General features: G+C 36.5%; 2 protein-coding genes across 3 annotated transcripts; one reads left to right on the top strand and one right to left on the bottom strand.

Annotated features, from left to right (window-relative positions):
- The first annotated feature begins 17,627 nt into the window (after positions 1 to 17,627).
- LOC148844142 (uncharacterized) lies at positions 17,628 to 28,352 on the top strand. Of its 2 annotated transcripts, none has more exons than XM_088957607.1 (4): positions 17,628 to 17,923; positions 24,491 to 24,563; positions 25,249 to 25,304; positions 28,059 to 28,352. In XM_088957607.1, exons 1-4 carry the CDS (start codon positions 17,859 to 17,861, stop codon positions 28,171 to 28,173), a joined length of 309 nt encoding a protein of 102 aa, XP_088813733.1. In that variant the 5' UTR covers positions 17,628 to 17,858; the 3' UTR covers positions 28,174 to 28,352. The 2 variants fall into 2 exon arrangements, with proteins under 2 accessions (XP_088813733.1, XP_088813734.1); XM_088957608.1 differs by having other exon boundaries at positions 17,633 to 17,923; positions 28,042 to 28,352.
- Positions 28,353 to 29,965: 1,613 nt separating this feature from the next.
- LOC148844141 (uncharacterized) lies at positions 29,966 to 67,760 on the bottom strand. The gene is made up of 11 exons (XM_088959507.1): positions 66,803 to 67,760; positions 58,121 to 59,222; positions 41,397 to 41,675; positions 40,323 to 41,306; positions 40,108 to 40,221; positions 39,742 to 39,950; positions 36,688 to 37,194; positions 34,601 to 35,708; positions 32,903 to 33,184; positions 31,708 to 32,763; positions 29,966 to 30,682 (listed from the first exon to the last, which is right to left on the bottom strand). The coding sequence occupies exons 1-11, from the start codon at positions 67,312 to 67,314 to the stop codon at positions 30,185 to 30,187; spliced, it is 6,651 nt and encodes a 2,216-aa protein (XP_088815633.1). The 5' UTR covers positions 67,315 to 67,760; the 3' UTR covers positions 29,966 to 30,184.
- Positions 67,761 to 68,393: the final 633 nt, after the last annotated feature.

Raw genomic sequence — 68,393 nt, 5'->3', positions numbered from 1 at the left:
TCATTAGTGTTGTCTTGTTGTTCTATTCCCGAGCCCAATTCATTTCTTGAGTGAGTTGTGGCATGTCTTTTGTTTGATGTTTAGTAGTGACTTTCCCGTATTTTATTTTTTAGGCCTAGTCTGGCTTTTGGGTGGAGTTGGTTTTAGGCCTTGCATTTTGGTGTTGTTAGCATTGGTAGGGGACCTTAGTTGTTTGTTACTTGCTATGTACACTTTATATACTCTCTTGTTCTCCATTTAAAAAAGTATTACTTTTTCAGTTTTAAGGCAATGATTGCTAGTAAAATGTAAATATAACATTCGTAAGGCATAGTGATGAGTTTTTGTGCATATAATCATATTGAAGTTAATCAAACACCAAAAGTATTACTTATAAATAAGAACATTTTAGCAAAAAAATGAATAAGGTTAGATAGATAGGTAGATAGAAGCTTTTACATTCTTGTCCCCCTCTCTTGTCTTCTTCACAACTTTTTTCTCAAAAGCAAAGAATCAACACAAAAGACAAAATTACATTTATAAGATTTTCCAAAAATACACTTGATGGAATGCCATAAACCTAATACTCTCCACCTTGGCTTATAATTGAAGTAAGGTAAAGAGTCATTCATGTCAAGTAACCCACTTATGCATTCACAAATCACTAGTGAACTCACACCTCACAATCCAAGAGGTGTAACTCTTGCTCTATAGCCTATAAGAGCATCTCGTTTCATCTCATATCTGAGACAAACCACCCAATTTTGTAGTGACATCCTTGATAAGAATACCTAATAAATTTTCATATGTGCTTATATTATCCAAGCGTATTTTACCATTAGAAATTATTTATTGAGTCCAATGAAGTTTCACATCCATATGCTTTGTTCTTCCATGGTGCACTTGATTCTTTGCTAAGTAAATTGCACTTTGACTATCACACAATAAGATTGATTTATTTTCTTACAAACCCAATTCATTAACAAAACTTGTCAACCAAATATCCTCTTTAGCATTCTCCATTATCACCATATACTCAGCCTTTATGGTGGACAAGGCAAAAATAGATTGCAACATTGTTTTCTAATTGATGGGACCTTCTATTAGAAGAAATATGTACCTTGTCATTGAATGATGACTATCTAAATCCCCAACGTAATCAGTACCAACAAACTAACCAAATGATGCCAACAAGATCCTTTATCAAACAACAAACTCACATCAGTAGTACCTCTCAGATATCGAAAAATCCATTTTATTGCAAGTCAGTGTTGTTTCCATGGATTTTCCATATACCTGCTCCAAGCACTAACTGTGTGAGCAATATCAGGCCTAGTGCATGCCAGTGCATACATAAGGCTCCTAATAGCACTACTATATGGTATGCATGACATATGCTTTCTATCTTCATCAATTCTTCAAGACAATTTTATAGCAACTTGAAAAGATGTGCAAGTGGTGTCTGAACTGATTTAGCATTTGACATTCCAAACCTTTCCAAAATTTTTTGAATATACTTTGAGAAAAATGTATATTTCTTGTGCTTTTGTCTCTGATGATTTCCATCCCAAGAATCTTCTCATTTTTTCCAAGATCCTTAATATCAAACTCGACACCAAGCTTGGTCTTCAATTCCAAGTCAATCTCCATGTCTTTACCAACTACAAGAACCATCTTCTAGAATCTGCAGTAAACACAACAATCATAAGAACTTCTCATGTAACCTAAATCAACCATAAAAGCATCAAAACAATTTTACCATTGTTTAGGTGATTGCTTTAAACCATAAAGCGAATTTTTAATTTGCACACTAATCCCTCCTTTTCAAGCTCTTTAAAACCTTCTAGTTGCTCCTATAATGTCTTCCTCCAACTCACCATGAAGGTTGTTGTAACATCAATTTGTTCAAGCTCTAAGTCAAATTTATCCACTATGGATAACACATAGTGCAAATAGATGAGTGTTTCACTATTGGAAAGAAAATCTCATTATAGGCCACACCCTCCTTTTGGTTGTACCCTTTATCTACTAATCTAGTTTTGTCCTTCACCTCTTCATTATATGTTATTCCTTCCTTCTTGAGGAATACCCATTTGCAACCTATCACTTTGGGGTTTCATCAAGTGTATTTTTAGGAATCTTATAAATGTAATTTTGTCTTTATGTCTTATTATCTCAATCATTGAATACCAATAAGATCCAATGTTTAGTATCTATTAGGTTTCCCCTTTTGTTGTTTCTTTGCTTTTGAAAAAAGGGTGTGAAGAAGATAAGGGAGGAGGACAAGAACATAAGATTGACAGGAGGGTTGTAGAAGGAAAGCCAATGTAACTCTATTAAAAGCTTCTATAGTGGATTTCTTACTTTTGAGCATCCATGGATGTGGGCCAAAGAGTTGAACCACATAAATCTGCTTTGTTCTCTCCATCTTTCTTTCATTTTCTTTAAAATTTTTGTTTGTTTAATTCTAACTCTTGTATGTTTTTTTTTTATGTTTGAATACAATGTTCCATTAGTAATGTTTTAAACTTTCAAAAGTGGTATTGGAGTTATCGATTCCCTTTATTGCTACTTGTTGCTATAGAACGCCTTTGTGCATGCATTGTTGAATCATGAAGGGGAATAGGTGGTTCTGTTAATTCATGAGTTACATAGTTGTTAGTTTTGGATTTATTGTTGATGAGGTAGAACGATTTTTTTTTTCATGTTTTAAGCACTTATAGTGACTCTAAATCCATAAACTTGACATCCCATGCTTTACATTACTCTTTTAACACTCAAAAAAAATTGTTAAATTGCTGGGTTGTTTTACTAAATCTGAGCATGCATATAGAGTGAACAAACCATGAGCTCAAAGGGAAGCTCATTTACTATTCGGTATGAAGTTAGAGACATTTGATGGAAATGGAAATTTCATCTTGTGGCAAACAAGAATGGAGGATTTCCTTGTAGGTCAAGATATTTTGAAATCATTGGATGGAATGGAGAATAAGCCAAAAGACATGTAACTTGGAAAATAGTGAACAGAAAAGTAGTTGGAGCAATCCAAAACTGTTTAGCAGATGAAGTTATCTATCATGTATCAAGCTTGAAGACAACAATAGAAATCTAGGAAAAGTTGGAATCCTTATACTTGTTGAAGTCGGTAACAAATGTGCTATTTTTAAAGAAACAATTTTATGGACTTTGCATGGACAAAGCAAACTTACTTGACAATATAAATGAGCTTAACAAAATTCTTTCCCAACTCTTGAGTGAAGTTAAGGTTGATGGTACCAAAAAAGCTATTATATTTTTTGTTTCACTTCCAAAGTCGTATTATAACCTTGTCAGCACTCTAATATATGGGAAGGATAAATTTAAATATGATGATATTACTATAACACCATTTGAAAATGAGTTAATAAAAAGGCATACTAAGGATTATCATGGGGAAGTGATGCAGTACAAGTTTAGTGTAACTGAGTAAACAATTATGAAGTTGGCTTGCACAACCCATCTTAGTTTGTTTTAACCAAGTTAGTGCCACCGTAGAATTTCTATCTTAGTTCATATTTATCAAGTTAGTGTTATAGTGGGATTTCCAAATTTTTGTTCAATTAGGACTTTCTTTTTTAAAGAGATTTAGTAGGATTATAATGAGTGTTTTATTAGATTAGGAAATTTCCTTGTAGGAGGCATAAGAGTGTAAAGAAGTGTCGGAGAGTTTTTTTGTTTATTTTCACTTAATTATTTAATGATAGATTATTCTTCCTGTTCTATTCGACTTTGGTTCTTTTCTTTGGAGCTTCTCTAAATGTGATTTATTTCTTAACTATGCCAAGGTCTAAAAAAAAGAGTGAAAGAAAAAGAAGAAAGGTCAAGATCAAAATTCAAAACCAAAGAACTCAAGTGCTTTTTACTATCATAGGGAGAGACATATGAAGAAAGATTGTAAACAAAGAAAAAGAGACAAGGAAGAAAAAGAAAGTGAACATAAAACAAAGTGAACAAGTGTTGCAACAAAACAAGACAATGAGGTACTTTTAGTCTCCGATAAGGGAAGGGACTTTGCAGAAATTTGGTTGCTTGCTGATTTTAGATGTTCCTACCACATGTGTCTACATAAGGAATGGTTTGACAATTATGAACCACATGTTGGTGGTATTGTTCTCATGGGAAATTATGCATCTTGCAAAACTTTGGGGATTGGTTCCATTAGAAAAAAAAAATGTTTGATGAATATGTAAGGACAATTAATAGTGATAGAAACATTTCAACATTGAAGAAAAATCTTATCTCCTCAAATACACTTGAAGCAAATGGTTGCTCATTTATAGGGATAGATGGTGATGTCAAAGTTAAGAGAAGATCAATGACTATAATGAAGGGAAGAAGAGAAGGCAATCTCTACATTCTAGGAGGGAAAAAGTGGGGTAAAGACTATAAACTAAAATTCTACAAGTATTATGTATATGGAAAGCAACATAGAGTGTCTTTTAGGACAAGATAGGATACATACATAATTAGAGTATATTCACTCTGATGTATGGGGTCCAACCCCTATTCCATCTAAGGGTGATGCTCATTACTTTGTAACCTTCATTGATGATTACTTTAGGAGGGTTTGGGTGTATTTCTTAAAGCATAAGTCAGGTATTTATGAAATTTAAAGAATAGAAGGTTGAGGTGGAATTACAAACAAGAAAAATGGTGAGTTGCTTAAGGAATGATAATGGAATGGATTACATTGACAAAGATAAGTTCCTAAAATTATACAAAAGCCATGAAATCAAAAGACATTTTTCAAATCCAAAAACACCTCAACAAATGTAAAGAGAATAAATGGAACTTTAACAGAGAGAGTCAGATGCATGAGGTTGCATGTTGGATCGTCTAAAGCATTTTGGGCAAAAGCAATAAATACAAACTGCTATCTAGTGAATAAATCACCAAATTCAGTAATTGGATGCAAAATTCATAAAGAAATTTGGACTGAAATGACAGTTGACTATAACACGTTGAGAGTTTTAGGATGTTCTACATATGTTCATGTGCATGAAGGGGAAAGATCCAAGTTGGATGCTAAATTTAAACCTTGTAACTCTATTGGGTATGAGAAGGGAATCAATGGGGTACAAGTTATGGAATTCAACAACCCAACATGTGACATATAGTAGAGGTGTAGTCTTTGATGAAAAACTATTTGTAGAACAAATACATACGCTTACTTCTAATGATGTTTCCTCTAGTGATGAAAGCAATATTTCACCACATCCGTCACTAGAAGGATAATTGGGCCTCAACGAAAGACAAGATGAGCAAGTGGAGCAAGAAAAGATTCACTACAAAATCATTCAGTAATAAGCAAAGAAACTACATCTCAAAAAGAATCAAAGAGATCTCAAAAAAATCTTGAATTTAAGACTAGATAAGGGAGCAATTGTGCCTAATGGAATATTGGTCTAGTCGTTGGACAAAAATATGTGCAACTCAATCACAAGGTCTAGGAATAGTTGAATTTGCATTGTACATATTTATATTTGCAATCATCCCAAACTGAAATAAAAAAGTTAATTAGGTCTAGTCCAATTAGACCTGATGATATTTTAAATATAATATATAAAATTGCCTATAATATAACAACTTGAAGGCCTTCAAACTTGAAACTCCATTTTTGATAATATAACCTTAATAAATATTAAATTTGTTTATATATTGATAAAACAAGTGTTTTTTAAGCAAAATTATCTTAAATATTGCATATAAAATTTACCCTTTTAGTCATAGAGTATAATAAAAATTATGAAAAAGCTGGGAGGCCCATTATGTATTATTAATCACGTAATATGTTTGACCATAAAAAATGTCCCATAGTACAAATGGAAGAGGAAAAGAAAGGAGAGGTAGAGGTAGGTTGTCCCATGGCTAGCCTCCTCTCTTTTTTCTATGAACCTGGTTTTGTATCTCTTTGCTTTAGGTAGTCTTTTGTAGCTTGTCTGGGACTATCCCTTTCTAGGACTGATTTAGGACTATGAACATGGTTTAATTCAGTCCTACCAAGTAGACCCAATCATTAATCGATCCAGACATGGGACTATAGGTGTAAAAGAGTCAGGCCACCCATGAGCCAACACAGCCCACCACGATGTGTGTCATGCTTAGCATAACCCATATGTATATTTACGTATATATCAAATATCAATATATATTATTTATATTAATAATATATAAATATATATTTTAAAATTTTTCCTTTATAACAAAAATTTGTGCTAGCCCATGGGCCAACGAGGGCCCATGCTAGAACCCCTCAAGGATTTATCAAGTCATGCCAGCACAGCCCGCTACAATGCAAGTGGCAGGACAAAACCATGCCATGTACACCAATACATGGAACACATACTAATTGAAAGGACACTTGTTACACTTATTTGGAGTCACTCTCATTATGTGTAGCATATCTTTATTTTTAGTACATTACCATCTTCCTAATAGATGAACTGGCTTAATTGTAAACAACTTATTGTTTTGTTTCTTTAGTGAACTAGTAAATGTACAAGTGCATTGTATGGAAATTTGCAATAATGGTGAGCATGTAATATTTTATATTATATGTTATATAGTATGTGTAAAAATTATTTCATACAACATGGTATAAAATGTTATATGTATATTATGTATTAAAAGAGATATCATTTTATAATATTTAAATATAAATATATAAAATAACATATAAGCATATGTGTGTATGCGGGTTGAGCCAGGCCTAGTTAAGAAACTTGCAGGGCTTATGCAAAACCAAGCCCAAGTGGGCCTTAAACACAAAAACCTAGGCCCAAACTGAAACGTTTAGGTCAATTGGCCTAGCTAGTTGAAAACGATTTCCCTTAAATAGAAGCATGGAGTTGGTTTGTCAAGATTCAACCTAAACCACTTTCTTTCAACAACTTGATAACTTGACTAATTGAACTATCAATCCATGGGTTATGCATTAATTCTCTTTTTTCTATTTTTAATGAATTCCTTCATTAATAACAATAATCTTCCATTAACATATGTGTTTTGTTTAATATGATGAATATAATGATATTATATACATGTTTGATTATTTCTATAGGATTTATGATTTTTTATATTTTTATGTTTTATTATTTAATATATTTAACATTATAGGTTGGTTATCTTGAACCAAATGATTTAACCGTTGACCTACCATCCAGAGGGAAATACGAATTTTAATAATTTTTTAAAACATTGATTTCTATTAGTGATTTTTTAGCTTTAATTGAATCAACAACTTGAATTGGTCAATAATCTATCCAAGATTTTATGTCCTTTCATCAACAATCTTCTTGGTTGTGCAAAACCATTGACTTGGTTAATAACCTAAATCTCTAATTATTAAATCATTGAACTATTTTGCTCAAGCAGTAAGATTAGGGATTAGATATTAAATATTTTTTCTAATTTTATGTATCCCATTTCCATCATAAGTAAAAAAATGGTTTCTATTTATAACAATTTTTTGTTTTTATTGTGATGAATATATAATATTATAGACACCCCCACTTCTCTAATATATGTGTGTGCATGTGCATGTATAACATGTATTAGTATGTATAATTTGTGACTTGGTTCAGGTCTTGACTTGTTCATGGGTTAAGCTCAGTTGCCCAAAATAGTGTAAACCTGAGCTTGAAGCCCAACCTGTGAACTAGTCTAACTGGGTGGAATGGATAAATTGTTTAACCACCCAAGTGGGATGGTTATTTATAAAGTCCATGACTTTTAGTCAATTTCCAAGCTCTACAAAAACCAAACTCGACAATTTGGTTGGGTGATGGTTCAAAGAGTTCAGTTATCCAGATCAAAAGTGGATTGAAAACATTCTTCTTAATTGCAGACTCTAGCTTGTATATGGGCTACCACTTGTATATCCTCAATTTATGGTTAGCAATTTTGACCCAAACCCATTTAACCTTGTTTCATATTTCTTTAGATTAGAATAACCTTGAGACGACAATTTCTGAAAAAAAAAATTATCCATTTCAATTTGAGAAAATTGTGCTAAATCTGCATTTGTGAAAAAAACTTCACTTCTAATACAATTCATCTAGAGAAAAACACTCACTTAAGGAGGCATTTGGTTCTATTCTTGTTTTCTAAGAAAACAATGCCACATTAGATATTCTCAAAAATAGTAAAAAATGTGTTGTGATATGCTATTTGATTAGGCAAAAAAAAACACATTACTTGATTCTTAAAAAATGGCCCACTTCAGGAAATGTCATTTCTAAGAAAACAATGTATGGTTGCTAATGTTTTTTGCTTTCTGAAAATGTTTCAAGGTATAGTTGCTGATGTGGCTACAATGTGATGTAATATTTTCAATAAACGACAATGGAATCAAACTCCTCCTTTCGTTGCCATTTCAAAGAAAACACCATACTATTGTATTGCGTGTTTCAGAAAATAACAATGAAACCAAACACCACGTAAGGTGTAAAGTTAAAATATGAACACCTATGTTGATTGTACACATGAAAGAAGGGTTAGAAAAGTCATTTAAATAGGAAACTAGATATTGTCTTTGTCATTTTTGTTCTCTGCGCTTGGAAACCCAAACTCCATCCTCTCCTCATTACCCAACTCCAATGACATCTCACTATATTAGTATGAATCAAGTTTAATTTCATCATTTTTTCTTGTTTTTTCATTAATAATTCAAAGGACTTTGCCCAACTGAGTCCCAAAAATCATGGCAAATTTTGGGTTTTTTACTTGTATCTTCCATAAACAATTTTGCATTTCATTCACATGTCGCTCCCAAAGGGGCTGAAAACCCCATCAACTGCATTTCATTCACAATTTTGCATTTCATTTAATTAACAAATGAAATACAGTTAACACACCTTTGTTTTTTTATTATCCTCTAACTCTAAGACAACCATGTAACCACTCTCTATCACGGCTCAAAGGTCCTTTTTATTGTAGTGCAACCATCACACCTCTAGCACAACCATTATTTGTTAATGTTTTTTTTCACTTATTATGAAATAAATCCAAGACACCTCTATACCATATGAACTCTACTTGAATTTGAAATTAGTACACTACAAATTCTCAACTCTATTGTCATCTTCCGAGTGACAAACCATAACCCTCACCGAGCAATTCATTAATGCTAATAATTTAAGGAGTCATTACTCATCAGAGGCCATTACTCGCTAGTGCTACAACCAAACAACTTGTGAACATAACAGACACAAAACCATCAAGAAAAGAAAGACAATGCAATAAACAATGGATAAAAACAATAAATACAATATCATTATCAAAACTACATATAATGAAGACTAATACAATGGAAAAGTACGAAGAGAAACACATGGATCAGTGCTCCTTGCAACACACAAACACAAGAACTTCCAACCAAAACCCTAAGAGCAATCCAAACATGCAAGGACTCTAACCACAAATAAACACACCAACAAGAGAACACTAAGAGGAACCAGAACACCCCAAGAAAGGTAGTTTATGATATGCATAGCACATGCCCTTTGCACTAGTCAAAAAAATAAAATTGATGATACATTTTCTCATGAAAAAACAATTGAAGCCAATAGCATTCATGCTACTTAAACATTGGTTTTTTATGACATATATATTATGGTTAAACATGTGAGTAGATAGTGCAATATTGTACCTTGCAGCTGAGGGAAATGTCCTCTCTTGTTGGGTAGTGTTTGATCATTAAGGGCTGTGAGGTTTAAATGTAAGACTATTTAGGGATAATAAACCTGATGGCCTAATCTCACATAAGTCCATAGTCCCTAAGCCTTCATAAAGTGGTTGGACTCAAGGACCATCTAGTGTATATGTTGGGCCCACTAAGAGCTCATATTGATGGGTTCAGGGGTTCATTCGGCTAGGCCTTGTAATAAAGGCTAGGATGAACCCATATGTCTTCGGTAGAAATCAATGCTAAGGTCCCACACCATACAAAAAGAACCAAGTTAGCCAACAGTTAAAAGAAGTGAGCCTAAAAGCTTAATAGGCCTTAAAAGCCCACATCGAATTAGGTATTTAATTAGATTAAATAGAAAGTGGTGAATTGGGTTTATAATCAGAATAAGATTAGTTGATGGATAAGATAAGTCTTAACTATTTAAGAGTCCAGATTCAAATACAGATTTGAATCAAAAGAATTCTTTTAAGAGTCCAGATTCAAATACAGGTTTGAATCAAAAGAATTCTTTCCTAATTAGATTAGGAAGTTGATCCAAAAGAAGATTATAAATAGGAGGGCAAATTCTCTTCAGAAGAGAGCATTCTCTTTCTGCTTTTTCCCCCTCTGTTCTTGCCGCCATGTACCCTATTCAATCTCCATCTTGGACTGATCAAGATTCGATCTTGATATTGTTTTTTGCTAGAAGAAACAATCTTGAAGCTATGCTCACATCCTAAGTGTGATTCTTGCTGAAGAATTGGGGTTCTTGTTAAAAAACCTCCCTGTCGATCCTGCATCATCCTAAGCTGCGTCACCTTCAGTAGGTGACAGATTTGGCACTCTCTTTGGACGTAAACACCTACATTGGAAGGAGGATTTGCATGGATTCCGTATCAGGTTCTTCTCTTCCTATTCTTTGGTTCAGATCTGGTCCAATTTGTTTCAAGAATGATCCTTGAAAAATACAATTTTTCTAAAACTGGGAATATGATTCCCAAAAGGAAGAAAGAAATTTTTGAAATTTCGCCCAGCCTTCTTGCATGGTTGGCCACCCATATGATGGATCTCCCTTCCCTTCAAAAATAAGGTCAAACCACATCGGTTCAAAGTGGTCCCTAATTTTAGCATCATCCCAAAACCCATCCTTCTTTATAAGTTTACAATGGAGAGGTTCTTATACTCATAAGGGGAGGGTCCATCAAGTTACAAAAGAAGAATCCTTGTTAATCCAAGGGACATTCCAAGCATTAACCTGAGAATCTTGAGAGACCTTAAAACCTATGTTAGTATATAACTCCTTTAAAGAGTATAAGATATTCCTCCAAATCATTGAAGCCCTAGACTTTAATTTGATAGGAAAAAGAGTGAGGTCGTTCACATATTTAGCTCTCAAGAGCTAAACCCACCAAGCATGATGATTATCAAGGAAACACCAGGCCAACTTCCACTAGAAATCTTTATTCATTTCTATAGACTTCTTCAAATCCTAAAGGCATCCCAGTTTGTCTAGTGAAAAGTATTGGAGATAGTCCCTATTGCCCACAAAAAATTCCTCTAAATTTTATCTATTTTGTAATTAATTATAGTTGACAGCTAGTACATGGACATAGCATGGTTCAACACAACTTGAAGGCCTGATTTCAAAAAGATTAATATCCAAGCCTAGGACAAATGGGAAGCAAGTCATCTACTCAATTTACTCCTTAATTTTTCCAAAAGATATTGAAATGATTGAGCTCTTGTCTTTTCCAAAATAGGGGAACTTCTAAATATTTTGTCTTACAATCTAGACTATCCATTCTTGGCTGCCTCTTGAGGAGTTTCTCTTCTTTATGACTAACATTCCTTTCTACTGAAAGGAATCAACTAGATGCAGTAAGTTAGCCACTTATTCCCTAGAGGCTTTTGGGAAAATGAAAACATCACTTGCAAAAAATAGATGGGATATTAAAGGGGCTTCCTTATGAATTTTTATTCTATGAATAAGATCATTAATTTCAATAACTTGGAGGATTTTGGAAAATCATTTCTTAGCAAGAATAAATGGATAGGAGAGAGTCCCTTTGTTGAAGTCCTTGAGAGGGAAAAAATAAATCTTGGGGAATCGCATTAACTAAGACAAACAAAAAAATAGAAGAAATATAGAAGTAAATCAAATTACACCATTATTGAGAAAATCGAAAGCATTCAAGAATCTCAATATATAGTCCCACTCTACTTGGTCATGGGCTTTCATCGTATTAGTCTTAATAGCTATAAACCCTATATCTTTTTTTTTTTTGTTTCTTTATTAAATGCAATAACTCCTAGGTAATGACCATATTATCCATCAATAATCAACCAAGAACAAAAATATTATGATAAGGGGATTTGCACTTGTCTAACAAAGGTTTTAACCTATTAGCTAAGATTTAGCAACTACTTTATATATGACATTACACAAGCTAATAAGTCTAAACTCTTTAACTTGAAATGCATCATTTCTTTTTGGGATCAAAGTAAGAAACATATGATTATTCCTTTTCAAAAACTTCCCAATTTGAAAAAAAAAAAATCCTAGACATACTTGACAAAGACAATGTCTTCTTTAACTGTTTCCCAACAAATTGTATAAATGAATGCTAGAAAACCATCAAGACCTAGAGCTTTCAAATTACCAATGGAGAAAGCACATTTTTCTGTTCCTCTTTCATGGGAATAAAAACCCACTTCTTGTTTTCCTTAGGCGAGATTATAAGGGTAATCCAATCCAAAAGCCTTTCCAAACCATCACATCCCTAGGATGTGTAGAGGTCATTGAAGAAATTAACAATCTTTGATCAAATCTCCTCTTGAAATCTTGATTATTAGTCCAATTTCCATACTCGTTCCTAATCCAATCAATCCTATTTTTCTTATACCTGCTAGAAGCAAACTAATGAAAGAATGAGGTATTTTTATCTCCTTCCTTCAACTAGAGTTGCCTAGGACTCTGCCTCCAATGGGACTCCTGGTACTTCAGCCAATAATTTTGAGTACTTTCTAAGGATTTTAATTGACACAAAATTTCAAGGGAGGGTTCCCTAGCCTCAAGGAACACAATTCGTCTTTCTATGTCATTTAATTTCTTGTTAAATTCTCCAAAGACATTCTTGTTCCAAATTATAAAGTCATGAGCCAACTATTGTAGTTTAGTATTAATTCTAACTACAGCATAACCTAAGGAAGCAAAAGCCTATCCTTGTTTGAAAACATCTAAGCATCCTTCATGGTTCAACCACATCTAATAAAAATGAAAAGGTCTGGTTTTGTTAAGAGGTTGAGAGGATATGTCCAAGAAGAAGAACATGGTGGTCTAAACCCCATGTTGAGCCAATACCCAACATTGCATAGGAAAATAGGGATAGCCAATCAGAGCTAACAACTGCTCTATCAAGGGTTAAAGACAAAAATCCCTACCCTTGAACATACTTTGACCAAGTGTAAATGTTCTAGTGGGGCCTAATATCATATAGATCAAAATCTTTCAAGACAAAAACAAAAGAGTTTGTAGCTCTTTTTCTACAAGAGCTTGAAGAAGTTGGGGAAAAAGGTGGAACCATCATCTTCTGATCCAAAGGAAACACTCATTAAGGTCACTAATTAAAAGAAAAGAACTATTGATAGTGGCACAAAGATCATATATAGATCACCCAAAAACTTTCCTTTGGGCCCAATTAGGTTAACTATAAACAAATAGAACTACCCAAGGATTGAAAGGAGGGTCCGAAAGAATTAAAATGCCTATGTAGTAGTGAGATTCAACAAAAATGATTGAATCATCAAAACTATCCTTCTAAGTAAACCAAAGACCTCCAGACAAACGAGGTGGGGGAAATGTCACTAGATGGGGATAATAAATGAGATCACTCAGCTCCTCACCTGGATCTCGGATACTTACACTTGAGTCCACTTGTTGGCGCTTGCGAAGTAGTAATGTACGACCCTCTAGTTCTTGAAGGGATTGGGCACATGGTATTTAAGGCCCACTCTAGTTCACCTCTAATTTGTCCAATTAGATATCCAATCTAATAGCATTATGCCTTAACTACTCCAAATCATCTCTCCTAGATTCGCAGCCAAAACCTACAACCCTCATCATGATGTCTACCCTCACCACCTCTTCTTGCACCCTCCCCCTCACTGGAAGTTCCAAAGAAGCCTCTTGAAGAAGCAAGACTCATGTCCACTTGCTTCAAGCTCTGCCTTGACTCTCTTCTCTCCGAGCACCATTTGAAGTCATTGACCCTGCATGCAACTCCTCTAAGGCTATAAACTAGGTGATAACTGTTTTCTTTTTCCACCACTGAAGCTCCGCATGAAGCCAAGGGCCAAGAAATCTCATAGATCACTTATTAAATAAACCATCCATATCCAATTCCTCAAACATAAATGGTTAGTTATAGTTCTTAAACATATGACCTAACTTACCATAGATGTAACACACTGAAATAGTAACCTTGGCCCTGAAAACAACTCAAACACCACATTTAGATGTTCATCTATAGAAATATGAACCTGGCCCAGAAATAGTAACCTTTATCCTACAAAAGATAGGCTGCACCAATTTTTTGAGACACCATCATACCAACTTCATTATCATACTATAGGTCATATGAGAGGTCATGAATTTGGACCCAAACTTCTACTTACCTCAACGTAATGGATGAGGGAACTCTACTTGTTGACCATTTATGCAAAAGTAGTCATTTCTCAAATAGATACCAGGTTCCATCCATGATAACATGCTTGAAAAAGCCACCATCCCTGAACGAAGAACACATTTCCTGAAACCTTCAATTTAGGACAAACCAGGACCCCCTAGTGAGTTTTGAGCACACCAACACTTTAATTTGACACTGGCTTGACATGATATTTTGTCTTTTTCATTGAAAATTGGTATGTTCAAAAATCACTAGGGGGTCTCAGGTTTATCCTACGGCTGGGTTGTAGAAAATGTGTTCTCCCATAAACAAGACCCTAAATTGACCTTTATGTAGAGGAAGAATTTGGATGTCCTCCTTTGACAAATAACATGGAGCCCTTGCTTCAACTCTTCAAACGGGATAGAGTTTAGGGAAGAAATTTCCTATGACACAAAACTATTAGTATTTGTATCTAGCTAGGGCCGAAGCCACTACAATGGTGTTTGGAATCGTAGTCATCTCATGGATGGCCCATTTCGGTCCACGCCACGGGATATCACATTCGATTGGTTATGGACAGGACTAGTCCATAATATATTGTAGAAATTTCCCCCTTTGTTTAGCTTTCTACCGCTACTTTCCTCTCTGAGTGTTATTGCACCTAGATGCTCAGAAGTTGGAGCTAATCCCTTTCTCTTTCCTTCTTTCTTACTCATTTCTTTATCTTTGTTCTATTTTACCTCCTGGGAATTTAAGCAAACACACTACAGGCAACTGATGTCCTATTTCTTGGTTTCCAAGCTATAGCACGTTTTAGTTCAACACGTAAAGCAAAGGGAGTTTGACCTTTAAGGGATTCCTTTCTCACCTCGGGTCAGAACCTGAGAAGAAATATTGTGCTAGTCACGTAGCACCTGCTATCGACACTAGGGAAGACAAACAAGGTTTGTTTGGTTCAATAAGGGCATTCTTGGCATTTTAAATATATTTAATCCACACAATGTCATGTGATGGTGCTAGTTGACGGTCTGGTAACAACAAAGACTAGATTGTTGTGTTTCAAAAGTTTGGATACTGTATTGTCTCATTTTAAAGTTTAGGGACCAAATTGTCACTCGAGCCAAAGTACAAGGTACTGATCAAGAATTTTCCCTAAATTTAATATAAATTATATTTGTGTTACCAATCATTTTATTGATGAAAACTGACTTTTACCAAAAAAAAAAATTAAGTTTTACTAGGCTTGAATAGCCACATATTGGCCCAGCCATTGCTGCAAGTATTTTAAATACTTTATGTTTATGGAATTGACAATAAACTATTTTCTATTAGTTTTGATAATGATAGTAATGATAGTTTAACAATAAATATTTTAAAATCTCAATTAAAATCATTTTTAAATGATAAATTATTTATCTTTAAATACTACTTCTAATCATATTTCTAAAATTATAATATTATATTATATATATATATATATATATATATATATATATATATATTAAAAGTTCTAGAGCAATAAAACAAGAATTTAAATATTTATATCAAAATTATGGTTTAAAATATAAACATTTTGTATTAGATGCTAAACATAAATGGAATTCTATCTATGCTATTTAGAAAATTATATTTCTTACAACAAATTCTTACTAATTTTTATAATGCTTAAATGCCACATGATATTATAATGGAGGAAGACTATAAAATGAGAATTTGTACAAAAGATTTTTTAAAGCATTTTCATGGTGCAACTAATGAATTATTAGGTGTTGATTACCCAACTAGTTGTAATTTAGCTTATCAGTTAATGATGATTATTGATTATTTTGCAAAATATAAAAACAATTCACAATTTAAAAGTATTATTGAAATAATGGAAAATAAATTTAAAAAATATTAGGAGAACATTTCTCCTCTTTATTGTATAGCTACGATATTAGATCCTAGGATTAGGAAAGATGATTTAGTTATTTTATTTGAAACATATTGTAAAAATATGAATATAGAAATTGGAAATAAAAAAGAAGATATTAATACTAATTTATTTGAAATGTATAGTTTATATAAAACTGAAATAAAAAAGCACAAGAAATCTACAACTTGTGCAAGTGCATCTTCCACTTCTGATACTAGTTCTAGTAGTACAAAAGAAAAATTTTGGCATATAATAATTAAGAGGCAGAAATCCATTACCTCTTCATCAGCAAGTTCATTTATTGAACTTAATTTTTATTTACAAACTTTTTTTTTAGTTAAGGTGATTCATTCGCCTTTGAGGAAATGAATAATTTTAATATTTTAGATTGGTGGAGTGAATATGAAAAAATGATTTAGTTCTCACTACCATGGCATGTAATCTACTAACCCCTCTGATGTTTACAATTCTATTAGAGTCTTGCTTAAATGTAAGTATAAGGATGTTAGACAACAAGAGAAGTTGCATGAATGATGAAAATCTGAAGATGTGCATATGTTTTAAAGATTGGTTGGATGCTAAGGATATTTTACAAGACAAAGGAAGGCATGACACTACACCTAATGATGTTTCACCTAAAGTAGATGATCAAATTCAATGAGATGGAGGCCCAGGTGGAACTTAAAGAAAATGGTGAAGTATTTTTTTTTTATACTTAATAGTTGTATAGCATTTTTTTTCAAATTATTGTAAACTTTGTTTTAATTTTATTTAACTTACTTGCTATATTTTCAATTTGTAAATTGTGAGTTTGTAACTATGTTGTATTTTTTATATTTTATTAATTTATTCCATTTTTCATATTTCATTCATCCAACCATTGTATGATTTGTATCATTGAAATTTAAATAAAATAAAATTCTTATTTTTCTTGCAATTTATTGTCCACTTTAAGTCTGACTTTGTATTTGGTTAAGTACTTTTCTATTTCTTTATTAGATTTCTTATTTTTTCAAATAGTTCCCAAAGGAATAAAGTATTTTAGTTTTACATTTTTACTTCGTAGAATCATAAAAAAAAAAACAAAAATATCAAAAGAAAAAACAGTTTGGCTTAGTTCGGTCCAGGCCCATTGCACGGTCTACTACCTGCCCTACCCAGGCCCGTGATGGGCTCACACGGGTTTGGGCTGTGGATCATGTCAGGCTGACCTCCCAAATTTTTCTAGAGGGAGGCATGGCCCATGACAGCCCGAGGGCCAGCATGGCACAGGCCGCAATTTGAGTGGGCCACACCGGGCCAACGGCCCGTTTGACAGCTCTAGTCTCTAGATTTGATCAAGCATAGGCGTTCTTGCAAGAAGAAGCCTGTTTGGTGGCACTCCGAGCATTATGCAATGAAATTTTGCCCTTCAAACAAGAAGTTACTTGGGACTTGGGGGTAGGGGGTTATTTCTAGCCTCTTCAAGGGTATTTTCATCATTTAGAAACAACCGAATTTAGTTTCTTGACAGAGCCCCCGTCTCCAGCCTCCTGGTAATTGCTTAACCCTTGTTTTCAATTTGTTGCTAGACTTTTGTACCAAGAAAATGGATTCGGCCATTAGAGAAACGGTGGACGATAAAACTCTTGCATCCCAATGGGAGTTCAGCTGGTTGGTCTCTCTCTCTCTCTCTCTCGTTTGTTCATTCTTGAATAATCAGTACTATTTTTTGTCTTCCCTTTGGTGAAGAATCTAACTCTTCATGAGTGCTGGATTTACTGGGTTTTTGTTCTGTCTTTTGGTTTTCTGCTTGAGGTTATATGCATTTATCGACTCTGTCTTCTTTATGTTAATCTTGCCACTGATTTTTCCAATACAGTAGTAGATTAGATAAAGGATTTGTTAAATAGGTATACATCGTTACAAGTAGAAAATTAGAGAAAAAGGTGGCTGTTGAATGCAGTACTAGATTATGTGTGTCGTTAAAACATTCTATCTCTGAAAGAAGTTACACAATTGAATTATAGCGCTTATGATTCAGAAATAATGTTACATAAATGTATAAACTATTTTCTGATGTTTAACTGGGGGTGGGGTGGAAGGCGGGTGGAGGATTGGATTGTTACCAATAACTTGTTGAAGAGCATAGATATAGATGTAGAAATATCTAGTCTGCCAGAGGACAACGTGAGGCCTAACAAAAACCTCATAGATGAAATCACTGTACTAAATGGTAAATTGAAAGGCTTTCTTTTGAATTCCAGACATCTGTCAGGTAAGGATGAAACTCTTTTTGTTTATGAAGGCATAGATGTAAAAGGCCGTGGTTGGGGTAGGAGGAGAAGGTTTCATCAGGGTAACCTTCTTTACCTTTCTTTTTCAAAACTTGTCAATGGTTCAAAGTTTAACTTTAGCAAGTGATCTTCCTAATATTGCTAACCATTTTGGGGGCTTAGCATTGTGAGCAAAGTACAAATCATCTCATATCTGGATTTCTGAGTGAAACATGTGGAAAGAAACTATAGGATGGAAAAGCAGATATCTTGAAAAGGGTGGAGCAGTGTTGATTCTTGGTGCTTTAGCTAAGGTGGTATTTGGATGCGTTTCCTGTTTACCAGTTAATAATATCAGTATCTTATTATTTTTAGGGTAAAATGCAAAAACCTACCCTGAAGTTTCTGACAATCATAAAAATCTCCCCTATAGTTTCATTTTAACAAACACCTCCCCTGAAGTTTTAAGAAATTCAACAAAAACCTCCCTTTCATCACCTTCTCAGACATAAAACGTTAAGACTGATGTACCATTTTTTTTCAAATACCCATTCTACCCTTTTATAAATTATTTTACATACAAAATTACTGAAATAATCCTATTTTAACTCGACAAAAATGTTAGAAGATGACTGTAAAAGGAGGTTTTTGTCAAGTTAAAACATGGCTATTTCAGTAATTTTGTTTGTAAAATAATTTATAAAAGGGTATAATAGGTATTTGAAAAAACTGGTGCATTAGTCTAACGTTTTCTGTCTAGAAAGATGATGGAAGGGAGGTTTTCGTCGAGTTTCTCAAAAGTTCAGGGGATAGGGGAGGTTTTTATGATTGTCAGAAACTTGATGTGAGGTTTTTGTATTTTACCCTATTTTTTAAAAGGTAAATGAGATTTTATTAATGGAGGTTGAGCTTCCCCTCAACTAGAAAGATAATTAAAGGAATAAAGAATGCATACTGCAGTATGATTTGATTAAATATTATATAAGAGATGCTATACTATTTCATTTTCTTATGTGTTATACTTCACAGACTAAGGGTTTTGATTCTTTTTCTCTTTTGTCCTTCTCTTTTCTTTTGGGGGTGGGAATGATTTGTTTACTTGGTTCATAGGAACTCTTTTTGGCCTACTAAAATTGGAGAATAGGATTTATTTATTTTTTTATCAATAAGATTTATTTGTTTCATAGTAGCAAAACATTTTTCTTATGCAGCCACCTAATTTGCTGCTCTATTATCTATCCTTGTTCTCCATGTCTACCTCCGTTGTAGATAGACCAGAGTTTCTAAGCTAAAAAGAAATTTGGTTTGATTAGAAGAAGGTGTATTATTGCAAAATCAAGGTTTGGACGTTAGACCTTGGACCATGAACAAAACATTGTTGGGAAAGTGGTTTGGAGATATGGGAAGGAGCAGGTTAGACTGTGGCAGTAAATTACTGAAAGAAAGTGCAGGTCAAATGACAAGCCTTATGGATGTTGGAGCCATGAGAGTGTTGGACACTATGGCATGAGTTAGGGTTCATAAAAAGCTTATTTTGAGGAGGTAAGCAGCCATGTTCATGGGCCAGGCTTTGCCTCTTTAAAAACAGAAAATGACCAAGGCCCGGCCTGACCATCGGGCCTAGATATTGAGCCCGAGCCTGGGTTCAAGCCCAAAGCTCAATCTGGATAGATATTTTGTAATATATTAGTTATATATTATTAATAATATATCATATTTTTTATTGTGTATATACTATTATCAGATCGAGCTCGGGCTCAGGCTGGGCTTGGGCTTTCCCAATTAAGCCTGGCCCAAAAAATAGTTGGGCCTGGTGTTTAGAGCCCAAGCCTAGCCTGCAGGCTTAAAAGTTTGTCCATTCCCAACATAGAACAGGCAAGGCTGGGCCAGCCCATCGGGCTACCTAGCCCATGAACAGGTCTAGAGGTAAGATATCAATGCCCAAAATAAGGATATATACAGTATAGGCCATATAAAACAATCTGTTAGATAATGGGACCACCATGCAACTCCCAAAAGGGGATGCTTTTTCTATATATACACAATGAATCACAAGAAAGGAAGCAATGAAATATATTTTTTTTATCAGTAAAAATCTTTCATTAATTACAGAGATTAAGATACAATAGCTAAAGATTGCATAGGAATTTGCAATCTCCAACAATTAGTTACAATTCTGCCCAATACAATGAAGATATATTTGCCCCCTGTTTTGCTAGGGTATTTGCCATCCCATTTGCATCCCTTTTAACCCAACCAAACTGAGAGTTGAACTTCCTTGCAAGTGTGTCAATTTCTCTGAAAATAAACTTGAGCTTCCAAGGTGCTGATGTGATGTTTTTGGCCCAAGAGATGATTAATAGAGAGTCTCCTTCAATTTCTAAGTCTGCTGTTCCCATCTGCTTAGCCATCTTTAAACCTTAGTAGGGCTAGAGATTCAGCCTGTATTGAGTCACCATAACCTATTGGTCCAGAGTAGAGTGCCACCACCATACCCAGATAATTTCTAAACACACCCCCTATGCTTGCCCTTCCAGGGTTGCCAAGAGAACTCCCATCAAAATTCAGTTTTAGTTTGTCCCGTGCTGGTGGCTTCCATTCCATGCTTACAAGAACTTTGGGTACATCTGTTTGTGCTATTTCAGCCTAATTCCTTAGTATCTCATTCGTGGAGTAGTTTCTAAATATGTCCATGGTCTTCACCCAATGTGCAGTTCTGATTTTTATGGCTTCAATAACTTCCTCCATTGTTTTGCTTTTTCCTGAAAAGATTCTTAGGTTTTTTTCCTCCCAAATAGTCCATACTATAGCTGCTCTCACTGCCTTCCATATACATTTTCCCCTTTTCTTCCGTTGACACAGGAAAGAGGGGTTGAATAGGCTTACCACATCCTGTGGGGGAGTCCATCTGCATCCAAAGAGAGAACAAACAACATTCCAAATACCAGAAACAAAAGAGCAGGATAATAGTAAGTGAGTTAGAGTTTCACCACATCCCAAACAAAGGACACACACATGAGGAGAGAGGCAATTGTTTGGCCTCCTTTTCTGTAGTACATCACAAGTGTTTACCTTCCCTAGGAACACTTCCCAACAGAAAGCTTGTACTCAGTTTAGTCTAAACTTCTCTCACTGGAAAGTTCACCCCCATAGGGTTAATATGAGTGAGCAAACCAAAGAAAGATGCACAGGAAAATAAACCATTAGAAGTTGGGGACCACAATCTACAATCAGCTATAGGTTGGTCCCTCTCAAGTGTTGAAATCAACAGCACTAGTGACTCACACTCATTTTCCCTCAACCCTCTTCTAAAGCCAAAATCCCAAGAGATCCCTGATTCTGAAAGCACACCAAACCTAGCAACAGGCTTGTTTTCATAGTTTGATAGAGAGTAGAGGTCTAGGAAATTGAACATAAGAGGCACATCCCTGATTCTGATTTTATAGGTATTTTATAGTATGATTTATTAAAATAATATCATTTATATGTTTTAAATTTTTTGTATGGTTTTAGATATCATGACAATGACCAGGTGTACCAGTTCTGAGTCAATTAATAATTGGGTTATATGAGATAGACCCAGAACCAAACCAGTTATTAATCCGGGTAATCGGGTCTGACCTGATGATAATTGACATCCATGATTACCTATAGTAATAACAACTTAGAACTTCATTTTTTATAATGTAACCTCAATAAAAATGACAGTAAAATAGTAAATTAGTTATATGCTGGTAAAACAAGTGTTTTTAACCAAAATTATCTTACATACTGTCTATGAAATTTAGCATTTTAGATGTAAAATGTAACAAAAATTACAAGGAAACCAGGAAACCTTTATATATTATTAATAATATAATCGGTTTGGGTCTTAATCAGTTCAAACAGAAAGAGATGGTCCTGACCCAATTATTAATTGGGAAACACACACAACCAGAACCAACACAGTTGGTTTGGTCGGTTTGGTTTTGTTGGGTAGACCCAACCTTGATAGCTCTATGTTCATATTCTATGAATGCATATATACATAAATAAATAACTTTCTATGTAGAATCAAATATATACACAAATAATAAGCAATATATTCAACTAAGAATTTGAATCTGGATATAATTAGTTTTAGTTCATAACTGTTTGGGAATGGATCCTGTGAGTTCCAATTTCCCTGATCCACCCTGCATTTAGAGGCAATTAAGTTCCTCCACCAGGAATTTCTTTCAGAAGCAAACATCCTGCACCACTTAGAAGAAAAAAATTTACTACCTTCAACTTTCTTAGGCCTAGGACCCCCCCCCCTCCTCCCTAGGCAAACAAACTTGATCCCATTTCACAAGATGGATTTTTCTCTCTTCTTCCCATCCCCTCCAGAGAAAATTCCTCTACAGATCTTCAAGCTTCTTAGCTACTTTGGCTGGAATGGGAAAGAGGGATTGGAAGTAGGTGGGAAGATTGGCCAGAGTACTTTTGATAAGAGTCACTCTACCTTCAACAAATAGGTGCTTAGCCTTCCAAGAGGCTAGTTTTTTCTCCACTCTCTCGATAACTGGATCCCAGATGGCAGAAGAAAAGCACTTAACCCCAAGGGGAAGGCCTAGGTACATCACAGGAGAAAAGTCCACCTGGCAGGCCACTAAGCTAGCACAATCTTCCAAGTTTGGAGAAGGACCCACTGGAACGATTTTGCTTTTGTGAAGTTTAACTTTAAGACCTAAAACCACTTCAAACCAGCATAGTACTCCAAGTAAGAGCTCCAACTGGTGAAATTGGATCTTTGGATGTGTTAAGAGTTGTCATTACTCGATTCTGGTTAATGGGATTATGAGAGACTTCTTTCCACCTTGTAGAGGTTTGAGGCAGGGAAAAGCCCTTTCACCTTTCCTGTTCACCCTAGTTGTGGATGTCTTGAGTAGAATGATTTCTAAGGCTGAAAGGGAGAATAGAATTAATGCTTGGAAGGGATAGGTTACCGATTACTCACTTACAGTTTGTAGATGATATTATAATCTTTTGTGAAGGGGGAGATCAACTTTTTGTGAGGAATTTTGAACTTGTCTCCAATCTTAAAATTAATCTTGAAAACAGCTGTATAGCGGGACTTAATATGGAAGAAGGAGAGCTTATAGTTGTTGCAAATGTCCTAGATTGTTCCATCTCAAGTTGACCTCTAACCTACTTAGTGCTTCCCCAAGGTGCACACCCTAGAGAGTAGATTTTGGAGTCCAATCTTTGAGGTGTGCTAAGAGACTAGCAACCTGGAGAAGAAGTTACATCTCACCTGGGGGTAGGATTACTTTGATTAAGTCCATACTTGCTAATCTTCCAATCTACTATTTGTCAATCTTTAGGATCCCTAAAAGGGAAATAAATAAGATAGAGAAACTGATGAGGAACTTTTTGTGGGAATCATGAGAAGATAAAAAAGACCACTTGGTTAATTGGGAGGTTGTGAGTAGAAGCCTAGAAGTAGGAGGCTTGGGAATAGGGAATGTGGATAAAAAGAATTTGAAGTTGTTAGGAAAATGGTTATGGAGATGGCCACGGGAACGGGACAGACTCTGGCATAAAGTAATAGCCAGTATTCATGGTAGATTGGGGAATGGCTGGGATGCAGGTGTCTCTAACCGGGCTACATTAGCATCTCTGTGGAAGGAAATTCATGGTATTCTGCCCACTTTCCTCCAGTTTGTCAGGTATGATGCTTGTTCAGGGGATACTGTTAAATTTTGGGAGGATGTCTGGATTGGGTCTTACCCTCTAAAGGATCTCTTCCCTTGGGATGCAAAAACTCTAGACCATTTTTAGATGGCTTAATTTGTAAGAGTATGTTAACTGTAGGTACATGGAATGGTGTTCCATATAAATATTTATACTTTCATCTATATGTTAAATCTTTTGCTGCACTCCACATAACAAGAACTACAGTATTCGTTTGTATCTCAAGTCTTTTTTTTTTTTCTTCCTGCAGTGACTTGGAAGTGGATTATGAGTCTGAGGAGAATGCATCCATGGTATATGCAGCATTGGTTGTTGATAAGGAGGTGAGCTTACATTACTTAATTTTTCTCCTGGTTATCTAATAGTTGTTGTAATGATCTAGTGGCTGATAATTAATTTTGAAATCTAGTGGCTGTTGATAAGGAGGGGAGGGCGGGCATAGGGAGAGTTTTCAGGAACCATCTAGGTGCAGTTGTGGCTTTATTCTCTGGGCCAATTGGATATGGCAACTCGATTAAGGCTGAGACAATGGCTCTCTTACAAGGACTAAAACTGGTAACACAGATGGGTGTCAGAGAGCTAGAAGTGGAAGGAGATTCCTTATTGGTTATTTCTTGGGCTAAACAAACTAGTTCAGCTCCTTGGAAATATAAATTTGCTTTCAGGGAAATTGACAACCTTGCAAAAAGTTGTAACACTATGTTTTGGATGGGTAAAAAGAACAGCAAATGGACTGGCAGATGTTTTCGCAAAACAGGGAGTGGACAGATCCACTCTATTTTGGGCAATGTTGTAATATGTATCAATAAAAGGGGGGCATGGTAATCAGGGTGGCCATTCTGGTTTCCGATGTATTCGGGCTACTGTGTAGCCAGGATCTGTAATTTTTTTCAAGCATTAATAAATTACTCTTTGTGCTGATAAGAAAAGGACAGCATTATTCCTTGAACTATTGATTTCCTTTTTCCCCTATTTTGGTTATAATTAGACTTTGATTTCCAATTCCAGTTGCAGCCAGACAAAGTGAGGAGGAAGATGTCCGTGGCTGATGGAAAGCTCTCTGTGTGAGTTTCTTTTCTAGTGACAACCATTACCTTGTTTCTTATCCCCTTCTGTAAAGATTGGGAACTATGTTTTCAGGATACTAGTCTCTGTTTCTCTCCCTCTTAAATTGTGATGGTATCAGGTCTTTTAACTCTACTATAAATTGACGTTATTTTCTTTCTTTTTTTTTATCAATAACAGTGAATTCTATTGAAGGATTGAGAAAACTATAGAGCAAGGGAGCTAAACAATCTTAACTCCCGAATACAAGCCAAGGTACACCCAAAATATAAAGCAATTACAACACAGCCCATAAGATAAAGTTTCTGTTCACCCCTTGCCTAGCTAGATCATCTGCCAATGAATTTGCACTTCTCTTTACCCATGTACATTGAATTTCAAGGTCCTTAGTCAGCCACTTAAATTTCCTCTTTTCATATCGTAATTCCAAAGCTTAGAGTTGTCCTCTTTTAGCTAGTTCACCACAATTTGAGAATCTCTTTCTATGATCAATTTATTAATATTCATGTCTTTAGCCCTTTGTACCCCTTCAAGAGCTGTTAGTATCTCACCCCCCAAGGAATCTCCCACCCCAATTGGACCAGAATATATGGCTAAGAGATACCCTACCAGATCACTCCTTCCTACTAGGCCAGCATTGGCCTTCTCACATGACTCGGCCATCTTATTATTGACTATTGACTAGATGTGGTACAGAAATGTCTTTAGGCTCTATTTTACAAACTAAATACACACACGAAAGGAGATTATATTTTCTTAATAGATGTATTCAGACAATATACATATCATCAGTTTGATTGTAAAGTCAAAAGTTTCTACTATTTTACTTAGTATTATTATACTGGAAATCCATGATAGTGGAGAAGACATCAACCACCTTTTTGGTTCCTGCCCCTTATGTATACATGTCTGTGTGTGTATGTATATTATGTGCATCAATAATCTAGTGCTCTTAATGTACTATCAACTTTGCTCCCATATATAATATATATACTATACAAAAGGCAGTTAACCTTTGTTTTTTTAAAGATGCCCCCAAATCTAAGAAGCAAGAGCATTTTTAAAGCAAAAAAAAAAAGTGAAGAAATTGGGCAAACCCAAACCCAATCTGATCCAATGTCATCGGGTTTGATTAGGGTTAGGGATGGGAGTTCCAACAACTTTGGTGGTATTAGGTACTGTGGCAAAACCTCATTTTACTTGGTTCCAGAATGCACCATAAAGAAAGCACACATTCTTTTAAGCCGTGGCATGTTCTAGAATTGGCTTTGCTTGGTTTTGGAACTGAAAATATCATGGATTTTGGAATACACTTATTTCTTGTGTTCCAGAACACACCAAACTGTCTTGATCCAATACACGCAACACAGCACAGATAGTCCTTTTTATGTGATGAGTTCTGGAACCACACCACAGCATGCAGAACATCACCAAGGATGTGGTGAGTTCCAAAAGCATGGTTTTCACACTACAATGGGGCCCAATGTTCTGGAATGCACCGCACTTTCTTGTGACAACAATACAGAACACCCCCTTGGATTAGGGTTGACCTTAAACCAGCCCAAGTTGCACCAGTTCTAGGAACCATAAAATTTAACTGATGGTCGCACTTTAGGCAACTAGGTTCTTACAGGCACTAGGGTAGTATTTATAGATCATGAAAGCACCATTCTTTTGAGTTTTTCAGGCCTGACGTGTGAAGGCAACTCAGTTAGGGCAGAGCTATTAATCCTTTTGCAAGGTCTAAAATTTGCAAAGCAGCAATGTTGGACAGGTTTGGTGATAGGCAATTGCAGAGTGATAATAGGTTGGGTTAAGTCATCAGTATCTGGTCCCTGGCTTCAACCGTTTTACTAGGGAACCTAGAGCGTTATGACCAACCTCATTCAGGTTGGTTCCTACGTCTCCTAGGCTCCTAGCTATTTCCCTTCCTAGAGATGAGGTTGTAAGATCTGCTCACATTGGGGAACAATTCCTAGGCCTAGGGTTATAGCATTTTATCTAAATCTGTTCGAATTTCTGTGCATCTGTCAGCTTTTAGCTGTATCATATTTAGTGTAATAGTGATAGAGTTAAGATATTTGTACTCCTTTTTGTTTCTTTGGTGAATAAATTGTATTATTCCTTGCTATTAGCTTCTGGCAGCATGGGTGCTCTTTATACCTTTATAAAATTCCTAATTTGTGTTGCTGATCAAGAAAAAGAAAAGAAATCTAATGGAAATATTTTCAACACTGATGGAGTGTTTGGATACCATCTGGAATTTATGGGTTTCTATTAGCATTTAGGATGGATCTTTTATTTTTCTGGCTAATTAAAAGGGTAGGTTGAATATCTAAAATGAAACCAACTTCTATTTGTATTTAAGAGGACAAATCTTTTTTCTTTTATTGGTTGGTTAAGAGGACAAGATGAACATCTAAAATGAAACCAGTTTTGTTTGTTTTGTTCCTAAAAGATAAAAATCACAAAATAAAATGAATCCATTTTAGGATTTCAAGGACTTTTTTTTCATATTCAGAATTAGAAATAACTTCATAGAAGATAACCAAAAAATGCTATGAAAAACTTAAATGAAACTACTTTATTTCATGTAGCTGAGCATCCTGAGCATTTTCGCTTGTTACCCAAGGTTTTGACATTTATGGAATGTATTCTGGGAACATGAAGTAGATGATCATTATGGAAGTTTAGAAATGTAATACAAATTTTCATTTTCTTCTGGTTACTTTTAAGTTCTCCTTTGGGTTCAGGCATTTTGAGGCAGTAGAGGCTAGATTTCTTCGTGCTTCATTCAGCGCATTTGTGGACGTTCTGACACTTGCCACCAAAACTATTGAAGAATTTGGACCAGGAATGGAATTATAGAACCTATTGATTAGCTTCTGGTTAGAACTGATTTCTTGAAATTGTAAGTGTAATTTCAATCGAAACTCAACGTTCATGATATCAGAGCTTGAATTGTAATTGTTTGTATATCTTGGTTTTTGACCACTTATAGAAATGGTAGAATCACCATGGGGTAGTAGTACCATTTCACCTTCAAATTTATACTTCACTCTGTAATGTTATTCTTATTGTTTTCGCATCTCATTAATGTGGTCATGTAGGAAAGTATCTCCTGATGTGCAGTGTCACCTATTTAACAATTAACAGCCAGATTTATGAAAGGGGGATTCATACCAAAGACAAATTCATATCGTTTTAGGCAGATTCTATGGTTAAAAGGGAGCACCATGTGGTAAATGCAACTTTAGTTCCAATTCAAGGTGGGGTATGGTGTTAAGAATATTCCCATCTGAGGTTGAATTGCATTTGTATCGTTTTAGGAAGATACATACCAAACACAATTTCATATCGTTTTTGCATTTGTATTTTTCAAAGATGATAAGATAATTGAGTAGAAGTTGCCATGATAATTAAATGAGGTTGAATTTACTTGTATTGAACCCACATAACAGTGGTTAGATTTTAGAAACTACTCTCTTTTTCTTCCTTAAGCAGTGCAGTTGGATTGAAAATTGAAATTGTATGGTTCTGATCTTTTCATCGAAATAGATTGTATAGAATAGAACCGTCCCTCTCACTGTGATTTGTCAACAAAACCTACTTCATTTTAAGTTTAGAAATTTGTTCAGAATACAAAAAGTCAATCTGTTGGAGGATTAAATAATGTCTCGTCAATGTAGATTCATCTTGATTCTTGATGCTTTCTTAGTACCCCTGTTCGAACTGAACTACCAATCCCCCAATTCTTATTTATCATTCCTTTAATCTTACTCCTTATCGGCCATAACCTAATCAATCCACATTTTGACATAATATAACCTTAAAAAGCTGGAAGTTTTTAAAGTTTAGCTTTGAATAGATGGAACAAATGGTCACGTTATAGCCTTTTCTAATGAATATATTATTCTTAATTGACAGTCTTATTTGCTTCAAATATGAGTTTCAGTTATTTTCAAAAATACATTTTTCTTTGTTGATAACTTTTAAAGTTTGTGAATTGCATGGTTTTCAAAACCGAACCAGACCGGATGGTTGGACTGGAAAAAACTGGGAACCGGTCAGGTATCGGTTCTGTTTTTCCCCAAAACTGGATATTTGCAAAAAAAAACGTTGGTTTGGTCAGCAAACTGACCTAGGTGGTTGAACTGTTCAACAGTTTTGACTTTTTTTTTGTCAGAATGGTAACGGTTGGACCATTCAACCCGGGAACTGGACCTTGACCGGTTCAAATAAGTTACAAAAGTTGAAGTCCAAAGTGTAGTTATACTAGGACAAGGGGTAAGAATAAAATATAAAAAAGACAAAAGAAATAAATACAACTCCTCACAAAATATAGGGAGAGATATATTTATGTATTTTGAATCTTTCCTCCAAAATACAGAGTACTGATCTCATTCTTCTAATATATTTCTTTCTAAAACAAAATATACCCACTCCTTATCCACTTCCATGTTTGTTTTCATTCTTTCATTAATTTTTCTACATCTAGCTAACGAAATCCAAATGTTATTCTTTCCCTATAATAAGAATCTGTAGATTTTATAAATTATGGTTTGAATTCTATTGGTTAAAACTAATGGATATCCAATTCATAACTTCTGCACATTCAAGAGAAATTTGCTAAAGACAATATGTTTGGTCAAATTAAGATGCTACACAAATCTGCCTTGGCTCAAATTCTAGATTAATCATGAATAGCCTCTGGGCCACAAAGTGCCAATCCAAAATGAATATATAAGCATCTTGCATCTTTATATTCTAACACTCATTTATGTAAGTAAATATATTACAACTGCTAATAAAGTTTCATCAAACCAACATTTTTAAACCAGATCCTATTAATTCTGCGCTACATTAACCATTACTATCATTAATTGGTCTCATCTAGCTTGCATAAAAAATGGATCCCACACTTCTTCACCTGTACTGCCTTCTCGTCAGGCGTGAATACTGGCTGATTCCCTTGCTTTTTCACTTTGGAAACTGACCCCAATTCAAATGAGACCTCCATTTGATTCCCACCACTTAATAAATTCTCAAATTGGGTACGTGGCATGTGGGCTACCCACATATTGTGTGTGTCATGGCGAAAGAGAACAGAGCCTCCATAATTAGCACTATATTTCCGCTCAACACTGTTGGTCTTATTAACAAAATAGGCACCAAGATAACCAAAAAAAGCAAATATTTTTTCGTCTCTGCCATCCACTTCATATACAGCAGATAAAATCAACCCTTGATTTACCTTGTGGTCTGAAAGTAGTGGAACCTCAAAAGATATTGAAGACCCAAAGCTCTGGTAATGAAACCACTTCGGAATATCACTCTCATAAAGGAACATTTCAAACTCACCATCTTCCGAAATTATCTGCCACATTGGAATCATAAAGCAGAAATGAATTTGCTCAATCAAAAGAGCAGGCAGTTTATACATGCATTTCTAGATAACAATTCGATCTAAATTCTAATGTAATGCAGAAAGAAAGAAAAAAAAAGAAAAAAACATTTTCTGGTACTGGTACCACAAAATGAACCTTTAACTGTAAGGGGGGGTTCCTTTTTTAGATTTTGAGAGGGTGAAAAGTTGGTTAATGGGAATATTTCCATTGACCAAGAATCACATGTTTTTTCAGATTTATGTGGGGATTATGAAAAGTTTATTTTCCTGGATACCACTTATCCGGGTAAGTGATACCCATCTCATAAGTGGATAAATAACTTTCCCACCTTGGGGGAAAGTTACCAACACTTGAATGGGACAAAAATGCCCCTTGTAATAATGGATTTTTATGACTAAAATAATCTTTCTCTTATTTACATAGGAAATAAAAGAACATGGGTAAATGCACTTACCTGGGTAAGTCTTTTCTGGAAAACACTTACCTGGATAAGTGCATTTACCCGGGTAAATAGCTTACCGAAAAACGAATGGGACCTAAAAGTTGCACCATAAGCAGTTTAGTGTTGCAAGATGAAACGGAAGTATAATATTTTAACAATCATGGTGCTGCTACCAAAATGTGTTTATGGGTATCTCCTTATAAATTATTGGGCTCAATTTGGGAAGAGTGCAAATACAAATATGTTACAGTGCAAAACCTTGTATATGGCATTTTGAAACCTTGTAATTGCATTGTACATATTTGTATTTGTTTAGGAAGACTACAAATACAAATATGTATAGTAGTGCAAATACACACAAAATAATACAAAATACATACAAGGTTCTGCAATCTACATATTTCTATTTATACGTACTCCTGCCAAACTTAGCCTTACGCGCAATTTATGAGACTTTATAGGCTATTATGTCATTTATTTTTTAAACTATAAAGTGGAAAGCTAGAATATCAATGGTATATATGAGAGAGAGAGAGAGAGAGAGATGATCACCTCGAGTGACTGCAATTTGCTAAGGTCCTGAAGCTCAAACATCACGTCACAGCCATGAAGATCAAATGGAAGTAAGTTTTGATTGTTTCGTATATTTGATAATCTCAATGATTTGCATTGACATACGCCTAATTCCTTCAAACTTGGAGGAAGTTTCGGGAGTGACTGAAGCCGTGTACAACGGCTTAAATCAATGCGAGTGAGTCGGGAGAGGGAACTGATACTGGATGCTTGGCCATAAGAGTTGTTTGAACTTGGATCCAAACCTTGCAAGGAGTAGGACAAGCTGGTAGAATGTGAGAAACCTTCCAACAATGTGCAACCAGGTGCATATAGCTCCTCTAAACTTGATGGAAGCTCTGGAAGTGATCGAAGCATTTTACAATTTTTCAACTCAAGAACCTCGAGTTTGGAAAGGTGACTGATGCTGGATGGTAGACTAGTAAAATTGTTATAACTTAGATCCAACACTTCTAACGACCTTAAGCTCCCAATGTCACTAGGAATAGAGCCTTCTGACAGATTGCATTTGCTGAGAATTAGGCCACTTAAGGAGTATAAACCCGAGAAAGAATTGGGTAGGAGATTGGAATCAGGTCTACTCTTTCCTGGATATAGCATAGATGAGAAGAACGAATGGAATAAATTATCTGATGATACTTTACATCCTTCTAAAGATAATATCTTGAGCTTCTTCAAGCGTAAGATGGAGTAAGGTAATTTTCTTATTCCACTTCCATCTACTGTAAGCTCCGTTAGAGATTCCATATTCCCTAATTTCTCTGGCAACTTTTCAAGCTTTGAGCACCCAGAGAGAATTAGAATTTCAAGAGATTTCAACTTACAAATGCTGCTTGGTAGATCCTTGAGCTTTTTGCAGTCTTTCAGATTCAAAAAGATGATTCTGTCAAGGTGTTGAATAGAATCATGAACCTCAGCCAAGCTTGTACAACCTTCAAGGATCAATCTCTCAAGGTTGGGAAGTCCCAGGAAGTCCGGAGTCCTGGTAAGGTAACATGAATGACTAAGATCAAGCACTTTCAATTTTTCGAGCAACTGCCACCCACATATTTGATAAAAGAAAGAAAGAAAAAGGGGAAGAAATCAGTTTCCATGCGTAAAGAAGATTTAGATAAACAAAACTAGTATTGAAAGATGAAGAAGATTTAGATAATTAAAAGCCGTATATATATACCATGATTTCCTTCCATACTTGTTTCATTCTGCTGTGTTGCATATCAAGAAAAACAAGGTTCTCTAGATTAAAATTGGATGGTATAAATGTCAAAGGGAACCCATGCCAACGCAGCCATTTTAGCTCTCCAGAGACATTCTCGTAGGACCCCATTAGCTTTACATAATCCATTCTGAGCAGTCTTAGTCTTTGCATCCTTGTGAATGCTTCAGTTGTCAACTGTACACTTAACGAACTGGATTGGTGGTTTTCCAGTACGATGCCTTCGATTGCTTCTGTTCCCTGCTGATAAGAAACATCAATGGGCAAGTGATTACATGCATATATATACTTTGCTTCAGTAGTCAACCATACATGTAATTAAGCTAATTAATTAAGATCAGAATAGCTAGTCTTTATCTAAATTAATGGCAAGTCTACGAAGTGTCTGAACCGGCCCAATCTAGTCCTATGTAACTATCAAAGCTTTTGGTCTTACAACTAGCTGGTTAATTCTTCTAATTTTGGATTCATAGACTCCACTACCAGACCTTACCAAGCTCGCTAGCACCCTCGATCAATAGACAACCCATTTTCCCTTGCTGGGTCTGGACTATGGCCGCTGTTTCAACCCAACAAACTCAGCAGAGGAAGATGGAAAGATGTAAACCCACCCACCAGCACATTTCACTAAAGCCTATCATTGGGTCCTTGAAGATGGAACAATTGCAAGAGGTTGTGCTGTGCCACTTGGCTTCTGCTGTTTGCACCAAAAATGAAAAAGAGGCATTCATTCTTGTGGTAGTTAGGCTTTGTCAAGGGAAATTCCCTACCCAATTAAGACAGCTTCTTTACATTTATGGCATATATTAATATAGGTGTCGCTCCTAATTCAGTTTGGTAAGTCCACTGCAGTGGTATATTTGAAGGACAGACTTCAATATAAATGGTTTTGATTTACCACAAGACCATTAATTGGTATATCAATATAAATGGTTTCAAACCAGAGATCATGCAAGTAGGGCAGGTTTGAGATATTAGATTCAAACATGGAAAAACCTTAAGGCTATGTTTGGTCTGAAGGAAAAAGTAGGAAAATTTTTACAAATCTTGTATGAGTTTCCTTACCTTTCCCTACCTTTAAAACAAACATAGCCTAAGGACATCCTTGATATTTCTTCTATTCTTTCAAAACTAATACATGCTTTTGAAGATTATGATAAAACTGAGAGATGATTTTAGTATCTATTAAAAACCTCAGGGGGCGTTTGGAGAGTAAATACGAATATGTACACTACAAATACATATAAAATACAAGGATTTACACTCTACTTTTTTGTATTTGTACTCCTTACGCTGAGTTTGGAAGGAGTACAAATGCAAATATGTAGAGTGCAAAATCTTATAATTTATATTATTTTGTATGTATTTACGCTGTACATATTTTCACTTGTAAATATAAATATGTACAGTACAAATACCTAAAAAATAATACAAAATGTAAGGTATTGCCCTCTACATATTTGTATCCTAAGGTTCAGTTTGGAAGGAGTGCAAATACAAATATGTAGAGTGCAAAATCTTATATTTTGTATGTATTTGTACTGTACATATTTGCATTTGCACCCTTTCCATACTGAACCTAAGGAAATTTTTCCTTCAAAAAAAAAAAAAAAAAAACTCATTCACAAAATAAGAAATTCTTGCATTAACTATTACCTTGCATTTTTCCAACACGTAATAAACATCTTCATCAAACCAAAGCCTACTACGTTTTCCAGGCTCCTTTGGGGATTCTTCACGAATGATATCTCTTCCCATCTCACGTAATAGATCATGCATCTTCACCTTGTCATTTTTATACACTGTGAGAAGAGACTTACGAACAAGAACACTGATTCCAATTTCTGGATGAAAACCACAACCATTTAGTATCGTCATTACATCGTCTTTGTACATCCCATTAAAGAAGCATGCAATATCAAGAAATATATCCCTCTCGCTATGATCCAGTCCATCAAAGCTTATCCTGAGTGCTTTTTGAATTTTATTGTAAGGAATTCTTTTTAGCTTTTCCAAAGCACTTCTCCATTCAGCCATGCTTCTTTTATCGTACAGAAAGGAACCCAGAACCTCAAGAGCTAAAGGAAGCCCCTCAGCATATTGTGCTATTTGTTTTGAGATCTCCACATAATCTTCTATAGGATGGTCTTTCCCAAAGGCATGCCAACTGAAGAGTTCAGTGGATTCATCATCACTTAATTTTTGAACACTATACCTTTCATCCACTTTAACTACATCCAGAACATACTCATCCCTAGTTGTTATGATGATTCTACTTCCTGCACCAAACCAACTGCGCTCTCTAGCCAACGCATTTAGTTGGTTTTGATGGCGCACATCATCTAGAACAACAAGAACCCTTCTATTACAAAGTCTTCCTTTGATCAAATTAGCTCCTTCATCAATGTGACTTATCTTTAATTTTTCTACCCTTAGAATGTCTGAAAGAAGCTTTTCTTGTAACTGGACAAGACCATTAAGCTTCTCAGAGGCTTCTTTGACATCTGCAAGAAAGCTACTACCTTCAAATTGATGACAAATTAGATTGTATAGAGACTTGGCAATGGTTGTCTTGCCTATTCCGCCCATACCGCAAATCCCTACAATGCGAATATCATTTGACTGAAACTGAATGTTCAATAATGAATTCATTGCATCCACACGGGCGTCTATTCCAACTAGGTAGGTGGTAACATCCAACATCTTTTTGCTCAATTTAGTGAAAACCACTCCAACAATTTTTTTGATGAACATTGATTGATCCCTGTCCAATTTCAATCCAAATATTAAAACAACCACACTATAAATGTGTAGCAAGTTTATATATGAAACATAAAATCAGAGACATGTGTATGTCTGTGTCTGTTTGTGATGGCTTGTGTGTTGGTCATTGTTTATTAAATGAGTCCACATCTGGATAAGATATTGCCTTTGAGCTTTGATCTATGGGATATTAAGGCTGTGTTTGGATATGGTTTTGGTTTTTCTTTTTTTCAGAGTATAAAAGCATAAAACTTGTTTTGTGCTTTTACTTTATGCTTTTTCACTTTGGTAATTGTTTATTAGATAAACCCACGTCCGGATAAGTTTTTTGCTTTTAAGCATTATGGGAAAATGAACCAAAAAGTGTTAGAGTATTTGTCCGGGTTGCTTTTAGAAACATTACAATTTGAATCCAAAATACTTTTAAGCCCCAAAAGCACAAATCTAAATCTGAAGCTTAGCTGAACACAACCTAGTTTGGAAATATTCAAAAAAAAGTCCAAGGTTTATTATTGGGTTTGGAACTTAAACATGAAAAGGTTTCAATAAGGGAAAGTATTTTTATAATGCTCTATTGTATCTGGCCAAGCTTCTTTTGCGTAACGAATAAATAGTTTCATCTGCTACAAGCTGTCCAAATTGCCATGTTTGATTATCTAAATATATGGAGGTAGGGTATGCAGAAACCTAAGACTAATAAAAGGGTGGCCTGCTGGAACTCAGAAGTCAAAACCAATATTCTAAATCTCAGATAATCCAACCATTTGAACCCAATATTTGAAATGATTTTTTACTTTATATTTATATTCAGATGTTGACTTGAAATATTAAAAAAGAATATTAAAAGTTCAAAACACTGCTGTGTTAGGACGGCAGAGCGAAATGGATTTCAATTCCGTTTCCACCTCAATTCTGCTGAAATGAAATGACTAGCCCCCATGGGAGAAATTCGATTTCTTCCCAGGGAGGATTGGTGTTACCTGTATGCAGCATTCCGCAGATCCCACCCTGAGAGATTTGCTGCTTCAGTAAGAGCAATCCTCCATCCCTGCACCACCTTCATCATCTCCTCAGCCTTAAAACACTCTTCTCCGTGTCTGGCAAATGCTTCTGCAAAACTCCCACTCTGTTTCCGAACATCAGACGGATCGACATCATAGAAAACAGGCAGAACCAATTGCTTCATCCTTCTTCTACATTCTAGTATTCTCACAAGTGTGTCCAGGCACCATCTGGAACAAGCGTAGTTCCTTGAGAAAACTATGATCGAAACTTTTGATTCTTCAATCGTGGTTTCTCTTCCTTTCCTTGTTTCTTCTATATTGCTGTCTCGGAAGGTGTGGATTCCCCGTTTGACCAAAGCGGTGTAGAGGCAGTCAGTGAAGTTCTTGTTGCTGGGTTCATCTCTGAAACTCAGGAAGACATCATAGTCCCGTGGAGAACTGGAAGAGAAGGCTTCATGGGTCACCATTGCAGCCATGGACGAGCTGAAATGATAGGATGGTTTGATGGGCTTCGGCAATGGGTGGGACTTGAGAGCTCAGCAGACCTGCTCAATGAGAAAACGCCATTGTTATCTTGTTAATTTGACGACCATGAATCACGACAAAAGCAGTTGCTTCCGTGAATTCTCCCAATCAAAGAGAATACGAATCAAGTGCCAATCACTGTATCAACCTTTAACTTTAACTTTATGCTTTTCTTCTATGTATTTATCTTTTTGCTTCTGGCTTTTTTTTTTCTTCTTTCTTTCACAACTTACGTCTAAATTTGTAACAAGTGATCAAGCTGCCAAAGCAATGCAAATGGGCAGATGAGAATGAGATGCTTGTGCAACGCAGTATAGACATTTTGGAGGTAGCCTACAAAGCCTAGCTAAGACACACTAGTTTTCGTGGCCCCACCAATCTACATCGAGTCGCAGGTACAACAGACTGATCTGCCACCATCCATATCTTCTTTCCTTGCATGGAGAACAAACAAACAAAGTGATTAATTCTTTGCCTAATTGCACTAGTGCTTTTAGGAGTCTTTTAATGGAGTCCCCCAAGAGGAATATGCTTTAGGTCCAAAAGGAAACCTGATTTAGCTAACAAAGCTACGATTTCCTCGATTCCTTCCTCACCATCCATGTATAAATGCTCCTCGGAAATCTAGTTGAGCAATCCAAGATTCCAAGTCAACATGTTCACATGGGCTTTGGTTGAGAGAAATCTTCCAAAGGATTTTGATTCAACTGAGGAACCCTCTGGCGTGAGATTGGACCATCAAACAAGTGAATTGGTTATATATGATTTTAATATCACCTATCGTATATACTCTATGACAAAACTGATAAAGCTTTTTGTTTTTTATTTTTCTGGGTAACCAATAGAGAAATTATTTATTAAGTAAACATATTTACAAATCGGAACTCACCCACCCTGTTCAATGTTTGTAACAAGCCAACTTAGTCCTTGGTGGCGGTGGGTTGATTCGAACCAAGCACCCTCTAGGGCACACAAGCTGATTTGGCCAGAGAGCTACTCCATTTGCCTCCTGTGCATACATGTCTAACGACTATGATATCATAATTCTTACTAAAATTTACAGTCCTTTGAAAGATCCTCCAACTCCAAATACCATGGAGGCTGTGATTTCCTATGCAAAAAATCATGACACAGTTACTTAAAAATAGAAAATGAGATTCCCAATGCACATAACTTTTGCCAGATAAAGCCTTCTCGAGCATCTATGGTTTCTACTTCTGCAAGCCTGCAAGAGTCGATATGCCGAAGGACTAGCAAAGTAAGGCACACATTTCCCTATTTCATCTCAAATAACACTACAAATGCCAGCATAGCCTGTTTTAGGATTAATTTAAACTAACCAACAGATGGTGAATCCATTTAATCATGGCTGTATAATGTCAACTTGATCTGTCATTCCACACAACAGGGTTGGCTAGCACAAATGATCCATGTTTTCTGCACAATTTGGTATGACCCACAAACATCGATTGTGAAAACAGGAACTGGTCCTTGCAACCATAGTTACAGTGAAATATGCAGGCTAATGCATCCATATCACCCAACTACCCCGAACCTGCCCCTATTAAACGTTTTCACTTGAGCATCTGCAATCTAACAATTGGAAAATCAGCCAAAAGTTACAATTGATATATGCCATTACATTCTTCATAAATTAATATAAATCTGAACAGAAATTGTTCCCCATGTTGAGATGGAATCTATATTTCCTTTACAAAACCATAACCCATCACCATGGAAGATTCATAAACAAACAACAAAAGAATTAAGAGTCCTAGCTAGGCCAATAGGAAAAAGCACGATAATGCTAGCAAAAATGAGAGTGAGCTTATAAGCTCACAAAACTTGCAAAATTACTAGGATACTCCCGGGTAATCATAGAAGACAATTCGAAAATTACCATTAAAGCTCTATAGGGATTGTGTAAGGCTGCATGGAGATGTCATATCATCAAGGAGGAATGCAAAAGGAGGAGACCAACATCACCATTCGGTACCAGCATACACAGGGAGGGAAACCAAGCTGCAGATTGGCTCGCAAACCAAGGACACAAATGGACCATAGATGCTTCCAGCTCAAGCTCGTGGGACTTAGATTATATTATCCTCATAGATGCATTAGGAGGTCGCTTTGCTCAATTAGTTTAATTTCCCTTTTGTATCAAAACAAAAAAGAAGGCTTAGTTAAAACCTAGGCTGGACTATTGGTCCATATGGTTTAAGGAACTCTCACCATGCCTAGGTTACAGAGACTGAAATAATAAGACCAACTGTCCAAATGCATTATGCATATACAAAATGAAGAGTAAGTAATTTAACCAACCATTAGTGGTAAAATGGTACTATTTTTCCATTTGTTCCTTTGGATTCACTGCTAGAATAGGCTCAATCCTCAACCCTTCAACATCTCCGAGGCCCTCATTAGACCAACCAGTACTGGTTCCTGCCCTGTGGTCACTAATACTTCTCTTGGCTCCCCCTTTAATTGCTACAGGTCCATCTTCATCAAATATCAACATCATATGCAGATGTGCATGGAATTGTTGCTTGGTTAGGTTCAGGATTCGTCTCTTCAGCATCAAATACTAGATGGATTCCACACTCCGTAACGTGGACTCCTAATCCCATATCAAATGAAACCTCTATTTCTTCCCCACCTCTCAACTGATTCCCAAACTTGGTATGTGGTATATGGCTAAACCACATTTGAACCTGCTGAGTTAAAAAAAACAGAGTTGAATGTTGGAGTGTAGCTCCAATCAATGCCATTGGTTTTATCATAGAAATAGACATAAGGAGTGGCAGTGGTCACAATTATTTCGTTGTTTGCTTCATAAATAGCACATATAATCAACCCAAGGATCTTATTTACCAGAAGCGGAGGCACCTCGAAAGATATCGAGGACCCAATACCCTGATGACTAAACCAATCTGGAATCTGGCTCCCAAAAAAAAAGATGTCAAACCCTCCACCTCCTGTGAACCTCTACTCCATAAAAAAAAAAGTATGATTAGCAATAGATGTATAGGTAGATATATAGATGTATATGGACACAAATACACATGCACAGAAGGAGAAAAGAGAACCTGAAAAGAAAGCAGTCTTCCGAGGCCCTGAAACTCAAGTAGCTTATTACAATTATAAAGCTCCAAAGTTAGTAAGTTATCGGTGCTTGATATATCTGATAATTGTTCCAATGAACCAGAGCCGAATGCGTCCAAGGACATTAAGCTAGATGGAATCTTTGGGAGTGACTGAAGGCCTGTACAACGACTTATGTCAAGGTAAATAAGGTCAGGTAGGCACCTAGAATGTGACAGTGTTTCCATTGATGTGCAATCAGCTATATACAACTCTGTTAAACTGGATGGAAGTTCTGGAAGTGACTGAAGCCTTGTGCAGCCTTCCAACATAAGGAACTCAAGCTGAGAAAGGTGACTAATATTTTTGGGTAGGCTACAAAAATTGTTGTAGCTCAGATCCAACTCTACCAATGATGGTAGACTTCCAATATCACTAGGAATTGCACCCTCAGAAAGATTGCAGTCCCTAAGAAATAATGCTGTTAAGGACCACAAACTTGATAATGAAGCTGGTAGCATACTGATAGAATCAGCTCTCTTTCTTGGTGATACCAAAGGCAAGAATGAATGCCATGATTTATATAGTGATCCCTTACATCCTTGTAAAGATAAGACTTTGAGGTTCTTCAGAAATACAATAGAGAAGGGTAGTTGCTTTATAGAAGTACCATCAGCAGTAAGTTCCACTAATGATTCCATATCCCCCAAGTTATCTGGCAGCCTTTTAAATCTTAAGCATCTAGTGAGAATAAGATTTTTAAGAGATTTCAATTTACAGATGCAACTTGGAAGATCCTTTAGGTTTTTGCGGTCTTTCAAACTCAAGAAAACAAGTTTGTCAAGATGTCCAATGGAATTGTGAAGCTCAACCAAACTTGTGCAACCTTCAAGGGTCAACCTTTCAAGACTGGGAAGCCCAAAGAAGTCTGGGGTTTGATTTAGATATTGAGAATGACTAAGATTAAGTATTTTCAACTTTGCAAGCATCTACATAAAATAAAAAAACAAAAGGCAAAAAATTAGTTTCCATGAAATATACAATTGCCGAAAGAAGGAAAACCTGAAATAATGCCATACCTTGAGATCCTTCCATACTCGTTCCATTTTGCTATTTTGCATGTCAAGAGCAACAAGATTCTCTAAATGAAAACTTGACGGCATAAATTTCAAAGAGAACCCATGCCAACAGAGCCATCTTAACTCCCTAGAAAGATGTTCATAGTCACCCATGAGATTAAGGTAATTGATCTGGAGTAGTCTTAGCTTCTTCATCTTTGTAAATGCGTCAGTCCTCAATGGTCCATCAACTAATCTAGATGAGTTTTCTAAGATTAGGCCTTCAACCACTTGTGTTCCCTAATAAGAAACATCATTAGATAAGTGAACATGTAATATATTCTTCATTATTGTATCTTGTAAATGCATTAGTGTTTAACTAGTTGAGCTTGACTAAATTAGCACCTCTTGCTCCCCGATAAGAAACATTAATAGATAATTGGACATGTAATAAAACATTCCCACCCACACATGCCATTTTCTCTACCAATAATAAACATATGGTTCTAGGTCGAACCTTTTATTTTTTGTTAAAAATTGAGGAAAAAAAGGGTACAACCGAAATGGGAGGGGAACCTTACCACTAATACCTATTAAAAAATAGAATATCTTCACAAACTATAATTGACTACCTTAAAGGAAACAAAAATAGACCTCCAATGGAGAGTCTATACAATAACTTTAAGGCACCTGAAAGATGGCTCAAGAAGCCCTACCAAACTGATTAGGGAAGATTAGAATGTCTTAATCCCTTATAATCAGTCAGCCCAGCTTAATATGAAACTTTAAATAAAGTCTGAATTACAAATATACCCTTCTTTATGAAAAATAGTGGATTAGAGTGTCCTTCAAGATATAATTACTAAACTACCTTGCCACCCAAATACATGTAAAATAATGTTCTTTAATCGTCTCTTTTAACACTCCCCCTCAAGCTGGTGTGTATATATCAAGTAGTCGTACAAGACTACAGAGACTCTTTAGGTTTTGAACAGAAAATGAAAGAGAAGGAGAAAAGAAGAAGAAGAGAAGAAGAGAGATAGAGAAGAAGCACTCGTGGGAGAAGCTTTGAAAGAAGAAAATGGTTAGAGTGCTTAAAACAGCCACCCCACTCCTTAATTTATATACATGGTTTCCTAATTGTAAAAGAACTTTAATGCTAATATGGCAATAAAAGATAAGATTAAAATAAAACTAATCCTGGATAAGATAGAATAAAACTTATCCTTATCCCACTAGGAAAGATGATCCTAATCAATTAAATCTAAGTGCATCTCGAGGTGTCACACAAACACTCTCAATGTGGGGTCCACAGTTTCCTACACTCCCCCTCAAGTTGGGTAGTAGATATTTGTCATTCCCAACTTGCATAGATCTTCTTCTAACTTCTTTCTTGAAACAGCCTTGGTGAGAAGGTTTGCAAGCTTCATGTCGAAGGTGATGTAGGGAAGGCATACTTATTGAGATGTAACATTTTCTTTGATAAAATGCCAGTCCACTTAGATATGCTTAATTCTGTCGTGTTGTACTGGATTATGGGCTATATTGATGGCAGCCTGATTATCACAGTACAACATTAGGGGTTTCTCATAAACAATACCCAATTCCTCTAGAAATGACTTCAACCATAGAATCTCAGCCACGCCATTTTCCATGGACCTATATTCAGCTTCAGCACTTGAACAAGAAACAACACTTTGTTTCTTACTCTTCCAGAAAACCAGATTACCTCCAACAAAGGCACAATATCCAGAGGTAGATCTTCGGTCATCAACACACCCAGCCCAATCAGCATCTGTGTAGACTTCTATCTTCATGTGGTCATTTTTCCTGAACAAAATGCCTCTGCCTGAGGACCTCTTCAAATATGCTAATATCCTTTCAACTGCAAGGAGGTGAGTAGTTCTAGGAGAGTGCATATACTGACTAACTACACTGAGTGCATAACTGATGTCAGGTCTTGTGAGGCAAAGATAGAGAAGCTTTCCAACTAACCGTTGAAACATAGCTTTATCTTCAATAGCCTCTCCACCCTCTGCACTAATTTTGTGGTTCTATTCAATAGGTGTGTCTACAGGCTTAACTCCCAACTTTCCTGTTTCTTCTAGTAGATCAAGAGCATACTTTCGTTGAGAAACAAAAATCCCATGCTTGGATCTAGCTACCTCAATGCCCAAGAAGTACCGTAATTCCCCCAGATCTTTCACCCCAAACCCTTGATGAAGGAGTTGCTTAAAAGACTCGATTTCACTAGTATCACTCCCGGTTACTACAATATCGTCCACATACACGGCAAGTAAGGTTACAGAGGAACCCACTCTCTTAATAAACAAGGTGTGGTCTGACTGAGCATGCACATATTCGAATCTATCAAGGGATCATCTGAATCTGTTAAACCATGCTCTAGGGGACTGTTTTAGTCCATATAGAGCTTTGTTCATCCGAAAAACCTTTCCTGCCTCTGTACCATAAAATCCTAGAGGCAACTGCATGTAAACTTCTTCCTGCAAGTCTCCATTGAGAAATGCATTTTTAACATCTATCTGATAGAATGGCCAAGAGTAACTAGCTACAAGAGATAATAGTACTCTAATAGTGGTCATCTTTTCTACTCGTGCAAAAGTATCTAAGTAGTAATACCATATGTTTGAATAAATCCTTTTGCAACTAATCGGGTCTTATACCTTTCAACAGAACCATCAGCATTATGTTTCACAGTGAATACCCATATACATCCAGTCGGTTTCTTTCCTTTAGGTTGATCAACTATCTCCCAGGTATTGTTTTTGATGAGGGCATCCATTTTTACTTTTATTGCATCTTTCCATTCTGGTACTTCCAATGCTTCCTATATTGTTCTGGGAATGGGAATATCAGCAATGGATGCGAGAAAAGACTTGTAGGAGGGAGACAAGTGATCATAGGATAGGAACTGAGATATGTAGAGAGTTGTGGTGCAATGGCGTTTGCCTTTACGAACTGCTATGGGGAGATCAAGGTCACTGAATGAAAGTGAAGGCTCCATGGTTGAATGTCTCTCATCTGTACTATCTGTTATACCCGGATTTGGATATGTAGAAGGAACTGGGGGTATTGTGGTACCAGGATTTGGATCTGTAGTGGGGACTAAGACTGGCCTACACTACTGATGTCCAAAATCGACCTGTCTCCATCGTCTGTGATAGACTCTTACATCCTTGCACCTTTGACATCATTCCCCATTACATCCTTCTTCACTTAATGGGATTGGAAAAAGAACTTCCGATGAGCTACTCCCAGCTTCGCTATTCTCCCCCTTAGGAGAAACCCTTGGATGATAGGGTTTATCCTCAAAGAAGTGACATCCATTGAGACAAATCTTTTTCCAGAAGTCGGTTCATAACAGTAATATCCCTTTTGATTTTGGGCATAACCAAGGGAAATTTGGAGGCCTTGAGATCAAATTTAGAACGATGAGGGCCTAGGATTTGAACGAAACAAGTGCACCCAAAGGTTTTGAGGGGAATGGTAAATAATTCTTTATTAGGGTATAAAAGGGTAAATGGAGTTTTCATGTTAAGAACCCGTGAGGGAATCCGATTGATGAGATAAACAGCTGTAAGAACAGCATCCCCCCAGAAACGTATAGGCACATTCGAGGTAAACATAATGCCTTTGGCTACCTCCAATATATGTCTATTCTTTCTTTCAGCAACCCCATTCTGCTGTGGTGTATGTGGGTAGGTACTCTAATGGATAATCCCATGATCAAGCATGTAGGAGGCTAATGGGTTTGTAAAATATTCTTTTGAATTATCTGATCTAAAAATTTTAATTTTGACCCCAAATTGGGTTAAAATCATTTGATGAAAGATCCTGGTTAATGTTGGAACCTCATCTCGAGAACGCATAAGGTAAACCCAAGAAAATCGAGTGTAATCATCAACAAATAATAGGAAATATTTGTACCCCCCCCATGGTAGTGGTATGATAGGGACCCCAAACACCAGTATGCACAAGTTAAAAGGAATATTGCTTATGTTATTACTTAATGAATAGGTAGTCCTACAATATTTTGCAAGCTCACAACTTTCACATTTCAAACTAATCATCTGGACAGATTCAAATATAATTGGGAACAAACTTTCCAAAGCCTGAAAGAATAAATGACCCAATCTCACGACCAGTCCCAATCACCTTCCTTGTTTCCAGATCCTAAAAAACACATCGATCAAGAAAAAATGTTACTGAAAAATTCTGCCCTTTTGTAATGCTACTAACTGAGAGCAAGTTAGTATTAAACTTAGGAACATGCAGGACAGAGGATAGGGAAATTGCATCAAACAACTTGATATCTCCTTTGCCAGAAATAGGAACAAGAGATCCATCAGCAATGGACACTTTGTCTTTACCAAAAGACAAATGATAGGTAGAGAATAATGAAAGCAAGCTAGTCATATGATTAGATGTTCTTGAATCTATTATCCAAGAATGTTCTGTATTACCTGGAGCTGAGGCCCGATTACCTGACTGAGCAAAAGATGAGGTTGTAGGAGCTGATGATGGCTGAGGAGATGATACTGAATTACTGACTTCACTTTCTAATTGTGTCAGAACAGCTCGAACAGCAGCTAGGGTATCAAGAGGGGTACCTCTTGAAGCCGTTGAGTCTGCACTATTAGTGTTTACAGCCATATTGGCATTGCCCGTTTTGTTTCTGAGTTTGTTGGAACTAGATGTGGATGCAACTTCCAATAGGTGTCTTTGGTGTGTTTAGGTTTCTTACAATGTTCACAAACTAGGTCCATTTTGGCCTCTTTCTTCATATCCCTTTCCTTATCTCCCCCGGGCTTGGGTTTAACTACTGCCAAGGCAGATTCGAAAGGTTGTTGTTGTAACATGACCTTTCTCCTAGTCTCTTCATTGTGCACTAGGGAATAGGCTTGAGATAGAGTCACACTTTCTCTTGTCAATAGTTGTCATATTCAGAATTTAGACCAGCCAAGAACTCAAATACTCTTTTAGTTTCAATATGCTTTCTGTAAGTCTATGCATTTTTCTGACTCTCCCATTCAATTGTCTCAAGATGGTCAATCTCATGCCACAGGGATTTTAGGGTTGAGAAATAAACAAAGACTTGTTTCTCCCCTTGTCTAAGATTTTTAACCTCACATTTCAGCTCATAAGCCCTAGCAACATTAAGGGGCTAAGAGTAGGTTTCTTTCACAACATCCCAAATTTCTTTAGCTATTTTTGCCCATAAGTAATTTCGGCTTATGTGTGGCTGCATAGAGTTGCACAACCATGTCATCACCAAATAATTTTCCTGAATCCACTTAGCATAAGTGGGATCCTCCTTGGTTAGTTCCTTAGTTTAGCTTTCCTCTTCCCCCAATGGCCATTAATGCTGATTGGGCCCACTCTAAGTATTTTGAACCATCAAACTTTATAGTTGTAATCTGGAAGGTGTTTTCAACTATGTTGCTTGAACCAGCCCCAAAAACACCTTCCCCTTGGCTTTTAAACTCCATTAGTAAAGCTTCCTAATTACTATACCAATCGGCCCACTGGGTCTGTAGCAGATAACAGGAGTGTTCTGATTCGGAAACCCTAATCTTGTGGCAGTCAGCCTATTGAGACTGAACTGCATCAGTCCTGTTAAAAGGAACTACTGGATCTTCCAAAGAGCAAAGAAAAATAAAGGGAGAGGAGACAAATCTGATTACCTCCCTGAAGCAATAACAACCCTGAAACTTGAGGGTTTTCTCTTAAACCCTAAAAAATGCAGAAAGGAAGGGTTTTTGGACTGCTGCTGTAGATAACCTCCAAGAATCAACCGAAGGGAGCTTTCTCTATTCTTCCAGCTCTAGGCGGTTCTCATGTGGTCGGCTGGATCAAACTCACATGAGAAGCCCTAAATTTGGCTCTGATACCAAGTAGTCGTACAAGACTACAGAGACTCTTTAGGTTTTGAACAGAAAATAAAAGAGAATGAGAAAAGAAGAAGAAGAGAAGAAGAGAGATAGAGAAGAAGCACTCGTGGGAGAAGCTTTGAAAGAACAGAATGGTTGGAGTGCTTAAAACAGACGCCCCACCCCTTAATTTATATACATGGTTTCCTAATTGTAAAAGAACTTTAATGCTTACATGGCAATAAAAGATAAGATTAAAATAAAACTAATCCTAGATAAGATAGAATAACTAATCCTAGATAAGATAGAATAAAACTTATCCTTATCCCACTAGGAAAGCCGATCCTAATCAATTAAATCTAAGTACATCTTAGGGTGTCACACGTATACTCTCAATGTGGGGTCCACAGCTTCCTACATATCATATAGACCCAACTTGTTAGTGACGAAATCAATACGAGGACGATGTAGGGCCTTGGTCCATAAATCAGCTAATTGGTCTTTGTCTTCACAAAAGGTGTTCAATATCACCACTTTGGATCTTTTCTCTAACAAAGTGACAGCCCATATCAATATCTTTCGTCCTCTCATGACAAAATTGGATTTGATGCAATATGAATGGTGGCTCAATTATCACAGTGCAAGTGCATAGGAATTTTTATTGGAATCCCAATTTCTTGAAGAAGACTCTTAAGCCACACTAATTCTCCTATTGCATGACTCATGGCTCTAGACTCAGCTTCTACACTTGATTTAGCCACAACATTCTGCTTCTTGCTCTTCCAAGAAATAAGATTGCCACCTAAAAGCATACAATACCCTATTGTTGACCTCCTATTCGTTGGTGATCTAGCCCAGTCAACATCTGTAAACCCAGACACAATCAAGTGGCCATAATCTCTATAGATAATCCCCATACCAAATGATCCCTTAAGATACTTTAGGATTTTGTATATAACTTCAAGATGTGGAACACGTGGCAAGGTTTTCCTTTTTTTAAGAGTAAATAAAAAATTCCATTCAAAATAAAAAGAGAATATAGAAGAAAGGTGATAAGAAATCACCCGAGAGAAGAACAGACTATCTTAAACACTTCTTACACTAAAACAAATATATGGACATGTGATAGTTAAGTAATTCAGCTTCCCTACAAGTCTCCTATACTGCTCAGGATCATCTACTAACTCCCTTTGATATGAAACCAGTTTAGTATTGGGATCCATGGGTGTAGCAATTGATTTACATCCCATCATGCCTGTCTCCTCAAGTAGATCCAATGTATATTTACGTTGTGATAAACAAATCCCTGTGGCTGATCTCATAACTTCTATGCCAAGGAAATATATCAGCTTGCCAAGATCTTTAATATGAAATCTCTCTTGCAAAAAGTGCTTCAATTCACTGATGCCTTGCAAGTCACTCCCTGTGATAACAATATCATCTACATAGACTACAAGGACAATGGTACAACCACCACAAGTCCTGCTAAACACAGAAAAGCCAAACTGACATCTCTGTATGCCAAATTCCACAACTTCACTAAACTTTCAAGACCAAGCATGTGGAGATTGTTTCAAACCATACTATGCCTTGTTTAACCTACAAACCATACCCCTATACTCTCCTTGAACAACAAAACCAGGTGGTTGCTCCATGTACACTTCTTCCATAAGGTCACCATGCAAGAAGGCATTCTTAACATCTAATTGATACAAGGGCCAATGGTTAGTCACAACCAAAGAAATAACCAAGCGGATAGAGGTGATCTTAGCAACTGGAGAGTAAGTTTCATCAAAATCTACACCATAAGTCTGAGTATACCCTTTAGCAACTACGCAAGCTTTTAGTCTATCAATTGTACCATCAAGGTTTTTTTTATAATTGAGAATTAACTTTATTAAACAAGAAGAATAAAGATTTACAAGCACCCCTTGGAGAGGCACAAGATGCAGCCTCCCCTAAGCATTATAAGTGATCAGAAATAAAGATTACAAAGCTTCCCAAAATAACTGATCTCTAGAGGACCTCTGTTTAGCAAGAAAATCAGCCAAGGCGTTTGCCTCCCTACCCACCCACAGGAATCTGCAAACTATGTGTTTTGTTAAGCATTTCACTTTTTTATGAGATCCTTATAACTACAAACAACTGAGTCTGGATTTGACAGCCAACCCACTATCACTTTAGAATCACCTTCAATTAGAAAGTTCTCCACTCCTAATTGTTTGGCAATCTGGATCCCTTGTACTGTGGACATCTGCTCAGCTCTTGTGGAATTCCCTATCCCCACCAGGCCTGAAAATAAGGAGATGATGTTGCCATTCTCATTCCTCAGGACTCCTATGCTAGACGGTTCTGGATTACCTTGACTACTTTCGTCAAAATTCAATTTAATAACCCCTTCCGATGGAGTTACCCAGCCTGTTGCAGTTCTGTTTTTCCTAACCAGAGTGTACAATTGCAGCCCAATTCCTCCAAATGTCGTCAAAGGAGAAAGAGTTGAAAGAAGCCAAGGATTTCAGCCAAAGAATAGCCTTAGTTAAAATACAGTCCTTCACTGTTGTAAAGGATCTCTCCTTATCTTGGAAAAATTCTCATGTTTCTTTCTTCTCAAATTGTGGAAAAAGTGGCTGCTTTGAAACATCTCCGCATATTGCTTCCTCTTTTTGTTGGGCAAGCAAAGGTAGATGGAGAAAACAATAATTTTAACTCTGGAGGCTAATTCCACCTACAACCAAACAAAACAAACATCCAATCCCAAAGAGCTGCAGCAAAGGAACAAGAAACCAGTAAATGGTAACAGTCCTCACTATGACATTTGCACAAAACACACCGGTTTGGGGATATACACAAGAAAGGATTTTTCTTTTGTAAGTTCTCCAAAGTATTAATCTTACCAAGGTACACTTCCAGGAAAAAAAAAAACAATTTTGGGAGAAACATGCTTAGTCCATACTTCCTTCACAAAGAAAGACTCGATGGATGTACTAGAACAAAGGGTTTTGAAAAAGGAAGCAAGAGTGAAGGTACCTTTTGGATTAGGGGCCCACACCCTTCTATCAGCAATAGAGGGGTCCAAACAAACATTGTCTAAAATGGAAAGAAGTTTAGTGATGACACAAACAAGCTCATCATCCCTTAAGCCCCTACGAAAACCAAAGTCTCAATTCAAAGATAGAGATAAGACCGGATGGGCAGAAAGACAAAGATAACTTGCTTTTTATAAAGGCGAATAGAATACATGGAGGGAAAGAGGTCTGTTAGTGGTTGATTACCTACCCAAATGTCTTCCCAAAAAAGAACCAAATTCCCCAAGCAAGTGTCATACCTTACAAATTGGAGGAATTTGGGGAGGATGCCATGTATTGCCTTTCATAGTGTTGTTTGGGTAGCCCGATGAGATACTCCAACATCCCAACTAGAAGCAGAACAGCCATGAATGCTAACTACCACCCTGTGCCACAAACTTACTCTATCTAGGCGCCATCTCCACAACCACTTCCCCAATAAAGCTTTATTTTTAAGGACCAAATTCCCTAAACTCAAGTCCCCTGCCTCTTTACTCCAACAAACTATTCCCCAATTAACCAAATGATCCCTTTTCTCTCCCCTGGTTCCCAAAGAAAATCTCTCATCAACTTTTCTAATTTCCTAGCCTCCCTAGAGGGGATCCTAAACACAAAAAAGGAAATACACTAGAAGGTTGGCAAGTGTAGCCTTAATCAAAGTTACCCTTCCTCCTAGAATTATATAGTTCTTTTTCCGAGCTGCCAATCTTTTTTTCACATTTCTCAACCATTGGATGCCAAAATTTGGTTTCCCTAGGATTCCCACCCAAAGGTAAGCCCAAGTAGGTCAAGGGCCACGAAGATAATAGAGCATTCCAAGTGAGATGCAATAGCCTCAACTTCATTGTCAGCCAAATTGACCCCGGCTACACAACTCTGTTCAAATTTGATCTTTAAATTGGAAACACTCTCGAAGCCTATTCTTAAACCCTTAAGATTTCTCACATTCCTCAACTCGCTTCCTTCACAAAAAATGATAATATCATCTACAAACTGAAAATGGGTCACTAAAACCCTATTCCTTCTAACCTTCCAACCACCTACCACCCTTCCTTGTCTTCCTTTAAAATTAATCGACTAAGCACATCTGCCATGGCGCCAACAAAGTAAAAAGAAAATGAGAGAGAGGGCCACCTTGTCTCAAGCCCCTGTAGGATAGAAAGAGACCCTTTACCACTCCATTCACTAGCATAGAGTAATGAACCAAAGTAAGGCATCCCAACATCCACAAGAACCATCTTTCCCCAAACCACACATCCTAAGCACCTTTAAGAGGAAACTCCAATCCACTATATCATATGCCTTCTCAAGGTCTAGTTTGCAAGCAAAGCCCCTGAGCAAGGATTCTTGTGCCAAGCTGATTCTTGTTGAAGTGAAAATTGAGTCTTTTGAAATTGTGGCATTGGCATCTTGGACATGTATCGTTTGGTTCTATAAAACTTTTGTTTTCTAATATGTATTAGTTTGTGTCAAATTTGAGTCCTCGATGTGAAGTCTATCATCTATCAAAACAATGTAAAAACACATATTTTGCTAATAATAGAAGGAAGTAATATTGCTTTTCATTTCATACATTCTAATGTTTGGGGTCCATATTCTATTCCGTGCATGAGGATACAAGTATTTTGTTCTCCTCATTGATGATAATTCTTTGTACACTTGATACCTAATAAACAGCAGGGATTATGTTCCTTCAATTGTTCAAAGTTTCTTTCATATGTGGAAACACAATTTGAGAAGATGACCAAAATAATAAAATCTAACAATGCAAACAAATACTTTGAAAAACATATACAAGCCTTCCTTGAAGAGAGGGGAGTAGTTCATCAAAGCTCGTTAGTCATACTCTCCAACAAAATGTTGTTGAGCAGGAAAATAGACATGTGACTGAAGTTGCTAGAAGCTTGCTGTTCCAAAACAAATGCTTTTTTTATCAACAACAGAACCGTTTCATTAAAATAAGTTAGGAATAAGTACAAAGGCAAAGGGAGGTAAACTCTCTTAGCTCACCCCTAGAAAAATAAAAATGAAAATTACAAGAAAACCCAAAATAGTTGGTCCTTTCCCACCCCTTGTTTGGCAAGTGAATCTGCAAATAATTACCACACCTCTTAACCCACTACAATCTCACTTCCATACCCTGAGTCAGCCACTTAAGAGTCTTTGCTCATTAAGATAAGGTCACATATCACCACTTTTGAATCTCCTTCAATGTTCGATTTGTTAATATTTAATTCCTTGGCCCTTGCTGCACCCTCCACCACAGCCATAACCTCAGGTCGAAGTGAGTCCCCAACTCCAATCAGACCTGAGAACAGATCAGTGACTACACCTTCCTCTATCCTGAAAACTCCAATCCTTGAATGCCCAGGGTTGCCTTCACTACTGCCATCAAAATTCAACTTAATGAAACCTGAGCATGGCAAAGTCCATAAAGGAAGAGAGACACTTGTTAAGCGAAACCATTATGGGAATATCATCAAATAAGTCCATTGATTTTAACCAATGAACCACCCTGGCAGTGATCACCTCAATAATCACCCCTCTATTTCTCTCCTTTTCTGCAAAGATTCTTTGATTTCTTTCCTCCTATACTATCCAACAAACTATAGCTCTTGTGCATCTTCATAGCATTCTTTCCCTTCACTTTGTCCAACTATTAGCAAAAGAGTCGGATGCTTTGCATGTTTGGTGGGGGTCCACCTATAACCAAACAAAAAGAGAAATCAATTCCAAATAAACAAAACAAAGGGGCAGGAGATCAATAAGTGATGGCAGGATTCACCAATAACCTTATAGAGAATGCACCAATTACGAGATAGGCACCAAAAAGGCTTCTTTTCTTTGAAGTAAAACATAAGTATTCACTCTTTCCAAGAAAATCTCCCAATAGATAGCCCCAACCCTTGGAGAAACCGATTTACCCCAAACTTCCTTAACAGGAAATGGTTGCCCAAGGCTATCAAAAGGTTGAATTAAGGCTTTGAAAAAAGAGGCACAAGAGAAAGAACCAAAAGGAGAGAGGATCCAAATCCAAGAGTCCAGTTTAGAAGGATCTAAGAAAACCTTTTGTAGAATTTGTATCTATGCCAAGACATTGTCCAACTCCAAATATCTAAGGCCCCGCTTAAACCCCAAATCCCATTCTACCTCAAGACCCAACCCCAAAGAAGACAAGAATGTGGATATAGGCTCATTTTTATAGTTGGTAAGGAAGGAAATTGGTTTTTTAATGGTGAATTCCCCACCCAAACATGTTCCCAAAACTTGACCAGGTTTCTAGAATAGATTATACCTGACAAAAGGTAGAAAGGAAGGACAGCATGATGGACTTCCAAGGTGCCACATTGGTGTCTCGAGCCAATAGTCCTGCACCCTAGCCCATGAATGCTTAAGATCACCTTTGTCCATATTTTATCTCTACTCATCGACAATCTCCACAACCGCTTCCCCCTCTTCTAAATGTTTCCAACTCCTAAACCACCAAAACTCCCCCTCCTACTTACTACTTCCCATCTAACATTATGGTCCTTTGTTTCCTCCCCAAGTTCCAACAAAAAATCTCTTGTTATCTTCTCTAGACTTCTACAGACCCTAACTAACATCTCGAACACCGAAAGGAAGTAGACAGGCAAATTCACCAAAGTTGACTTGATCAGAACGATTTTGCCACCCGAAGAAAGATAGTTTCCCTTCTAAAAAGCATATTCCAACTCGGTTCTAGGGAGATGTAGTTGAAACGACTATGTACCTTATTAATAGGCTTCCTTCAAGGACTCTTCATCTTTAATCTCCTCATCAACAACTCTGGTTGCACTTGCTTTGTTCATGATATGAGTCACTCACGGCTTAAGTTTGATCTCAAGTCTATTAAATGTCTCTTTCTTAGTTATTGTTCTATTCAAAGGACTTTAAGTGTTTTGATCCTCATTCCGGTAGGAGATATTAGTGTTTTAAAAGTGCAAGGTGCAAAAAAAAGCACAAGGGCCATTTTGTGCCCAAGGCACAAGGCATGCACCATTTTGAAACAAGGCGACCAAATGCTAAAAAATTCAAAAATTAAAAAAAATGCAAAATATTAAAAATATTAAACACAATATTTATTAAAAATATAAACTTAAATTTAAAATATAAGTTTTAAAAAAACTTAGTATCTCAAATTAAAATACATAAACATAACATGTAAAACAAATTTAAAACAAAAAAATTAAAAAAAAAATCAAGCATAACATATAAACCATATTCAGGCATGTAAACTCTTAATCTCTTTATTTTCTTCCCCAATTACATTACTTCAAATAGCTAATGTGATGCTAAACATTATGCATTCCTAATTCTACGAGCCACCTTTGCACCAAGCCCCTCAAGGCAAGCCCAAGCAAGTCCATATCAGGGTCTTAAATTCTTAATTCCTATAAAAAAAGATTTTATAACTTCAAGTGACTTTTAAAAATATCTTTTATTAGGATGAATGAATGAGCAACATTAGCAAATATATGGGTTTTTCAGAGCTTTGGTGGGCAATTAAAGCATAAAAAAACAAAAGAAATGGGCTTGGTTGGGGTCCAAGAGCAGAGTCCCTAGCCCAACTGCTATGAATAAAAAAAACAAAAAAAAGAACAATTATTCAAAAGGATCACTCCCGGGATGAAGCGCAAGGTGCACGCTTTTGGAAAGTGTTCTACGTGGCGTGGGACCTAAGCAAGGTGCATACCCTAAAATGCACCTGCCTGTGTGCTTAGGCGCACCTTTTAAATCATTAGGAGATATGTTCCCAAAGATGTCACCTTCCTTAAGTCCACTCCTTTCTTTCAATCATCTCGTCCTTCTCTTCAAGGAGGAAAGTGTCAGTGAAGATCAAACTCCTTTTTGTTTACTCATTCCATCTACTTGCAATGGTAATATTCATGCACCATCTCCTCCTCCTGTGTATCAACCTCGGTCTTGGCAATAATGCTTCATCAAACGAAGGAAGAGGGTAAGGTTACTCCTGAAAATATATGTCTACCATCATTTGATAACCCATACTCAAATAATCCTAAACTTGAAACCTTTGTTGATTTTGAGCCCCTGTTCCTGAACCTAGTTTCTTGAATTCTAACCTTGATCTTCCTATTGCTATTCGTAAGGGTTAAAGGAAATGTATTATCTTATTACTAATTGTGTTTCCTATGATGCCCTTTCACCATCCTACTATGCCTGCATCTCTACCACGAACCTAACCCAGCTCAACCTGAAAAAATAGGGTTAGGGTCTCATAATTAGGTATCTGAATTTAAGAATGACCCAACCCAACACAACCCGAAAAAAATTGGGTTGGCTTGGGTCATGGGTCTACCTGTTGACACAATTGTCAAGTCTAATTGGGACTATTTTGTATTGTTAGAAGTTTCCACTCTTTAATTTACTATTTAGTCTTTACTCTTTATCATTTACTCTTTGAATTGTTTAATGTTCAATTTTTTTTATTTTATGTTAGAATTTTAAGGTTAATTCCTTTAATTCTGGCATTTTTTGTGTATTTTTTCTTTATTTATTAAAACCGCAATTCTTTATTTTTTAAAACTGCAGTTATTTTTAGGGATGACCCAAATTGACTTGTGGGTCAACCCTACCCTGAACATTTAGGGTTAGGATCTAGAATTTACCGACCCAACCAAAAATTCAACATGACCCGAAATCAACCCTAAGAGTCTTGACCCAATGCAAACCCAACCCACCCAACCCAATTGTCAGGTCTAGGAAGGATGCTATGAACCAAGAGATGGAGGCCCTTGTAAAGAACTAGACATGGGAAATAGTTTCCCTTCCTAAGGAGTTCCTATGGGATGCAAATGGGTATACACTATTAAACACAGGCTTGATGGCTCAATTGAGAGATACAAAGCTCAATTAGTGGCAAAAAGATATACCCAAACCTATGGCATTAATTATCAGGAAACCTTTACACCTATAGCAAAATGAACTCCATTAGAGTAATTCTTTTGCCACAAATTTCTTGTGGCCCTTGTATCAAACGGATGTGAGGAATGCTATTCTCAATGGTGACCTTCAAGAAGAGGTTTATATAGACATTTCTCCTAGTGTGAGCTTTCCCTAACAGTGAAGGGAAAGTATGTCATTTAAAGAAACCTCTCTATAGCCTAAAGCAATCTCTTAGAGCTTGGATTGATAGATTCAGAAAATTTGTAGGTGAAGGTTGGGTTCACATAATCACAAGCTCATCATACTTCATTTATAAAAGTTAGTTGCCACTAGCTTCATATCTGCATCAGATTCCCCCAATCTTCCTTCCCACTCCAGCTTACTGATTGAAGAAGCTCTTGCTCTGGCATTTGCCATTCTATGAAAAAAGTGAGTGTTTTTGTCCCCCTCTTTTAACCAAACCACTTTAACTCTTTGCCTCCACTTGATTTCTTCTTTCACAACCAATTTATCATAATTAATTTTTATCTGAAATCTCTTCAATCTACTTTACTCTGATAAAGGGCCTACCTCTTCTGTAGAATCAATTTCCTCAATAAAGCTCTCTTTTCAGTTTCTGAATTCAAATTATTATCCATTTTCCAGATTTTTAATCTCTCTTTAATGGCACCAAGTTTTTTTGCCAAAATGAAAGAGCTAGTGCCATCCACCTACAAGTCTTTCCAGACAGTCTTCGACAAGGGGGTAATAGGACAGATTTGCACCCACTTTCTTTATATGTTTGCAAAATAAAGACTGCAAGCTAAATGTTTTATATTACTTATATTACATATTTGCAATATATTAACTTAATCATGAGATTGCATCAATATCATAAATTTAGAGAATATTTTTATTTGGTTGATTGCATCAACTAGAGAGGCCAAAACAACTAGTAGCCTCCTCGCTATATTGATAACATTAACAAATTGAAAGAAGACTTACCCAGGATCAGTTCAATCCTTTATTTGATGTTGAATATTGCTCTTGATGGCTTTTCTTCTAAGCATTTGGTGGAAAATGGAAATTGCTAGCTCCACTAAGAAAACATGTAATATGAGACTAGAAATAATCTCAAATATAGAGAAAGAAGGAATACTAAGAATTGCTTGCAAGATCTCTAGAATCACCCTAGGTATTTCAAAATCATTGACTAAAAGTCGCATAGTAGAAATCATCTCGTAAGTTCATCATCAAAATTTATTGCAACTTTACAAATATAGACTATCTAAAGTCAGACAAACTCCTTCCTAAACTAAGAAAACTCAAAATCATGATTATGCAACTTATACTCTAAAACAAAGAACTAAATAACTCCTAAACTACTTAAACAATGTAAAATTTTAAACACAACTAAGCTATGACTACAAAAATTAAACTACTAGGCTAGACCCCACAAACAATCTGAAAAAATGACTAAAAAACCCTTACTTCCTTTTTCCTTTTTCCTTTTTCCTTTTCCCTCAAAAATACCCTTACTGCCTAAAAGTAAAACTACAAAATATAGAAAATTTTCGAAAAAACACATGTGACCATTTGACTCAAGTATTATTCAAGTTCCTACTTTTCATTTTCCAAATCTTGTTAACCAATGGGATGAACTTTCTAGCTTGCTTTCCCTTGCCTAATACAAGCGAAAGGACCCAATACAAGTGCAAAATTGGATGTTAGAAACTTAGACTGCTATAGAAGTCTAACATGCATAAAATAGTAGATACATAGATTTTGAACCTGCACAAACATTAAAAAAATATTTTCATGCACCAGTGAACTTCAAAAAGCAAGCAAAACGGATTTTTGTATGAATTTTTATATGAACTCTTACCATGTGTTTCATCAATATATTGTAGACATCTTCATGAAACCACAATCTACTACGTTTTCCAGGCTCCTTGGGGGATTCATTGCGAACAATTTCTCTGCCCATGTCTCGTAGTAAATCATGCATCCTCAGCTCATTCTCTTTATTAATTGTTAGAAGAGATTTACGAACAAGAATACTAATTCCATTTTCTGAAGAGAAACCACAACCATCTAGTATTTTAGTGACATAGTCCTTGTCCATCCCAACAAAGAAGCATGCAATATCAAGGAAAATATCCTTCTCTTGATCATCCAATCCATCAAAACTTATTTTAAGTTTTTTCTGAATTTGATTGCGAGGAATTCTTTTTAGTTTCTCCAAAGCACTTCTCCATACAGGTATGCTCCTTTTGTCAAATAGAAAGGATCCTAAAACCTCAATAGCTAAAGGAAGTCCTCCAGCATAACCTGCTATACAACTTGAAAGCTCCACATAATCTTCTAGCGGATGGTCTTTTCTGAAGGCATGCCAACAAAAGAGTTCAATAGATTCATCATGACTCAGTTCCTTCACCTTGTATTTCTCATCCACTTGAAGTACATTTAGCAAATGCTCATCCCTAGTGGTTATGATGATTCTACTTCCCACACCAAAACAATTGCGATTTCTAGCTAATGCATTTAATTGTATGTGTTGATTCACATCATCAAGAACAACGAGAACCCTTTTATTGTGGAGTCTTCCTTTGATTAAGTTGATCCCTTCCTCAATATTTCTTATATCCAAGTCTTCTTCCATTAGGATATTAAAAAGAAGTTGTGCTTGTAAATGAACTAACCCATTAGGTTTTTTGGAATTTTCTCTAACATTTGCAAGAAAACTGCTACCATCAAATTTACGAAAGATTAGATTATAGACAGACTTTGCAATTGTTGTTTTACCTATTCCGCCCATACCAAAGATTCCTATAATGCGAACATCATGAGATTGGATGTTCAACAATGAAGTCATGTCATTTACACGGGAATCCAATCCAACTGGGTACGTAGCAACATCCAGTAAGGTTTTACTTAACTTAGCCAAGACCTCTTCGACAATTATTTTGATAAACTTTGGTTGATGCCTGCAAATTATGATAACAAAATGACCCCATAAGTATGAAACAAGTTGAGAGGATATATACATACAGAGAGAGAGAGAATCATGGTTATTGTTAGTCAAATATGAGCACACTAAAGTTAAAAATTGGAACCTAACCATAACTGAAGAAATTACAAAGTTCAGCACTGTTTTATTATACCATCCACATATATTTAAAATTTATATGCAATTTAAAAAATTGGCATAAGCTCCAATTCCATTCATTTGAATTGCTAATCCCATGATATTAGAATTATTATCTTTAACACTTTTCTTATAATAAAAGAAAATTCATTAAAATTAAAAAAGAGAATACAGAAGAGAGGTAACAAGATATCACCCACAAAAAGGGAACATCAATTTCACACCAACAAACACCACTAAAACATACAAAAAGAAAAACTCCAACCAAACAAGAGAAACCCTTCCACAGGGCACCAACCTCCAACTCCTACTTGACTCTAACAAAACAAAACACAAAATAGAACCCACAACTATTACTCTCCCTTAAACACTTCCTGCTCCTCATCAATGATCCCATCCCAAATCACTTCACCTTCCCCTACAGCCCTACTGCAATCTTTCTCAAGTTCTCCTCCCTCTTTCTTCGCTCCAACTTATCAATGGCTTTCCCAGCAAGTGTTTCACCAACTAAAAAGAACAGACTGAGCTTTTTGCCCACTTCCTAATTTTTTTCAACAATTTCCTCGATTTCCAATCATCCTTCTTTCTTCCCTACTTCATCTATGATCTAACCAACCACATTCCTTGTATTGTCATTCCAATCCTCCTCTCTCTTTTTATCTTGATATAGATGAACAAAATTAGATTCAGTTGTAAACTTAGGGTTTGTAGAATAAGAGAAGAGAGGAGAAGAAAAAGAAGAAGAATGTGTCGAAGAGGGGGGGTGCGTGTGTTCTACTATTCACACCCCCATACTTGGATCCCAAATACAAAGGATGGGGAAAAGACTAAAACACCCTTGCCTAAACATTCTCAACACTCCCCCCCACCCTCAAGCTGAGCATATATGTCAAGCATGCCCATCTTGACAAGGCTCTTAGCAAACATTGGATGTTTAGTGTGGCAATCATCTAGTTGGTCTTCTAATCTTAACAAAATGAATGCAAATCTCTTCGGTAGCAACTTTTTCTCTAATAAAGTTTCTATCCAGCTCAATATGCTTTGTATGATCATGTTGAACAGGATTGTGAACAATATTTATGGCTGCTTGATTGTCACAATAGTCTCATTGGGGTATCTGCTTGAATGCCCATCTCAATCGATAACATCTTCAACTAGAGTAGTTCAAGCACTCCATGAACCATTGCCTTGTACTTTGCCTCAACACTAGAATGAGCAACTACATATTGTTTCCTACTTCTCAATGAAACCACATTGCCTCCAACTAAGGCACAATAACCAGATGTAGATCTTCTATTATCAATGGACCCTACCCAATCAACATTTGTGTAAGCCTCAATCTTTAGATGGCCATGATTGGAATACAACATCCCTTTACTAGGGCATCCGTTTAGATAGGCTAAAATTCTATTAACTACTTGCATATAAGATGTCCTGGGCCCATGCATATATTGACTAACCACTCCAACAGCATAGGATATGTCAGGTCTAGTCAAACAGAAATATAGGAGACAGCCCACCAATCTCTAATATGTCCTTCCGTCTAGAACTCCTCCAATAGCACTCAACTTGTGGTTGGGATCAAGTGGAGTTTCTGCAGACTTAGGCCCTAATTTCCTAACTTCATGAAGAAAGTCAAGAACATACTTCCTTTGTGATAGAAAATTTCCCTTCTTGGATCCTACCACTTCAAAGCCAAGAAAGTATCAGAGATAATCAAAGTCCTTAATCTCAAATTCAGAAGAAATGAAAGACTTTAACTAAGAGATACATGTGATATCATCGCCTGTCACAACAATGTCATCAACATATATCATCTAAATTGTTACTCTACTGTCAACTCTTCTTATGAACAAGGTGTAATCAGCTTGAGATTGAGAAAATGCAATCTTTAAGATAGCATTTCTGAACTTGTCAAACCAGGCTCTAGAGGACTGCTTGAGCCCATAAAAGGACTTCTTTAAGTGGCAAACTTTTCCTTTACTATTAGGAAAACTGACCCCAGGTGGTAAGTCCAAATACGCTTCTTCTTGTAGGACCCCATCAAGGAAGGCATTCTTTACATCCATTTGATATAAAGGCCAAGAGTAATAGATAGCAAGAGACGTGATCACACAAATAGAGTTCATTTTAGCGACTAGAGCAAAGGTTTCCAAACAATTAATGCCATAAGTTTCAGTGTATCCTTTGGCTACAAGTCGAGCTTTGTACCTCTCGATTAATCCATCTACATAGTGCTTAATAGTGTAAACCCACTTACACCCAATAGGAATCTTATCCTTAGGACAAGGAACAATCTCCCAAGTCCGATTCTTTATTGGTTCATAGCTTCCCTCCAATGAGGAGACAGTATTGCCTCTATAACATTGCAAGGGATGGAAACAAGAGAGATGGAAAAAATATAGGCACAGTAGGAAGGTAAGAGAGCATTATAAGACACAGTTAGTATAGGATACTTGCTACATGTCCTCTTCCCTTTTTCGAATGGCAATAGGGAGATCAAGGTTAAGATCAATAATAGAATTATCAAGAAGTTCAAGATTACCTAAGTTTTGGAGATCATATTGTGATGGGCGTTCTGCTTCAAGAGCCACTCTCTTACTGTGTCTGATGAAAAAATGTTACCAGGACCGAGGCCGATACACTAGAGGAGGAGGAGAAAAAATACCATCGTTACAAGGAAGAGAATGAGGAGGAGGAACAGGGACAAGGATAGGAAGGTAGAAGGGAGTCTGATCTTCACTTGCAAGAAAAAACTTAACCATACAACATAGATTAATGGTGATAGAGTGATAGATTTGCACATTAGGAAATAGAAGAGAAATAGGGAAAAACAGATGCCAAGAATTAGGTGGGAAAAGTAAAAGGAGAAAAACGAACACATTTTAAAGACAAGTTGATAGCAAAATGAAAATGAAGTTTTAGATGAGAAGACTAATGATATGTGGATTGAAATAGTTAAGTGCATAAAAAAAGTAGTAAAGGACAAAATTTTAAGAGAATCTAAAGGGACTTTTTTTATAAATGAGAATAGCTTTATTAATTCAAATAAAGAAAGTACAATCATCCTAGGAGGATGCACGAGGTATTACCCCCCCTGAGGACTGAATCATAAACACTAAACATACACAAGCCTGAAACACAATTACAAAGTAGCCTAAAACAGATCTCCCCTTGACACCCCTTGCTTGCTAGAGAATCAAGCATTGCATTTGCTAATCTACTAACCCACTGAACCCTGACTGTCATATTTCTTGTCAGCCATTTAACTTTCTTTAACAAATCCCTATAGCCCAACAAGTTGTTTCTAGACTTGTCAACTAGCTCACTACTACCTTCGAATCCCCTTCTACTATTAAATTGCTCACTCCAAGTTGACTGGCCAGCTGTATACCTTGTACCACTGCTAGTATCTCGGCCCTTATAGAATCACCAACACCCACTTGTCCTGAAAATAAGACAACATGTCGTTGTCTCTGTCTCTCAGAATCCCTCCTATTCTGGATGGCCTTGGGTTACCTTGGCAGCTACCAACAAAATTCAATTTTACCACTCCATCCAATGGGAGTTTCCATTCAACTTGTGGTTTGCTCTTTATGGAGACTGTAGAAGCCACTGCTGCCCAGTTTCTCCTTAAGTCGTCAAAGAGTAATCTGCCAACAAGTGTGAAGATTTCAGCCACGAGGCTGTCCTTGTCATTATGCACTCCTTGATTTCAGCAATGCTTCTTTCCTTTTTCTTGAAATATTCTAGCATTTCTCTCCTCCCATAACGCCCATAAGGTAGCTGCTTTGATACATTTCTACATTAGCTTCCCTCTTTTTGTCAATCTCCCAAAAGTAGATGGAGTGAACAGCAGCTTTACTTCGGAGGGCAAGTTCCACCTGCACCCAAATAATGAAATAACCCAATTTCAAATATTGGCAGCAAAAGAGCATGATATCAGTAAATGATTACAGTCCTCACCCTTCACTTTACACATAAAGCACAGATTTGGAGACAAACACATATAAGGTTTCCTATTTTGCAAGTTTTTCACAGTATTGATCTTACCATGATAGGCTTCCCAACAGAACACTGCTATTTTAGGGGGCCTTAACCAGACCTCTTTAACGGGGAAGACCCGAGAGGAGGGGTTGGAGCAAAGGGATTTAAAGAAAGATGCACAAGTGAAGGAGCCAAATGGGGTTAAAGACCAAACCCTTTTATCCGGGTTAGGGGGTCCAAACACATCGAGTCTAGAAGAAACAAGAACTCTGAAACACAAGGAAATTCTTCATCCCTTAACCCTCTTAGAAACCTAAAATCCCAGTTTAAACCCAAAGGGAGAATCGAGGGGGAAGGAACCATGAAGTGGGTTTCTTTTTAAAGAGGGAGATGGAATAGAGAGAAGGGAAATGGTCTTTTAGAGGTTAACTGCTCACCCAAATATCTTCCCAAAAAAGGAATGGAGTTTCCAAAACAAGCATCATACCTTACAAATCTAAGAAATTCGGGGAGAATGCCAAAAATAGTCTTCCAAGATGTTGTGAGCAAAGCCCTTCGGGATACCCCCACGTCCCAACCTGATTCAGAACAGCCATGGATACTCTTCACTACTTCATGCCACAATCTATCCCTCTCCAGGGACCACCTCCAAAGCCACTTACCTAAAAGAGCTTCATTTTTACTCACTACATTCCCTAAGCCTAGGCCTCCTTTTCTGCTTCGACTCACCACCTCCCACCTAATCAAGTGATCTTTTTTCTCTTCCCCAGGTTCCCATAAGAAGTCCCTCATCAATTTTTCTAACCTCTTTGCCTCCCTTTTAGGAAATCTAAAGACTAATAGGAAGTATAAAGGCAAGTTGGTTAAAGTTGCTTTAATCAAAGTAACTCTACCCCTCAAGGAAATATAGTTTCTCTTCCAAGCTGCCAATCTTTTTTCGAATTTTTCCACCACCAGGTTTTAGAACCTACTTTCCTTTGGATTTGCACCTAAGGGAAGTCCTAGGTAGGATAGAGGCCATTGAGACCAAGTGCCAAAGAAGAGGCTTAAAGTATAATTAGATTAAAACGAACATGCTATAAAAATTAGAAAAAGACTAAAAATGGAAAAAACTTAGAAAAATATAAAGCCCTAAAAAAAAAGTTAAAAATAAGTTCAATTATGGCATATGATGAATTCTATCATAAATTAGGCATTAAAGAGGGAAAATAGAATTTAGAAAGAACTTAGAAACTAGCAAATATGAGAGAAATGAAATGTAAGGTTTAAACCATGTTAAGTGCATTAAAGAGGTACAAGATAAGAAAACCAAGGAAAGATAAAAAACTATTTTGATAATTAATTAATGAATAACATGTAGAGGGTGCTAATGGGGAAGAGATTAGAAAATAGCATGTACCCTAGTGAAATTAGAATTACTAAGGTGAAGGAAGCAATAAATAAGACAAAGAAGAGAAAGGTGTCATAACCTAATGGGGTTCTAATAGAAGTGCAAAAAGGTATGGGGAGGTAGGCTTGTTATGGCTAATTAAACTATTTAATAAGACAATTAAAGAAACATGCAAGGTTTTAAAAACTGACCCAGAAATGGAACCGTTCTAGCCACCTGTTTCCAGGCCAGTGGTTCAACCATCCAGGTCGAACGGTTCAAGCGGTCTGATGAGATTGGAAAATTAGGGCTTTACTATCCTTAGTCTTTTATAAGAAAAAAACTTAAAAAGACATGTGGTTGTCGGCTGAGAAAGAGAGAGAGAGAGAGAGAGAGAGAGAGAGAAAGAGGAAAAAAAGAAGGGAGGGTAGGAGGGAAGAAAGAAGAGGAGGAGGAGGAGGAGGAATGTTCACCAACAATGGTGACAGCGATGACGGCAGCGGCAACTTCGGATCTCTCTGAGATCTCAGATCTGCAATATTTCTTCTCTGAGATCTCAGGGATCTAATCTCAGATCTGAGTCTCAGTCTTTCCCCATCTTATGATCTCCTATCATTCTATAAAAACATGAACCACTGCCCAGGTCGAACGGGTTGATAGTTCGACTGCCTGGGTCAGAAGTTCCCTGACCAAATCAACGATTTTTGACCCAGGAACGGGTTACGGGTGAAACAGAATTGGTTGACTGGATGGTTTTCGGGCCGAACGGTCCAACCATCCAGGTCAACAACGGTTCGAAAACACTGGAAACAAGGATGTCTAATGAATGAAGAAAGAACACTATGGTGCCTATATCTAAGAACAAATGCATATACACAAAGTTGTAATAATTATCATGGGATTAAACTCATGAACCACATTATGAAACTTTGGGAGAGATTAATTGAGCAAAAGTTATGAAATGAAACAAGTATATCAGAGACCAATTTTGATTTATGCAATGGACATCAATGATGAAATTTATCTTTCTTTTGAGATGATTTTTAGAAAAAAAAAATAGAAAGAGAAAAGAGATATCTTCATATGTTGTTCACTGACCTAGAAAAAGCGTATCCTAGAGAGATAATATGGTGTGTCTTGGAGAAGAAAGGAGTCCCAAATAGGTATATTTAGCTAATTAAGGATATGTGTGAAGGTGCAACAATCAATGTTAGAACACCTATGGGAGAGACATCAGATTTTACACTACAATGGGTCTTCACCAAGGTTCAAAACTTACTCTTATTTATTTGCACTAATCATTGACAAATTGACTAGACATGTATAGGAGGAGGTCCGGTGGTGCTTTGTTATTTGCTAATGACATTGTTTTAAATGATGAAATTAATGAAGTATTAAATGCAAAATTAAGTTTATGGAGGATTACCTTAGAAACAAGAGATTTTAAAATAAGTATGAGTAAATAAGAATATATGCAATGCAAATTTAATAATAATGGGGGAGTAAATCAGGGCACACTTAACCTTTTCTGTTACCTTGGTTCAATAGTTCACAACAAATGAGAGATTGAGGAGGATGTCATCAATAGAATTGGAGTAGGATGACCAAAATAGAGTGCTGTACTCAAAATCCAATGTGATAGGAAAATACCACTAAGATTAAAAGGAAATTTCAATAAAATAGTTGTAAGGCCGGCAAAGTTGCGTTGGTTCAATGGTTCAGCTGCAGGCGCTCTGAGTATGATGTAACGGTTGTGTAATCCTCCTATCTCAGTATTTTGCAAGACTAGAATTGGGTCCAATTCAAGTAATCGACTACCCATTTCACCCTAATTAGAAATAACGGGAGAGAAAAACAAGAATGGTACAGGAAGTTAATTAAACTTTGATAGGAAACGGTTATTGTCAAATAATTACCAAATTCTCAAAGATTTCTCTCTGCAACTCTTCAACAATGACTCAAAGATCCTACAGATCTTGTTTAAGAATTCAAACATTTCAATTTTTATATTTAGTAATTAATCAAATATAAAACAATAGGGATGTAGTTTCAGTAACGATTACCTGTAGGAAACATTTTGTAGATCCCACCCAGACAGATTAGAAGCTTCAGTGAGAGCCAACCTCCATCTCTGGACCTCCTCCATCATCTCCACCACCTTGAAATGCTCTTCGTGTTGGGCGAATGCTTTTGCAAAACTCCCACTCTGATTCCGAACATCAGACGGATCGACATCGTAAAAAGCTGGAAGAACCAACTGACCCATCGTTTTCCGGCATTCTAAGATTTTCACGAGTTCATCGAGACACCATCTCGAAGAAGCGTAATTCCTCGAGAAAACAACGATCGCGATCCTTGATTCTTCGATTGCTTTCAGCAGTTGAGAGAAGGTCGCTCGTCCTCTCTTTAGTTGTTCCCGATCGTCTCTGTAGGTGTAAATCCCTCTTTGGACCAAAGCGCTGTAGAGTTGATCGGTGAAGTTCCTACGGTGGTCTTCATGTCTAAAACTCAAGAAGACGTCATAGTTCCATCGACGAGTTGACGAAGAAGCGCGTTGGGTTTTCATGGCAGCCATGAAGAGAAGCTAGAGAGATCGGATGGGTATGGTGGTGAGGGGCTATAGGAATCCGGAGGTAAGTTGAGGAAACGAGAATCCCAGGAAAAAAAAAAAAAAAAGTACTTGCGCAGATTCCATGAACTATGACGGTTTACGAGTTCCCTCCAAAAACGGCTACTAACTTCAAAAGTCAAAACTTTCTTTTGCATGACTGTATTGACTCTGACTCGTGCAACACATGCTTTGACGATTCGGGTCGGCTACATTTTCTTTTAAGCCCGATGAGGCAAATTCATTGGCCATATGCTTTGGTTACGGTCCTTTTCAATACAAGGAAGGACAAACATATCTATAAAGCAAAACGAGCTATACAATGAGCAACCAAATTAGTAGACCTAGGAGCATGATGAACTGAGCACCGAGAGGTGTGGTTCAACTAACCTCCGCAATCAGCAATAATGTTTTCTAGTCGCTAGGGAGGAGATTTGTCTGTCTCCAACAAGGATGAGTTTTAAATTCAACCCAAGTTCTGGGATGAGTTTTAAAGCTTCAAGTAATGCCAAAGTCCCTGATTCAGCAGCGGAGCATCGTGGTATTTTCATTGCTCTTTCAAACACAAAGGCCCCATTAGGATCACGTATAAGAAAACCAACTCCAGAATTCGCATCTCCTGTGGCACCATCAAATTTTAGTTTAAACTTGCCCATAGGTGGCCTTGTCCAACATCCGTTACCCTCATGGGTTAAAGAATTTATAGTTAATGGATTGGTATTTGTGACTTTCGCACGAAGTTCATGGCTGATTCAAAAAGATGGAGTTGTCACCCATTTTTTTAAATAAATAGTCTCTCATTTTCAAATTTGAAAAATTTACTTAAGTCTTTGATAGTGATTCTGTTCTCCATGAAAAATGTACACAATCGAGAGATTTTGGATTCTAAAAATTGAGAGAGGGAAGGTGTTAGGCACCTCTCTCTCTCTCTCTAAGCTAGTGTGACAACCCAATATAGGAGTTGTTTGGGCTCAAATTCTAGTAAAAGGTGAATTAATAGAATTGCCAAAATCTCCTGAAATTTAGCGAAAACATTCCCAACTTTG

This window comes from Nelumbo lutea, chromosome 8, assembly GCF_056320005.1.
Source record: "Nelumbo lutea isolate HS-2025 chromosome 8, American lotus-T2T, whole genome shotgun sequence".
In the NCBI taxonomy this organism is placed as follows: domain Eukaryota; kingdom Viridiplantae; phylum Streptophyta; class Magnoliopsida; order Proteales; family Nelumbonaceae; genus Nelumbo; species Nelumbo lutea.
The sequence above is the reverse complement of the archived record's forward strand: the minus strand, read 5'-3'. Positions and strand labels throughout refer to the sequence as shown.

What these genes read in the sequence shown, in the direction of transcription:
- LOC148844141 (XM_088959507.1), bottom strand. Translation starts at nt 67,314, where the DNA reads ATGGCTGCCATGAAAACCCAACGCGCTTCTTCGTCAACTCGTCGATGG. An exon ending in GCATATGATGTTGATATTTG is followed by an intron (nt 37,195 to 39,741) that starts ATGAAGATGGAC and finishes CTATCATTTCAG; the next exon opens with CTCGTCCATGGCTGCAATGG. An exon ending in ACGTGTTGGAAAAATGCAAG is followed by an intron (nt 33,185 to 34,600) that starts GTAATAGTTAAT and finishes TCTTATCAGCAG; the next exon opens with GGAACAGAAGCAATCGAAGG.
- LOC148844142 (XM_088957607.1), top strand. Translation starts at nt 17,859, where the DNA reads ATGGATTCGGCCATTAGAGAAACGGTGGACGATAAAACTCTTGCATCC. An exon ending in CATTGGTTGTTGATAAGGAG is followed by an intron (nt 24,564 to 25,248) that starts GTGAGCTTACAT and finishes TTCCAATTCCAG; the next exon opens with TTGCAGCCAGACAAAGTGAG. An exon ending in GCTGATGGAAAGCTCTCTGT is followed by an intron (nt 25,305 to 28,058) that starts GTGAGTTTCTTT and finishes CTTTGGGTTCAG; the next exon opens with GCATTTTGAGGCAGTAGAGG.